A 72,089-nucleotide genomic window follows, 5' to 3' on the forward strand; every position below is an offset into this window, starting at 1 on the left:
GGAGGGGGGATGGTGACCCCGGGGGAGGGGGGATGGTGATTCCAGGGGGGTAGATGGGGGATGGTGACCCCGGGGGAGGGCGATGGTGGATGTGACCCCAGGGGAGGGGGGATTGTGACCCAGGGGGGTGGAGGGGGGATGGTGACCCCGAGGGAGGACGATGGGGGATGTGACCCCAGGGGAGGGGGGATGGTGACCACAGGGGGGTGGATGGGGGATTGTGACCCTGGTCGAGGGGGATGGTCACCCTGGGGGAGGGGGATGGTGACCATGGGGGGTATATGGTTATGCCGGGGGGTGGATGGGGGATGGTGACCCTGGGGGAGGGGGATGGTGACCCTGGGGGAGGGGGATGGTGACCCTGGGGAGGTGGATGGGGGATGGTGACCCCAGGTGGGTGAATGGGGAATGGTGACTCCAGGGAGGGGGGGTGGAGGGAGGATGGTGTCCCTGGGGGAGGGTGATGGTGGATGTGACCCCAGGTGAGGGGGGATTGTGACCCCGGGAGGTGGATGTTAAGGCCGGGGGGATGATGGGGGATGGTGACCCCGGGGGAGGGGGATGGTGACCCTGGGGAGGGGGATAGTGATGCCGGGGGGATGGTAACTCCGGGGAGGGGGGTGCAGGGGAATGTTGTCCCTGGGGGAGGTGGATGGTGATGCCGGGGGGATGATTGGGAATGGTGACCCCCGGAGGGGGATGGTGACCCCGGAGAGGTGGATGGTGATGCCGGGAGGATGATGGGGGATGGTGACCCCCGGGGGGGATGGTGACCCCGGTGAGGTGGATGGTGATGCCGGGTGGATGATGGGGGATGGTGACCCCCGGGGGGGATGGTGACCCCGCTGAGGTGAAGCTTTCGGTTACCGAGCTCTTAAGGCTGGGAGTTCGCCTTTTAGTTCGGGTTTCCATGGAGATGAAGGACGCTGTGGAGAGGCGGAGCCATGTAAATAAAGAGGAGGGGTCTATGGATGCAATGAAGAGGTTCGTTCCGCCTTTTAGCGATCAAGAAGGGAGTGGGAGGGATTCAAGGGCGGGGCTGTAAGGGAAAAGAGGGCGGGGCATAGGCGGTATTATGTAAATAAAATGGTTATGAATGGGCGGAGCTTGGAAATCCGGAAGTGGGTGGAGAAGAAGGACCGGAAGCTGAGCGGAACATCGATAGAAGGACCGGCGAGACCGGGGGGTGAGTGACGGGTCACGTACTGATGACTTCCGGTTTACCTACCTCCTCACCCCTAAAGGATATCTCGGGGGGAGGGGGTGGCAATGAGGAGCCCGACTGTACCCTGATCCGTATGTGGGGTGATCCGGGACACAGAGGAAGGAGTTCGGTTCTGGAGACTGCATACCCGACCACTGTGTCTACATTCCTCAACGGCTGGACTGACAACTCACGGGGCCCCCGGGCAATAGGGGATCATGGGGCCCCCGGGCAATAGGGGATCATGGGGCCCCCGGGCAATAGGGGATCATGGGGCCCCCGGGCAATAGGGGATCATGGGGCCCCTGTGTCCTTGCCCACACTCAAAAAAGCCTATGATAAAGGTACCAGGGACATCTCATGGGGCCCCCTACTGACCCCGGGCCCTCGGGCACTGCCTGAGTTTCCAAATGGTCAGTCCGCCCCTAATCCTCACTGTTACCCCACCACTGCGTCTACACTCCTCATTACCCCACCACTGCGTCTACACTCCTCATTACCCCACCACTGCGTCTACACTCCTCATTACCCCACCACTGCGTCTACACTCCTCAACATTACCCCACCACTGCGTCTACACTCCTCATTACCCCACCACTGCGTCTACACTCCTCATTACCCCACCACTGCGTCTACACTCCTCATTACCCCACCACTGCGTCTACACTCCTCAACATTACCCCACCACTGCGTCTACACTCCTCATTACCCCACCACTGCGTCTACACTCCTCATTACCCCACCACTGCGTCTACACTCCTCAACATTACCCCACCACTGCGTCTACACTCCTCAACATTACCCCACCACTGCGTCTACACTCCTCATTACCCCACCACTGCGTCTACACTCCTCAACATTCCCCCACCACTGCGTCTACACTCCTCCAACATTACCCCACCACTGCGTCTACACTCCTCAACATTACCCCACCACTGCGTCTACACTCCTCAACATTACCCCACCACTGCGTCTACACTCCTCAACATTACCCCACCACTGCGTCTACACTCCTCAACATTACCCCACCACTGCGTCTACACTCCTCAACATTACCCCACCACTGCGTCTACACTCCTCAACATTACCCCACCACTGCGTCTACACTCCTCATTACCCCACCACTGCGTCTACACTCCTCATTACCCCACCACTGCGTCTACACTCCTCATTACCCCACCACTGCGTCTACACTCCTCATTACCCCACCACTGCGTCTACACTCCTCATTACCCCACCACTGCGTCTACACTCCTCATTACCCCACCACTGCGTCTACACTCCTCATTACCCCACCACTGCGTCTACACTCCTCCAACATTACCCCACCACTGCGTCTACACTCCTCATTACCCCACCACTGCGTCTACACTCCTCATTACCCCACCACTGCGTCTACACTCCTCCAACATTACCCCACCACTGCGTCTACACTCCTCCAACATTACCCCACCACTGCGTCTACACTCCTCAACATTACCCCACCACTGCGTCTACACTCCTCAACATTACCCCACCACTGCGTCTACACTCCTCAACATTACCCCACCACTGCGTCTACACTCCTCAACATTACCCCACCACTGCGTCTACACTCCTCCAACATTACCCCACCACTGCGTCTACACTCCTCAATGTTACCCCACCACTGCGTCTACACTCCTCAACATTCCCCCACCACTGCGTCTACACTCCTCATTACCCCACCACTGCGTCTACACTCCTCATTACCCCACCACTGCGTCTACACTCCTCCAACATTACCCCACCACTGCGTCTACACTCCTCCAACATTACCCCACCACTGCGTCTACACTCCTCCAACATTACCCCACCACTGCGTCTACACTCCTCCAACATTACCCCACCACTGCGTCTACACTCCTCCAACATTCCCCCACCACTGCGTCTACACTCCTCATTACCCCCCCACTGCGTCTACACTCCTCACCATTACCCCACCACTGCGTCTACACTCCTCAACATTACCCCACCACTGCGTCTACACTCCTCCAACATTACCCCACCACTGCGTCTACACTCCTCATTACCCCACCACTGCGTCTACACTCCTCATTACCCCACCACTGCGTCTACACTCCTCATTACCCCACCACTGCGTCTACACTCCTCCAACATTCCCCCACCACTGCATCTACACTCCTCAACGTTACCCCACCACTGCGTCTACACTCCTCAACATTACCCCACCACTGCGTCTACACTCCTCATTACCCCCCCACTGCGTCTACACTCCTCAACATTACCCCACCACTGCGTCTACACTCCTCAACATTACCCCACCACTGCGTCTACACTCCTCAACGTTACCCTACCACTGCGTCTACACTCCTCAACGTTACCCCACCACTGCGTCTACACTCCTCATTACCCCACCACTGCGTCTACACTCCTCATTACCCCACCACTGCGTCTACACTCCTCATTACCCCACCACTGCGTCTACACTCCTCAACATTACCCCACCACTGCGTCTACACTCCTCAACGTTACCCCACCACTGCGTCTACACTCCTCAACGTTACCCCACCACTGCGTCTACACTCCTCAACATTACCCCACCACTGCGTCTACACTCCTCATTACCCCACCACTGCGTCTACACTCCTCAACATTACCCCACCACTGCGTCTACACTCCTCAACATTACCCCACCACTGCGTCTACACTCCTCAACATTACCCCACCACTGCGTCTACACTCCTCAACATTACCCCACCACTGCGTCTACACTCCTCAACATTACCCCACCACTGCGTCTACACTCCTCCAACATTACCCCACCACTGCGTCTACACTCCTCAATGTTACCCCACCACTGCGTCTACACTCCTCACCGTTCCCCCACCACTGCGTCTACACTCCTCAACGTTACCCCACCACTGCGTCTACACTCCTCCAACATTACCCCACCACTGCGTCTACACTCCTCCAACATTACCCCACCACTGCGTCTACACTCCTCAACATTACCCCACCACTGCGTCTACACTCCTCATTACCCCACCACTGCGTCTACACTCCTCAACATTAACCCACCACTGCGTCTACACTCCTCAACGTTACCCTACCACTGCGTCTACACTCCTCAACGTTACCCCACCACTGCGTCTACACTCCTCCAACATTACCCCACCACTGCGTCTACACTCCTCAACATTACCCCACCACTGCGTCTACACTCCTCAACATTACCCCACCACTGCGTCTACACTCCTCAACATTACCCCACCACTGCGTCTACACTCCTCATTACCCCACCACTGCGTCTACACTCCTCATTACCCCACCACTGCGTCTACACTCCTCATTACCCCACCACTGCGTCTACACTCCTCATTACCCCACCACTGCGTCTACACTCCTCATTACCCCACCACTGCGTCTACACTCCTCATTACCCCACCACTGCGTCTACACTCCTCATTACCCCACCACTGCGTCTACACTCCTCATTACCCCACCACTGCGTCTACACTCCTCCAACATTACCCCACCACTGCGTCTACACTCCTCATTACCCCACCACTGCGTCTACACTCCTCATTACCCCACCACTGCGTCTACACTCCTCCAACATTACCCCACCACTGCGTCTACACTCCTCAACATTACCCCACCACTGCGTCTACACTCCTCAACATTACCCCACCACTGCGTCTACACTCCTCAACATTACCCCACCACTGCGTCTACACTCCTCATTACCCCACCACTGCGTCTACACTCCTCAACATTACCCCACCACTGCGTCTACACTCCTCAACATTACCCCACCACTGCGTCTACACTCCTCATTACCCCACCACTGCGTCTACACTCCTCATTACCCCACCACTGTGTCTACACTCCTCATTACCCCACCACTGCGTCTACACTCCTCATTACCCCACCACTGCGTCTACACTCCTCATTACCCCACCACTGCGTCTACACTCCTCATTACCCCACCACTGCGTCTACACTCCTCATTACCCCACCACTGCGTCTACACTCCTCATTACCCCACCACTGCGTCTACACTCCTCCAACATTACCCCACCACTGCGTCTACACTCCTCCAACATTACCCCACCACTGCGTCTACACTCCTCAACATTACCCCACCACTGCGTCTACACTCCTCATTACCCCACCACTGCGTCTACACTCCTCATTACCCCACCACTGCGTCTACACTCCTCAACATTACCCCACCACTGCGTCTACACTCCTCAACGTTACCCCACCACTGCGTCTACACTCCTCCAACATTACCCCACCACTGCGTCTACACTCCTCAACATTACCCCACCACTGCGTCTACACTCCTCCAACATTACCCCACCACTGCGTCTACACTCCTCAACATTACCCCACCACTGCGTCTACACTCCTCCAACATTACCCCACCACTGCGTCTACACTCCTCCAACATTACCCCACCACTGCGTCTACACTCCTCAACATTACCCCACCACTGCGTCTACACTCCTCCAACATTACCCCACCACTGCGTCTACACTCCTCAACATTACCCCACCACTGCGTCTACACTCCTCATTACCCCACCACTGCGTCTACACTCCTCATTACCCCACCACTGCGTCTACACTCCTCATTACCCCACCACTGCGTCTACACTCCTCAACATTACCCCACCACTGCGTCTACACTCCTCATTACCCCACCACTGCGTCTACACTCCTCATTACCCCACCACTGCGTCTACACTCCTCATTACCCCACCACTGCGTCTACACTCCTCAACATTACCCCACCACTGCGTCTACACTCCTCATTACCCCACCACTGCGTCTACACTCCTCATTACCCCACCACTGCGTCTACACTCCTCAACATTACCCCACCACTGCGTCTACACTCCTCAACATTACCCCACCACTGCGTCTACACTCCTCATTACCCCACCACTGCGTCTACACTCCTCATTACCCCACCACTGCGTCTACACTCCTCAACATTACCCCACCACTGCGTCTACACTCCTCAACGTTACCCCACCACTGCGTCTACACTCCTCCAACATTACCCCACCACTGCGTCTACACTCCTCAACATTACCCCACCACTGCGTCTACACTCCTCCAACATTACCCCACCACTGCGTCTACACTCCTCCAACATTACCCCACCACTGCGTCTACACTCCTCCAACATTACCCCACCACTGCGTCTACACTCCTCAACATTACCCCACCACTGCGTCTACACTCCTCAACATTACCCCACCACTGCGTCTACACTCCTCATTACCCCACCACTGCGTCTACACTCCTCATTACCCCACCACTGCGTCTACACTCCTCATTACCCCACCACTGCGTCTACACTCCTCAACATTACCCCACCACTGCGTCTACACTCCTCATTACCCCACCACTGCGTCTACACTCCTCATTACCCCACCACTGCGTCTACACTCCTCAACATTACCCCACCACTGCGTCTACACTCCTCAACATTACCCCACCACTGCGTCTACACTCCTCATTACCCCACCACTGCGTCTACACTCCTCAACATTACCCCACCACTGCGTCTACACTCCTCAACATTACCCCACCACTGCGTCTACACTCCTCAACGTTACCCCACCACTGCGTCTACACTCCTCAACATTACCCCACCACTGCGTCTACACTCCTCATTACCCCACCACTGCGTCTACACTCCTCATTACCCCACCACTGCGTCTACACTCCTCATTACCCCACCACTGCGTCTACACTCCTCATTACCCCACCACTGCGTCTACACTCCTCATTACCCCACCACTGCGTCTACACTCCTCATTACCCCACCACTGCGTCTACACTCCTCATTACCCCACCACTGCGTCTACACTCCTCATTACCCCACCACTGCGTCTACACTCCTCAACATTACCCCACCACTGCGTCTACACTCCTCATTACCCCACCACTGCGTCTACACTCCTCATTACCCCACCACTGCGTCTACACTCCTCATTACCCCACCACTGCGTCTACACTCCTCAACATTACCCCACCACTGCGTCTACACTCCTCATTACCCCACCACTGCGTCTACACTCCTCATTACCCCACCACTGCGTCTACACTCCTCAACATTACCCCACCACTGCGTCTACACTCCTCAACATTACCCCACCACTGCGTCTACACTCCTCATTACCCCACCACTGCGTCTACACTCCTCATTACCCCACCACTGCGTCTACACTCCTCAACATTACCCCACCACTGCGTCTACACTCCTCAACGTTACCCCACCACTGCGTCTACACTCCTCCAACATTACCCCACCACTGCGTCTACACTCCTCAACATTACCCCACCACTGCGTCTACACTCCTCCAACATTACCCCACCACTGCGTCTACACTCCTCAACATTACCCCACCACTGCGTCTACACTCCTCCAACATTACCCCACCACTGCGTCTACACTCCTCCAACATTACCCCACCACTGCGTCTACACTCCTCAACATTACCCCACCACTGCGTCTACACTCCTCCAACATTACCCCACCACTGCGTCTACACTCCTCAACATTACCCCACCACTGCGTCTACACTCCTCATTACCCCACCACTGCGTCTACACTCCTCATTACCCCACCACTGCGTCTACACTCCTCATTACCCCACCACTGCGTCTACACTCCTCAACATTACCCCACCACTGCGTCTACACTCCTCATTACCCCACCACTGCGTCTACACTCCTCATTACCCCACCACTGCGTCTACACTCCTCATTACCCCACCACTGCGTCTACACTCCTCAACATTACCCCACCACTGCGTCTACACTCCTCATTACCCCACCACTGCGTCTACACTCCTCATTACCCCACCACTGCGTCTACACTCCTCAACATTACCCCACCACTGCGTCTACACTCCTCAACATTACCCCACCACTGCGTCTACACTCCTCATTACCCCACCACTGCGTCTACACTCCTCATTACCCCACCACTGCGTCTACACTCCTCAACATTACCCCACCACTGCGTCTACACTCCTCAACGTTACCCCACCACTGCGTCTACACTCCTCAACATTACCCCACCACTGCGTCTACACTCCTCAACATTACCCCACCACTGCGTCTACACTCCTCCAACATTACCCCACCACTGCGTCTACACTCCTCCAACATTACCCCACCACTGCGTCTACACTCCTCCAACATTACCCCACCACTGCGTCTACACTCCTCAACATTACCCCACCACTGCGTCTACACTCCTCAACATTACCCCACCACTGCGTCTACACTCCTCATTACCCCACCACTGCGTCTACACTCCTCATTACCCCACCACTGCGTCTACACTCCTCATTACCCCACCACTGCGTCTACACTCCTCAACATTACCCCACCACTGCGTCTACACTCCTCATTACCCCACCACTGCGTCTACACTCCTCATTACCCCACCACTGCGTCTACACTCCTCAACATTACCCCACCACTGCGTCTACACTCCTCAACATTACCCCACCACTGCGTCTACACTCCTCATTACCCCACCACTGCGTCTACACTCCTCAACATTACCCCACCACTGCGTCTACACTCCTCAACATTACCCCACCACTGCGTCTACACTCCTCCAACATTACCCCACCACTGCGTCTACACTCCTCAATGTTACCCCACCACTGCGTCTACACTCCTCACCGTTCCCCCACCACTGCGTCTACACTCCTCAACGTTACCCCACCACTGCGTCTACACTCCTCAACATTACCCCACCACTGCGTCTACACTCCTCATTACCCCACCACTGCGTCTACACTCCTCATTACCCCACCACTGCGTCTACACTCCTCAACATTACCCCACCACTGCGTCTACACTCCTCCAACATTACCCCACCACTGCGTCTACACTCCTCAACATTACCCCACCACTGCGTCTACACTCCTCAACATTACCCCACCACTGCGTCTACACTCCTCATTACCCCACCACTGCGTCTACACTCCTCAACATTAACCCACCACTGCGTCTACACTCCTCAACGTTACCCTACCACTGCGTCTACACTCCTCAACGTTACCCCACCACTGCGTCTACACTCCTCCAACATTACCCCACCACTGCGTCTACACTCCTCAACATTACCCCACCACTGCGTCTACACTCCTCAACATTACCCCACCACTGCGTCTACACTCCTCAACATTACCCCACCACTGCGTCTACACTCCTCAACATTACCCCACCACTGCGTCTACACTCCTCAACATTACCCCACCACTGCGTCTACACTCCTCAACATTACCCCACCACTGCGTCTACACTCCTCATTACCCCACCACTGCGTCTACACTCCTCATTACCCCACCACTGCGTCTACACTCCTCATTACCCCACCACTGCGTCTACACTCCTCATTACCCCACCACTGCGTCTACACTCCTCATTACCCCACCACTGCGTCTACACTCCTCATTACCCCACCACTGCGTCTACACTCCTCATTACCCCACCACTGCGTCTACACTCCTCCAACATTACCCCACCACTGCGTCTACACTCCTCATTACCCCACCACTGCGTCTACACTCCTCATTACCCCACCACTGCGTCTACACTCCTCCAACATTACCCCACCACTGCGTCTACACTCCTCCAACATTACCCCACCACTGCGTCTACACTCCTCAACATTACCCCACCACTGCGTCTACACTCCTCAACATTACCCCACCACTGCGTCTACACTCCTCAACATTACCCCACCACTGCGTCTACACTCCTCAACATTACCCCACCACTGCGTCTACACTCCTCCAACATTACCCCACCACTGCGTCTACACTCCTCAATGTTACCCCACCACTGCGTCTACACTCCTCAACATTCCCCCACCACTGCGTCTACACTCCTCATTACCCCACCACTGCGTCTACACTCCTCATTACCCCACCACTGCGTCTACACTCCTCCAACATTACCCCACCACTGCGTCTACACTCCTCCAACATTACCCCACCACTGCGTCTACACTCCTCCAACATTACCCCACCACTGCGTCTACACTCCTCCAACATTACCCCACCACTGCGTCTACACTCCTCCAACATTCCCCCACCACTGCGTCTACACTCCTCATTACCCCCCCACTGCGTCTACACTCCTCACCATTACCCCACCACTGCGTCTACACTCCTCAACATTACCCCACCACTGCGTCTACACTCCTCCAACATTACCCCACCACTGCGTCTACACTCCTCATTACCCCACCACTGCGTCTACACTCCTCATTACCCCACCACTGCGTCTACACTCCTCATTACCCCACCACTGCGTCTACACTCCTCCAACATTCCCCCACCACTGCATCTACACTCCTCAACGTTACCCCACCACTGCGTCTACACTCCTCAACATTACCCCACCACTGCGTCTACACTCCTCATTACCCCCCCACTGCATCTACACTCCTCAACATTACCCCACCACTGCGTCTACACTCCTCATTACCCCCCCACTGCATCTACACTCCTCAACATTACCCCACCACTGCGTCTACACTCCTCAACATTACCCCACCACTGCGTCTACACTCCTCAACATTACCCCACCACTGCGTCTACACTCCTCAACATTACCCCACCACTGCGTCTACACTCCTCAACATTACCCCACCACTGCGTCTACACTCCTCAACATTACCCCACCACTGCGTCTACACTCCTCATTACCCCACCACTGCGTCTACACTCCTCAACATTACCCCACCACTGCGTCTACACTCCTCAACATTACCCCACCACTGCGTCTACACTCCTCAACATTACCCCACCACTGCGTCTACACTCCTCATTACCCCACCACTGCGTCTACACTCCTCAACATTACCCCACCACTGCGTCTACACTCCTCAACATTACCCCACCACTGCGTCTACACTCCTCAACGTTACCCTACCACTGCGTCTACACTCCTCAACGTTACCCCACCACTGCGTCTACACTCCTCATTACCCCACCACTGCGTCTACACTCCTCATTACCCCACCACTGCGTCTACACTCCTCATTACCCCACCACTGCGTCTACACTCCTCAACATTACCCCACCACTGCGTCTACACTCCTCAACGTTACCCCACCACTGCGTCTACACTCCTCAACGTTACCCCACCACTGCGTCTACACTCCTCAACATTACCCCACCACTGCGTCTACACTCCTCATTACCCCACCACTGCGTCTACACTCCTCAACATTACCCCACCACTGCGTCTACACTCCTCAACATTACCCCACCACTGCGTCTACACTCCTCAACATTACCCCACCACTGCGTCTACACTCCTCAACATTACCCCACCACTGCGTCTACACTCCTCAACATTACCCCACCACTGCGTCTACACTCCTCCAACATTACCCCACCACTGCGTCTACACTCCTCAATGTTACCCCACCACTGCGTCTACACTCCTCACCGTTCCCCCACCACTGCGTCTACACTCCTCAACGTTACCCCACCACTGCGTCTACACTCCTCCAACATTACCCCACCACTGCGTCTACACTCCTCCAACATTACCCCACCACTGCGTCTACACTCCTCAACATTACCCCACCACTGCGTCTACACTCCTCATTACCCCACCACTGCGTCTACACTCCTCAACATTAACCCACCACTGCGTCTACACTCCTCAACGTTACCCTACCACTGCGTCTACACTCCTCAACGTTACCCCACCACTGCGTCTACACTCCTCCAACATTACCCCACCACTGCGTCTACACTCCTCAACATTACCCCACCACTGCGTCTACACTCCTCAACATTACCCCACCACTGCGTCTACACTCCTCAACATTACCCCACCACTGCGTCTACACTCCTCATTACCCCACCACTGCGTCTACACTCCTCATTACCCCACCACTGCGTCTACACTCCTCATTACCCCACCACTGCGTCTACACTCCTCATTACCCCACCACTGCGTCTACACTCCTCATTACCCCACCACTGCGTCTACACTCCTCATTACCCCACCACTGCGTCTACACTCCTCATTACCCCACCACTGCGTCTACACTCCTCATTACCCCACCACTGCGTCTACACTCCTCCAACATTACCCCACCACTGCGTCTACACTCCTCATTACCCCACCACTGCGTCTACACTCCTCATTACCCCACCACTGCGTCTACACTCCTCCAACATTACCCCACCACTGCGTCTACACTCCTCAACATTACCCCACCACTGCGTCTACACTCCTCAACATTACCCCACCACTGCGTCTACACTCCTCAACATTACCCCACCACTGCGTCTACACTCCTCATTACCCCACCACTGCGTCTACACTCCTCAACATTACCCCACCACTGCGTCTACACTCCTCAACATTACCCCACCACTGCGTCTACACTCCTCATTACCCCACCACTGCGTCTACACTCCTCATTACCCCACCACTGTGTCTACACTCCTCATTACCCCACCACTGCGTCTACACTCCTCATTACCCCACCACTGCGTCTACACTCCTCATTACCCCACCACTGCGTCTACACTCCTCATTACCCCACCACTGCGTCTACACTCCTCATTACCCCACCACTGCGTCTACACTCCTCATTACCCCACCACTGCGTCTACACTCCTCCAACATTACCCCACCACTGCGTCTACACTCCTCCAACATTACCCCACCACTGCGTCTACACTCCTCCAACATTACCCCACCACTGCGTCTACACTCCTCAACATTACCCCACCACTGCGTCTACACTCCTCAACATTACCCCACCACTGCGTCTACACTCCTCAACATTACCCCACCACTGCGTCTACACTCCTCATTACCCCACCACTGCGTCTACACTCCTCATTACCCCACCACTGCGTCTACACTCCTCATTACCCCACCACTGCGTCTACACTCCTCCACCATTACCCACCACTGCGTCTACACTCCTCACCATTACCCACCACTGCGTCTACACTCCTCAACATTACCCCACCACTGCGTCTACACTCCTCAACATTACCCCACCACTGCGTCTACACTCCTCATTACCCCACCACTGCGTCTACACTCCTCAACGTTACCCCACCACTGCGTCTACACTCCTCAACGTTACCCCACCACTGCGTCTACACTCCTCAACGTTACCCCACCACTGCGTCTACACTCCTCAACGTTACCCCACCACTGCGTCTACACTCCTCACCGTTACCCCACCACTGCGTCTACACTCCTCACCGTTACCCCACCACTGCGTCTACACTCCTCACCGTTACCCCACCACTGCGTCTACACTCCTCACCGTTACCCCACCACTGCGTCTACACTCCTCACCGTTACCCCACCACTGCGTCTACACTCCTCACCGTTACCCCACCACTGCGTCTACACTCCTCAACGTTACCCCACCACTGCGTCTACACTCCTCAACGTTACCCCACCACTGCGTCTACACTCCTCACCGTTACCCCACCACTGCGTCTACACTCCTCAACGTTACCCCACCACTGCGTCTACACTCCTCAACGTTACCCCACCACTGCGTCTACACTCCTCAACGTTACCCCACCACTGCGTCTACACTCCTCAACGTTACCCCACCACTGCGTCTACACTCCTCAACGTTACCCCACCACTGCGTCTACACTCCTCAACGTTACCCCACCACTGCGTCTACACTCCTCAACGTTACCCCACCACTGCGTGTACACTCCTCAACATTACCCCACCACTGCGTCTACACTCCTCATTACCCCACCACTGCGTCTACACTCCTCCAACATTACCCCACCACTGCGTCTACACTCCTCAACGTTACCCCATTATTATTGGTGTGTTGTGGGAATTGTTCCGGTATTGTCCCCATAGTAGGAAGGACCCCACCACTGCGTCTACACTCCTCAACGTTACCCCACCACTGCGTCTACACTCCTCAACGTTACCCCATTATTATTGGTGTGTTGTGGGAATTGTTCCGGTATTGTCCCCATAGTAGGAAGGACCTCTTGTGGGCGTTTTGTATAACTGCCCCTCAGTCTCAGACACCAACATCTCTGACCGTCCTCTTCATGAAAATCTTTTAGTTGAAGATGTTGGGTTTCCTCACGTGGTCTGTCCATCTGAATCCCTGACAACTCTCAGTGAGATTCTGATCAGTGCTTCCATGAGACCTCTTCATGGCCGTCTTTGGTCTTCCATTCCTTGGTGGACTCCTTAGTGTTCCTGATCATCATAGCGTGGAAAGATCTATTTCTGGTTCATCCTTCCGATGTCCTCACCTTCCCATCATACACACTGTGATACGAAGCAGAATTTATAGCTGAACTGCAAGCTGCCCAGAACCTAAAGCAGCAAATGAACCCCGAACCATAACATTGCCACCGCCATGCTTCCCAGTTGGTATGATGTTCTCCTGGAATGGCTGTCTTTGGTCTTCCATTCCTTGGTGGACTCCTTAGTGTTCCTGATCATCATAGCGTGGAAAGATCTATTTCCGGTTCATCCTTTCGATGTCCTCACCTTCCCATCATACACACTGTGATACGAAGCAGAATTTATAGCTGACTGAACTGCAAGCTGCCCAGAACCTAAAGCAGCAAATGAACCCCGAACCATAACATTGCCACCACCATGCTTCCCAGTTGGTATGATGTTCTCCTGGAATGACTGTCTTTGGTCTTCCATTCCTTGGTGGACTCCTTGGTGTTTCTGATCATCATAGCGTGGAAAGATCTATTTCCGGTTCATCCTTTCCATGTCCTCACCTTCCCATCATACACGCTGTGATACGAAGCAGAATTTATAGCTGAACTACAAGCTGCCCAGAACCTAAAGCAGCAAATGAACCCCGAACCATAACATTGCCACCACCATGCTTCCCAGTTGGTATGATGTTCTCCTGGAATGGCTGTCTTTGGTTCTGCCAACATCTTCACCATTATTAGGACCACAGAAGCTCTATTCTGTTGATAAGTTCTCAAGAGGCGAATCTGGTCCATATACTTTTCCCAAACCGTCTTCTAAGATACAACAGCCACCCGAGAGATGTTTGGCTCCATCTTCAACAGGAATCCTTCTCCCCAGTTTGTGTATTCGAATGTCCAGGACATTATACAATCTTTATTATATATATATTTTTATGTATATGGGGGTCATTGGTTACCACCAGCCACCCCTGAAACTCGGGTGAAATTGGGTACCTAGCAGGGGTGGAATGACCATTAGAGCACTTAGGCACTGCCCAAGGGCCCAGGGTCAGTAGGGGGCCACATGAAATGCCCCTGGTACTTTTTAAAGGCTTTTTTGGGTGTGCTTTGAGTGTGGTCAAGGACAGGGGCCCCATGCTCCCCTATTGCCCGGGGGCCCCATGAGTTGTCAGTCCTCCTCTGGTACCTAGTATCTTGGTGGGTTTCTCCTTCCTGGCTGAGGGCTTCCTTCCTATTTTAGTGCCGGATCTTGCCTTCCTACGTCCTCTGCGGGGGTCCTAATCCTTTGTAGATCTACCCCTGTGGGGGCCACTATTTGGTGATTGTCCCCAGTTGTTGCAGTTGGGCTTCTCAGTCCTGACAGCTGAGGTTCAGACATTTGCTGACCCAACTGGATATAAAGAATGTTGGCACAGAGTCTAATGAAAGCCAAGACACAACCACGGCTTTGCTGATATGAGATGGTTCAGCTTAAAAACGGGTGACTTCTCAGACCTCCCAAGAGGACCAGTCATTGTTGTCTGATAAGCTGGAGCATCTGTAACTATAATAATCTATTGTTCGGAGTTCCAGGAGAAGCTGTAACCACAAGAATCCAATTGTTAGGAGATTCAGGAGCATTCCGAAAGTATTCAGACCCCCTTCACTAGTTTCAATGTTGTAATGTTGCAGCTTGATACTACAGTTGTTTAAATCCATTTATTTTTCTCATGAATCTACACTCCGTACCCCACAATGACAATATCTGTGAATTTATTAAAAAGAAAAACCATTGGCACAAGTATTCAGACCCTTTACTCCATATTCAAAATTTTGCTGAAGCTCCTTTGGCACAATTCCAGCCTCGAGTCTATTTGGGGATGACGCCACAGACTTTGCACCCCTGGATTGGGGGGGCTGAAGTCAGGGCTCTGGCTGGGCCACTCTAGGACATTCACCAAGTTGTCCCTCAGCCATTCTTGTGTTGTCTTGGCTGTGTGCTTGGTCATGTTGGAAGGTGAGCCTTCGGCCCATTCTGAGGTCCTGAGCACCAAGGAACAGGTTTTCATTGAGGATATCTTTTGTATTTTGCTTCATTCAGCTTTCTCTCAACCCTCACCAGTCTCCCAGTCCCACCCCCACAGCTTGATGCTGCCACCACCATGCTTCACTGTTGGGATTGTATCAGGCAGATGATGGGCAGTGCCTGGTTTCCTCCAGACATAATGTTTAAAATCGAGGCCAACCTTGTTGTCATCAGACCAGAGAATCTTCTCCCTTCTCCCTCACAGTCTTGAGAGTCTTTCAGGTGCTTTTTTTTGCAAACTCCAAGTGGGCTTTCATGTGTTTTGCACTGAGGAGAGGCTTCTGTCTATTTATTTAGTTAGACTCCATCAACGGTTGGTTGTGGCCAGCTCAGTGGATTGCTGTAGGAAAGTCCTGGATCCTTTCTTGGATACACAGAATATAACTGGATATAACATTTATAGGTGAAGTTGATCCAGGGAATATCCGATTGCCTCTCGGGGGGTCAGGAAGGAATTGTTTCCCCTGCAGGAGGAGATTGGATCGTACTGTGCTGGGTTTTGCCTTCTGGTGGATCAGCTGTGGGTGTCGGATTATAACTTTTTTTTTTTTTTTTTTCTTCATGGTTGAACTGGATGGACTTTTGTCTTTTTTTTTCAGCCAGACTATGTAACAATGTGGTCTTCCCCAGCTTTGTGCTTTGCCTGCAGAGCTCAGAGACAGCATTATTGCAGTTTCTTTGACCTCATTGCTTTTGCTCTGATACAGTATGCATTGTCAGCTGTGGGGCTTTTTATAGAGAAGTGGGTGCCTTTCCAAATCATGTCCAATAAAGGGAATTGACCACAGGTGGCTTCCAATCAAGGTGTAGAAACATCTCGGCAAGAATCAAGAGAAACGGGAGGCACCTGAGCTAAACTTCAATTGTTGTTGCAAAAGGCTTGTATAGTTATTAATGAGAAAAAAACTGTATTATTAAGCTACATAGTTAGTCTGGCTGAAAAGAGACAAAAGTCCATCCAGTTCAACCATTAAAAAAAAAAAGTTATAATCCTACACCCACAGTTGATCCAGAGGAAGGCAAAAAACCCAGCAAAGTATGATGCAATTTGCTCCTGCAGGGGAAAAAAATCCTTCCTGATCCCCCGAGAGGCAATTGGATATTCCCTGGATCCACTTTCCCTATAAATGTTATATTCTGTGTATCCAAGAAAGAATCCAGGACTTTCCTACAGCAATCCACTGAGCTGGCCACACCCAACTCTTGAGGGAGTCTAAATAAATAAATAAAAACCTGCTGCACTGAAGGTTCCCAAGAACACAGTGGCCTCCATAATACTCAAGTGGAAGAAGTGTGGCACAATCAGGACTCTTTCAAGAGCTGGTCGCCCGGCCAAACTGAGCAATCGGGGGAAGAAGGGCCTCAGTAAGAGAGGTGTCCAAGAACCCGATGGTCACTCTGACTGAGCTCCAGAGATCCTGTGTGGAGATGGGACAAAGTTCCAGAAGGACAACCATCACTGCAGCCCTCCACCCATCTGGGCTTTATGGTAGAGTGGCTAGACAGAAGCCTCTCCTCAGTGCAAAACACATGAAAGCCCACTTGGAGTTTGCAAAAACAAAAAGCACCTGAAAGACTCTCAAGACTGTGAGGGAGAAGATTCTTTGGTCTGCTGAAACCAAGGTTGGCCTCAATTTTAAACATTATGTCTGGAGGAAACCAGGCACTGCCCATCATCTGCCTAATACAATCCCAACAGTGAAGCATGGTGGTGGCAGCATCACGCTGTGGGGGTGGGACTGGGAGACTGGTCAGGGTTGAGAGAAAGCTGAATGAAGCAAAATACAAAGATATCCTCAATGAAAACCCGTTCCTTGGTGCTTAGGACCTCAGAGTGGGCCAAAGGCTCATGTGAGTGCCACCTACGAGTGCCTTCACAAAAAATGGCGAGACTTATTGGCGACGTGAATTAGTAGCTCCGCTCTTAGTACATGAGCACCATGTGGACTCGGGGCTGTATTTTAATTTTGTTTAGAAGAAATGGAACCACTTCGAGGATTGGGTTAGCCGTGTTGAGTAGGGAGCTGTTTGTGGTGTGTCCTAAAAACCCTTCTGTGATGGTGATTGAAGAGCTGAGATAATTGTTCCCGTCTCATTACAAGGCTCCTACTGGCTTTATTCTGTGGTGTGTTTTAGGGAAAGTAACATTCTGACTGTTCGCTTTTGCTTTATTTCAGGTACGCCAGGATGCCGAACTGCATCATCATGGGATGTCCACACAAGACTGGGAGCAACCAGAAATTCCCAGGAATTGTCCTTCACTCTTTTCCCAGCTCCATAGAGCGCATCAAGAAGTGGATTCTGCAGACGGGGCAGGTTTTCCAGGATCCCGATACTTTAGCCAATAAAATCTATGAAGGGAAGAAGACGGACACCTTCCGCATGTGCTCGGCCCACTTTACGAAGGACAGTTACATTTTTACCGCTCAGAAAAGATTTTTGAAGCATAATGCTTTGCCGGCGATTTTTCCGCAAGCCACAGAAGGGAAACCTTTGATCGATGAACAGAAAATAGTTGGGAAACGGAAAAAGAAATCGGAGCGGGTGGAAGCGAAGAACATCAGTTTCTTCATTTGTAATCGATGTCTGATGTCAGAGAACATCTATGAAGGGAAAGTATTGGTGGACGCCGGAACTCAGACAGACCCCAACCTTCTGAATCAGTCCCAGAAATCCCAGCAGGCACCCGTCCTTCCTATGACGCAGGCTGTACTAATGTTATCCGTTCCTTTACAGTCCTACTGCACGCCGCAGATAACGCCCATCATCAAGCAGCCGACGCATGCATTGGGAAGCCTTTCAGCTGTTGGCTACAACACTCAGGACCTTCTGAAGAACATCAACTTTCACAATAGTCTTCCTGCCACAAGCAGTCAAAGTTTTCCACATCCTCTGATGGAAACAGGCGGCCTGCCGTTATCTGTGTCCTCCACCTATAATAAAGACTACAACCCCGTAGAAGAACTCCATCCTGAATCTGAAGTTAGCATGACCCAAGAAAGCAACACACTAGAAAGGATTGTTAGAGGCAGGAAGCTGTTAGTGTTTGAAGACTGTTTAGACTCTCTCGTGTACATGGTGAGGTGTCGCCATGCTTCTGGCTGCTCCAGATTGGTGAAAAGGTTTAACAAGGAGTATAGAGACTCAGCCGTCATCATCCGAGGGCAATGTGAGGATGGACATTTCTTTAAAATTTGGGAAAGTCAACCGAGGGTGAGAAGGTTCTTTGCTGGAAACGTCCTCATGGCAGCCTCCTTGTTTTGCAGCGGCCTCAAGTATCAAGAAGCCCATGACTTCTTTAACAATTTGGGTTTGAGACACATTTCAGAAAAAAAATACCTTTACTACCAAAAATCCTACTGCTATCCTGCAATCCATGTAGCTTGGGAGGAAGAACATAAAAAAGTCAACCAAGAATTTCAAGGCAGTCCGGTATCCTTGGCTGGTGACAGGCATTATAGCCGCTCAGGACGTAACGCTGAGCATTGCATCTACACTCTTTCTGACACCATCACAGATACAATTGTAGACTTTGAAATTATTGGAAGTACTCCATGTCAATCCTTGGTGGATTCGGAGAAACGCAGCTTTGAAATATGCTTGTCCCGAGCTTTCGCAGAAGGACTGGACGTGGCTTGTTTTTCCTCTGACCGGTGTAAGAGTGTTGTGGAATCCATGAAGGAAAATTATCCCCACGTTGTTCATCAGTTCAATGTGTGGCAGTACGCCAAGAGCATATCGAAGAAGCTAAAGGCTGCAAGCCGGTCCCGCTTCTGTGCAGACATCAGGCCCTGGATCAGAACAATCTTTGACCATTTTTTGTGGTCAGTCCAGACATCAGTAAACAACAAGGATCTACTGAGAGAAAAATGGCTCTCGGTGATCCATCATATCGGTAACCAGCACTCCTGGGAAGAGGGACGTCTCTATAAACAATGTGAACATGAAGATCTCTCCCACAAAACTTTGAGAGAAACCCTATGGCTGAAACCTGGAAGCCCATCATTTCAGAAGGTACAAGAAATAGTGACTGACCCCCAGCTCATGGAAGATCTGAGACATCTGACCTGGAACTGCCAGTCTAGGATATCCACCATGTTTCACAGTAATGTTCTTAAATTCAGGACCAAAGGGCCTCATTCTGGACTTGATGAGTTAGAAGCCAGATTGAGACTCGCAGCCCTCAACCACAACCAGAATGTTGGACGCAGGAACACAGATAGGAGAGTTCTCAGCAGAAAGATCACATGGGATGATACAGCCAGGAGAAAATGCATGGCGACCAAAAGGAAAAATAGACAACTTGTCTATACAGTATATGAACCCATGAGCTCTGACTATCTGTGGACAGTTATGGAGGGTGTTCTGGGAATTTGTGAGGGCACAACAACTACCTCCTATATATCTAAAGACCCTTCTATACCACCTAGTGTTTCGGTGACTGAAAGACCAACCAAGGCCATTGACAAAACCATTTCTAGATTAGGTTTCAAAAAAAGAAAGTATGAGAATTAATGTGAACCTATCATGTCCTCATAAATCTTGTAACTTATTCTATAGTATGAGAAAAAAACATTAATGGGTAAATGCAGGTACCTTTTTCGTTCTACCTGTGGAGCTCACAAAGTTCAGGAGCACAATGAGACTTGGACTCAATTTCATAGCTCTGCCTTGGTTATCCCAACCAAATCTAGTGAGATGGATATAGAGGCTACTGGGGCATTTGTTTTTGAAGTCTTAGAACAACAGACTGATAGACATCAGTGGGATGTCCACTTGGGATGGGGAAGATTTCATGGTGCACAGTAAACAAGAAGGTGGATATGAAGGACACTTGGAGGAGGCCTGTGATGCCTGATCCTTATAGTGAAGTTATATGACAGGTTCCCTTTAAGGTTGTAAACAAGCTAGTGCTCTGTACATAGTATTGAGTAGTGTATGTAAACCAGAGACACCAGAATATGTATCTACACATTTCTTACAAGAAGGGTTAGAACCTTTTTTGGGGTTTTTATTATGTGTATCCCATGTTGAGAATTCCCTATTTCTGTCATGACACAGATGTCCCAAACAGGAACTGAGAGGAAATCTCCTCATTAGAGATATAAACAGTTCAAATCCTTGTCTTCTGCTTGCAGACTTCAAAACCGAACAACTGTGAAGCTCCACTTTAATTTAGGTTCTCTTTTGTTTGCATTTCTGTTGATTTCTAGTAAGTTCATAATTCTGGTGAAATATGGTTTTATTATAATAAATTGTGGTTTTATTTTAGAAACCAAGCCTTTTTATGTCCTCTTAGGGTCAGGTGAGCAGCTCAGGGGCCAGCGTTAGATGGAAAGTAGTGTAAATGTTGGAAGAAGCAATTTCCGAGGAGTTGCCTGTTTGCATCAAATCCTGAGGTTCCCATTCCCGAGATACAAAATCCTGAGGTCTCCATTCCCAGGATACAAAATTCCTGAGGTCTCCATTCCTGATATAAAATCCTGAGGTCTCCATTCCCAGGATACAAAAGCCCAGGGTCTCCATTCCCAGGATACAAAAGCCCGGGGTCTCCATTCGCAGGATACGAAATCCCGGGGTCTCCATTCGCAGGATATGAAATCCCAGGGTCTCCATTCGCAGGATATGAAATCCCAGGGTCTCCATTCGCAGGATATGAAATCCCGAGGTCTCCATTCCCAGGATACGAAATCCCGAGGTCTCCATTCCCAGGATACGAAATCCCGAGGTCTCCATTCCCAGGATACGAAATCCCGGGGTCTCCATTCCCAGGATACGAAATCCCGGGGTCTCCATTCCCAGGATACGAAATCCCGGGGTCTCCATTCCCAGGATACGAAATCCCGGGGTCTCCATTCCCAGGATACGAAATCCCGGGGTCTCCATTCCCAGGATACGAAATCCCGGGGTCTCCATTCCCAGGATACGAAAGCCCGGGGTCTCCATTCCCAGGATACGAAATCCCGGGGTCTCCATTCCCAGGATACGAAATCCCGGGGTCTCCATTCCCGAGATACGAAATCCCGAGGTCTCCACTCCCCGGGATACGAAATCCCGAGGTCTCCATTCCCGAGATGCGAAAGCCCGGGGTCTCCACTCCCCGGGATACGAAATCCCGAGGTCTCCATTCCCGAGATACGAAAGCCCGGGGTCTCCACTCCCCGGGATACGTAATCCCGAGGTCTCCATTCCCGAGATACGAAAGCCCGGGGTCTCCATTCCCCGGGATACGAAATCCCGAGGTCTCCATTCCCGAGATACGAAAGCCCGGGGTCTCCACTCCCCGGGATACGAAAGCCCGGGGTCTCCACTCCCCGGGATACGAAAGCCCGGGGTCTCCACTCCCCGGGATACGAAAGCCCGGGGTCCCCACTCCCGGGACAGAAAATCCCGGGGTCTCCACTCCCAGGATACAACTATTAGAACAGTGTGGGGAATTGTTAGAACCTGTTGTGTACAGGCAGAAGGTGAATGGTGATCCTCGCAGCATGGTGTAACCCTTCTCCATTCTTCACAAAAGGACATGAAAAGGTGTTGAAAGCTTTTTGTTGAAAACATGGGCTTGGTTCTATAGATGTGTTCTATCGGCTGCCTTTTTTTATGACTCCAATCTCATAGAATATTGGTCTGCTGTAAGTCATAGGAGAAGGTCGATGGCCTGGTACATGTTTCGGTTGGGTTCTGCACTACTTTTTATTTTTACATAAAGTATCTTTTGTCTAGGTATGTCCTGACCTTCCATTCCCATGGGATGCACCAATCAGCTTCTATCTTAAGCTTCTGTTAAGCTTTAAAAATGAAAGTTAGAAGCTGATTGGTTCCTGAGCATAGCTGCTCCAATAAATTCCCCTCCTTGTGTTTGTTTAGAGTTTATGGTGTCCAATACAGAGTACCATCTTGAGGTGCTTGTTACCACACAGAGATGGGTAAGACAGGCCGGGTACACTGATTTCCCCATTGGGAGGTGGTGGGATTGGGTCTGGCACTCATAAAGGAGGACATAATCTTTCTCCCCATGGGTCTTGTGGAGATATCGATCCAATATAAAGTGCCCTCTTGAGGTGTATGTTACCATATGGAGATGGGTGCGAAGAGCCAGGTATGTACTGCTGTCCCCATTGGGAGGAGGTGAGATTGGGTCTGGCACTCATGAAGGAGGACATGATCTTTGTCAGTCTTGGGAGGATATTGATCCAATACAAAGTGCCATCTTGAGGTGTATGTTACCATATGGAGATGGGTGCGAAGGGCCAGGTATTTACTGCTGTCCCCATTGGGAGGAGGTGAGGTTGGATCTGGCACTCATGAAGGAGGACATGATCTTTGTAAGTCTTGGGAGGATATTGATCCAATACAAAGTGCCATCTTGAGGTGTATGTTACCATATGGAGATGGGTGCGAAGAGCCAGGTATGTACTGCTGTCCCCATTGGGAGGAGGTGAGATTGGGTCTGGCACTTATGAAGGAGGACATGATCTTTGTCAGTCTTGGGAGGATATTGATCCAATACAAAGTGCCATCTTGAGGTGTATGTTGCCATATGGAGATGGGTGTGAAGGGCCAGGTATGTACTTCTGTCCCCATTGGGAGGAGGTGAGATTGGGTCTGGCACTCATGAAGGAGGACATGATCTTTGTCAGTCTTGGGAGGATATTGATCCAATACAAAGTGCCATCTTGAGGTGTATGTTACCATATGGAGATGGGTGTGAAGGGCCAGGTATGTACTGCTGTCCCCATTGGGAGGAGGTGAGATTTGGTCTGGCACTCATGAAGGAGGACATGATCTTTGTCAGTCTTAGAAAGATATTGATCCAATACAAAGTGCCATCTTGAGATGCTTGTTTCCACATGGAGAAAGGTCAGAAGGGCTGAGCACATACTGCTGTCCCCATCAGGAGGAGGTAGGATTGGGTCTGACATTCATAAAGGAGGACATGATCTTCATCAGTCTTGGGGAGATATTGATCCAATACAAAGTGCCATCTTCAGATGCTTGTTTCCACAAGGAGATGGGTCAGAAGGGCCGCTTATGTACTGCTGTCCCCACCAGGAGGAGGTGGGATTGGGTCTGACACTCATGATGGAGGACATGATCTTTGTCCATCGGTCTTGGGGAAGTGTTGATCAAATACACAGTGTCGTCTCGAGGTGTTTGTTTCCACGTGGAGAAAGGTCAGAAGAGCTGAGAACATACTGCTGTCCCCATCAGGAGGAGGTGGGATTGGGTCTGACATTCATAATGGAGGACATGATCTTCATCAATCATTTAGGGGGGATATTGATCCAATACAAAGTGCCACCTTGAGATGCTTGTTTCCATATGGAAATGGGTCAGAAGAGCTGAGTACATATTGCTGTCCCCATCAGGAGGAGGTGGGATTGGGTCTGACATTCATGATGGAGGACATGATCTTTGTCCCCATCGGTCTTGTGGAGATATTGATCCAATACAAAGTGCCATCTTGAGGTGTATGTTACCATATGGAGATGGGTGCGAAGGGTCAGGTATGTACTGCTGTCCCCATTGGGAGGAGGTGAGATTGGGTCTGGCACTCATGAAGGAGGACATGATCTTTGTCAGTCTTGGGAAGATATTGATCCAATACAAAGTGCCATCTCGAAATGCTTGTTGCCACATGGAAATGTGACAGAAGGGCCGGTTATGTACTGCTGTCCCCACCAGGAGGAGGTGGGATTGGGTCTGACACTCATGATGGAGGACATGATCTTTGTCCATTGGTCTTGGGGAGGTGTTGATCAAATACACAGTGACATCTTGAGGTGCTTGTTAACACATGGAGATGGGTCAGAAGGGCCGGGTACATATTGCTGTCCCCACCAGGAGGAGGTGGGATTGGGTCTGACGTTCATGATGGAGGACATGATCTTTGTCCATTGGTCTTGGGGAGGTGTTGATCAAATACACAGTGCCATCTTGAGGTGCTTGTTAACACATGGAGATGGGTCAGAAGGGCCGGTTATACACTGCTGTCCCCACCAGGAGGAGGTGGGATTGGGTCTGACACTGATGAAGGACATGATCTTTGTCTGTCAGTCTTGGGGAGATGTTGTGCTGTTGTCAGCCAGTTTTGTCTCCTCTAGTCTGTAAATTTTGGTGACACAATCTTCATACCGAGTTTAGTTGTACTTGTAGCACAGAACTCTGATTTCATAAGGGAGATGAAAATCCTTCATTATTGTATTACGATGCAGTCTGATGAAAGAGGATTCCCCCGCACTTCAAATTTAATATACAGTTGTGTTGAAAATACTAGCAGTCAGACATCACTAACCGGATCAATCCCTGTGTTTGGTGGAAATGATATTTCTACATGGCAGATAATTTCCTAGCAGGTGTAGTAGAGTCATAGAAATCCAACAGACCCGACAGTCATGACATGCATGCTGCTGATTCTGTGTCATTGAATCACTCATTGAAAGGGGCGTGTTCATAATAATAGCCGTGTGGAGTTCTATTAGTGACGTCATTCATTCTTTGATAAACAGGTGGCAATTATTGCCCTTATTTAAGGAAGGAAGGCAGCAAATGTTGGACATGCTGGTTACAGTGCATTTCTCTCTGAAATTCTGAGGAAAATGGGTTGTTCCAGACATTGTTCAGAAGAACAGCGTACCGCGATTAAAAAGTTGATTGGAGGGGAAAACATATAAAGTGCAGAAAATGATCGGCTGCTCAGCTAAATGGATCGCAAATGCTTTAAAATGGCAACCAAAACCTGAAAGACGTGGAAGAAAGCGAAAAACTACCATTGGAATGGATAGAAGAATAGCCAACATGGGGCGGACTCAGCCAACAATCGGCTCCAGGAAGATGAAAGAAGGTGTGACGTTCCCTGTGAGGACTGTTACAATTAGAAGACGCCGATGTGAAGCCAAGCTATCTGCAAGAAGTCCCCGCAAAGTCCCACTGTTGGGAAAAAGACGTGTGCTGAAGAGGTTACAATCTGCCAAAGAGCACATTGACTGGCCTAAAGAGAAATGGGGCAACATTTTGTGGACTGATGGAAGGAAGATTGTTCTTTTTGGGTCTAGTGGGCGGAGACAGTTTGTCAGATGACCCCTAAACACTGAATTCAAGCCACAGTACACTGTGAAGACCGTGAAGCATGGTGGTGCAAGCATCATGATAAGGGGATGTTTCTCATACTACGGTGTTGGGCCTATTTATCGCATACCAGGGATCATGGATCAGTTTGAATCCATCAGAATACTTGAAGAGGTCATGCTGCCTTATGCTGAAGAGGAAATGCCCTTGAAATGGGTGTTCCAACAAGACAACGACCCCAAACACACCAGTAAACGTGCAACATCTTGGTTCCAGACCAACAAGATGGACGTTATGGAGTGGCCAGCCCAATCCCCGGATCTTCATCCAATAGAAAACTTGTGGGGTGACATCAAAAATGCCGTTTCTGAGGCCAAACCAAGAAATCGAGAAGAACTGTGGAATGTGGTCCAATCATCCTGGGCTGGAATACCTGATCACAGGGGCCAGAAGTTGGGGGACTCCATGCAACACAGATGTACAGCAGTTCTCAGAAACAGTGCGACTACAACCAAATATTCATGAAGTCATTCAAAGGAAAGCAAAATCTTCAAACATTTCTCAGTTTATATAGTGAATGTTGGAGTTTGTAAAGAAGAATACAAACACGGCCATTTTTTGAACCGTCTAATATTCACTTTTCTTCCATTTTTTTAGAGGAACAACACAAATTTGATGTATTTTTCTTCATGTTGTGATTTGGAATAGAATGTGTCGTGTTCCCAATGCATTTGTGTGGATGGAAAGAAAAGGATTAGAAGGATTTGCAGCTTTACTCACTTTTATCATCACACGGCTATTATTGTGAACACAACTGTATATATATAAAGTGCTGAGTACATTGACGGTAATAAATAAATGTAATAAATAAATGTGACACATACTAAAGGGGTGGTAGCAGCGTGCTTTCCTGGATTTACCTGTGTATTGGGCCCCGGGACATGGGGCCCCGGTGTGGTGACTTTTACAACTCCAGAAAAGCACAGCTGCATAACTACTAGCTGCAAATGCAGAAAAACCACAAGAGCTCACCACCTCCTGTAATTCGCCCGACCTACATTTCTTTTCATCGACTTCCTGCAAAACAGCAGCCACAAAAACTGAAAGACGAGTACGGGGGTGAGGAAGAAGGGACCGAGGCTTGCCGGAGGTTATGGCCACCAAACCACTGGACACATATTACTTTCATGTACTTTGGATGTGCGTGGCGGCGGGTGCTGGACTGACGGGTAAGTAGGCGACTGACCGCATTGGGTAGTTGTGAGGTGAAGGACTTACATGAACTGCTGTACCGAATGATTTCAGATATGCCGTTCCTTGTCAGAGGAAGAATCCAGAGGTAGATGTGGTAGAATTTGTTCTCCAAGCCGACTGTCACTTCTTTGTATCTCTTCCTCCTTTTCTCATTGGAACAACTAATACAAGAAAGCCGTAGCTCTGACTATAGGAAGGAGAGCGCGGCGGAGGATGGACAATAGGAAGATGGCGCTGACTTCTTTTCAGTAGCTTCATGTTTTATTGGGCCAGAGACAGACAAAACGAAGGTTAACCCAACACCCCGGTCAGGGGTTCAAACCTCGAAGAGTCCTCCGAGAGAAGATTGCCATTTCTAACCCATTGGTTTTCATTGATGTTTAGTGACTGGCATGGCACCAAAGCCAATGTGCTGCCAACGTTCACCCAGTAATTAGACCTGTAAGTCTCACTTCTCTAGTAGGAAAGATATTTGAGGGTTCTATAAAGGACCACATAGACAAGTGACTGCCAGAAAACGGCATCCATTCACGAGGCACCCACATTGTCAGACAAACCGACTTGTTCTGAGGAAGTATAAAACTTCAAAGAACCAAAATCGAGACACCATTACCAGACGGCAACGAACATTTCTCTGTGGTAGAGCGTCAAAGCAGCGAGCAGCCATTATCGACAAAGCAATACTTCAATGGCGGGAATTTAATGAGGGTTCAATATACCGTGGAATTATAGAGAAATATATTCATATATATTAAAGAAATAAAATCTCCAAACACGGAAAGGTTTGTTCACAGCGAGAGAATCCAGGACTTTCCATCAGCAATCCACTGAGCTGGTCACAACCAACTCCTGAGGGAGTCTATTCCACATTCTCACAGCTCTTACTGTGAAGAAACCTTCCCGTGTTTGGAGATTACATTTCTTTTCCTCCAGATGTAAAGAGCGCCCCCTTGTCCTCTGTGATGACCTCAGGGTGAATAACCCCTCATGTATTATAGATGGAGATCATATCCCCCCTTATGTATTATAGATGGAGATCATATCCCCCTTATGTATTATACATGGAGATCATATACCCCCTTATGTATTATACATGGAGATCATATCCCCCCTTATGTATTATACATGGAGATCATATCCCCCCTTATGTATTATACATGGAGATCATATCCCCCCTTATGTATTATACATGGAGATCATATCCCCCCTTATGTATTATACATGGAGATCATATCCCCCCCTTATGTATTATACATGGAGATCATATCCCCCCCTTATGTATTATAGATGGAGATCATATCCCCCTTATGTATTATACATGGAGATCATATACCCCTTATGTATTATAGATGGAGATCATATCCCCCCTTATGTATTATAGATGGAGATCATATCCCCCTTATGTATTATACATGGAGATCATATCCCCCCTTATGTATTATACATGGAGATCATATCCCCCCCTTATGTATTATACATGGAGATCATATCCCCCCCCTTATGTATTATACATGGAGATCATATCCCCCCTTATGTATTATACATGGAGATCATATCCCCCCCTTATGTATTATACATGGAGATCATATCCCCCCCCCTTATGTATTATACATGGAGATCATATCCCCCCTTATGTATTATACATGGAGATCATATCCCCCCCTTATGTATTATACATGGAGATCATATCCCCCCCCCTTATGTATTATACATGGAGATCATATCCCCCCTTATGTATTATACATGGAGATCATATCCCCCTTATGTATTATACATGGAGATCATATCCCCCTTATGTATTATACATGGAGATCATATCTCCCCTTATGTATTATACATGGAGATCATATCCCCCCTTATGTATTATGCATGGAGATCTTATCCCCCCTTATGTATTATGCATGGAGATCATATCCCCCCCTTATGTATTATGCATGGAGATCATATCCCCCCTTATGTATTATACATGGAGATCATATCCCCCCTTATGTATTATACATGGAGATCATACCCCCCCTTATGTATTATACATGGAGATCATACCCCCCCTTATGTATTATACATGGAGATCATATCCCCCCTTATGTATTATACATGGAGATCATATCCCCCCTTATGTATTATACATGGAGATCATATCCCCCCCCCCTTATGTATTATACATGGAGATCATATCCCCCTTATGTATTATACATGGAGATCATATCCCCCCTTATGTATTATACATGGTGATCATATCCCCCCTTATGTATTATACATGGAGATCATATCCCCCCCTTATGTATTATACATGGAGATCATATCCCCCCTTATGTATTATACATGGAGATCATATCCCCCCTTATGTATTATACATGGAGATCATATCCCCCCTTATGTATTATACATGGTGATCATATCCCCCCTTATGTATTATACATGGAGATCATATCCCCCCCTTATGTATTATACATGGAGATCATATCCCCCCTTATGTATTATACATGGAGATCATATCCCCCCTTATGTATTATACATGGTGATCATATCCCCCCTTATGTATTATACATGGAGATCATATCCCCCCTTATGTATTATACATGGAGATCATATCCCCCCTTATGTATTATACATGGAGATCATATCCCCCCTTATGTATTATACATGGAGATCATATCCCCCCTTATGTATTATACATGGAGATCATATCCCCCCTTATGTATTATACATGGAGATCATATCCCCCCTTATGTATTATACATGGAGATCATATCCCCCCCTTATGTATTATACATGGAGATCATATCCCCCCCTTATGTATTATAGATGGAGATCATATCCCCCTTATGTATTATACATGGAGATCATATACCCCTTATGTATTATAGATGGAGATCATATCCCCCCTTATGTATTATAGATGGAGATCATATCCCCCTTATGTATTATACATGGAGATCATATCCCCCCTTATGTATTATACATGGAGATCATATCCCCCCCTTATGTATTATACATGGAGATCATATCCCCCCCCTTATGTATTATACATGGAGATCATATCCCCCCTTATGTATTATACATGGAGATCATATCCCCCCTTATGTATTATACATGGAGATCATATCCCCCCCTTATGTATTATACATGGAGATCATATCCCCCCCTTATGTATTATAGATGGAGATCATATCCCCCTTATGTATTATACATGGAGATCATATACCCCTTATGTATTATAGATGGAGATCATATCCCCCCTTATGTATTATAGATGGAGATCATATACCCCCCCTTATGTATTATACATGGAGATCATATCCCCCCTTATGTATTATACATGGAGATCATACCCCCCTTATGTATTATACATGGAGATCATATCCCCCCTTATGTATTATACATGGTGATCATATCCCCCCCTTATGTATTATACATGGAGATCATATCCCCCCTTATGTATTATACATGGAGATCACATCCCCCCTTATGTATTATACATGGAGATCACATCCCCCCCTTATGTATTATACATGGAGATCACATCCCCCCCTTATGTATTATACATGGAGATCACATCCCCCCTTATGTATTATACATGGAGATCATATCCCCCCTTATGTATTATACATGGAGATCATATCCCCCCTTATGTATTATACATGGAGATCATATCCCCCCTTATGTATTATACATGGAGATCATATCCCCCCTTATGTATTATACATGGTGATCATATCCCCCCTTATGTATTATACATGGAGATCATATCCCCCCCTTATGTATTATACATGGAGATCATATCCCCCCCTTATGTATTATACATGGAGATCATATCCCCCTTATGTATTATACATGGAGATCATATCCCCCCTTATGTATTATACATGGAGATCATATCCCCCCTTATGTATTATACATGGTGATCATATCCCCCCTTATGTATTATACATGGAGATCATACCCCCCCTTATGTATTATACATGGAGATCATATCCCCCCCTTATGTATTATACATGGAGATCATATCCCCCCTTATGTATTATACATGGAGATCATACCCCCCTTATGTATTATACATGGAGATCATATCCCCCTTATGTATTATACATGGAGATCATACCCCCCTTATTTATTATACATGGAGATCATATCCCCCCTTATGTATTATACATGGAGATCATATCCCCCCTTATGTATTATACATGGAGATCATATCCCCCCTTATGTATTATACATGGAGATCATATCCCCCCTTATGTATTATACATGGAGATCATATCCCCCCCTTATGTATTATACATGGAGATCATATCCCCCCCTTATGTATTATACATGGAGATCATATCCCCCCTTATGTATTATACATGGAGATCATACCCCCCTTATGTATTATACATGGAGATCATATCCCCCCTTATGTATTATACATGGTGATCATATCCCCCCCTTATGTATTATACATGGAGATCATATCCCCCCTTATGTATTATACATGGAGATCACATCCCCCCTTATGTATTATACATGGAGATCACATCCCCCCCTTATGTATTATACATGGAGATCACATCCCCCCCTTATGTATTATACATGGAGATCACATCCCCCCTTATGTATTATACATGGAGATCATATCCCCCCTTATGTATTATACATGGAGATCATATCCCCCCTTATGTATTATACATGGAGATCATATCCCCCCTTATGTATTATACATGGAGATCATATCCCCCCTTATGTATTATACATGGAGATCATATCCCCCCTTATGTATTATACATGGAGATCATATCCCCCCTTATGTATTATACATGGTGATCACATCCCCCCTTATGTATTATACATGGTGATCACATCCCCCCTTATGTATTATACATGGAGATCACATCCCCCCCTTATGTATTATACATGGAGATCACATCCCCCCCTTATGTATTATACATGGAGATCATATCCCCCCTTATGTATTATACATGGAGATCATATCCCCCCCTTATGTATTATACATGGAGATCATATCCCCCCCTTATGTATTATACATGGTGATCATATCCCCCCCTTATGTATTATACATGGTGATCATATCCCCCCTTATGTATTATACATGGAGATCATATCCCCCTTATGTATTATACATGGAGATCATATCCCCCCCCCTTATGTATTATACATGGAGATCATATCCCCCCCCCTTATGTATTATACATGGAGATCATATCCCCCCTTATGTATTATACATGGAGATCATGTCCCCCCTTATGTATTATACATGGAGATCATATCCCCCCTTATGTATTATACATGGTGATCATATCCCCCCTTATGTATTATACATGGAGATCATATCCCCCTTATGTATTATACATGGAGATCATATCCCCCCCTTATGTATTATACATGGAGATCATATGCCCCTTATGTATTATACATGGAGATCATATCCCCCTTATGTATTATACATGGAGATCATATCCCCCCCTTATGTATTATACATGGAGATCATATCCCCCTTATGTATTATACATGGAGATCATATCCCCCCCTTATGTATTATACATGGAGATCATATCCCCCTTATGTATTATACATGGAGATCATATCCCCCCCTTATGTATTATACATGGAGATCATATCCCCCTTATGTATTATACATGGAGATCATATCCCCCCCTTATGTATTATACATGGTGATCATATCCCCCTTATGTATTATACATGGAGATCATATCCCCCCCCCTATGTATTATACATGGAGATCATTATCCCCCCTTATGTATTATACATGGAGATCATATCCCCCCCTTATGTATTATACATGGAGATCATATCCCCCCTTATGCATTATACATGGAGATCATATCCCCCCCCCTTATGTATTATACATGGAGATCATATCCCCCCCCCTTATGTATTATACATGGAGATCATATCCCCCTTATGTATTATACATGGAGATCATATCCCCCCCTTATGTATTATACATGGAGATCATATCCCCCCCCCCTTATGTATTATACATGGAGATCATATCCCCCATTATGTATTATACATGGAGATCATATCCCCCTTATGTATTATACATGGAGATCATATCCCCCCTTATGTATTATACATGGAGATCATATCCCCCCTTATGTATTATACATGGAGATCATATCCCCCCTTATGTATTATACATGGAGATCATATCCCCCTTATGTATTATACATGGAGATCATATCCCCCCTTATGTATTATACATGGAGATCATATCCCCCCCTTATGTATTGTACATGGAGATCACATCCCCCCTTATGTATTATACATGGAGATCACATCCCCCCTTATGTATTATACATGGAGATCATATCCCCCCTTATGTATTATACATGGAGATCATATCCCCCCCCCCTTATGTATTATACATGGAGATCATATCCCCCCCCCTTATGTATTATACATGGAGATCATATCCCCCTTATGTATTATACATGGAGATCATATCCCCCCCTTATGTATTATACATGGAGATCATATCCCCCCCCCCTTATGTATTATACATGGAGATCATATCCCCCATTATGTATTATACATGGAGATCATATCCCCCTTATGTATTATACATGGTGATCATATCCCCCCTTATGTATTATACATGGAGATCATATCCCCCTTATGTATTATACATGGAGATCATATCCCCCTTATGTATTATACATGGAGATCATATCCCCCCTTATGTATTATACATGGAGATCATATCCCCCCCTTATGTATTGTACATGGAGATCACATCCCCCCTTATGTATTATACATGGAGATCACATCCCCCCTTATGTATTATACATGGAGATCACATCCCCCTTATGTATTATACATGGAGATCATATCCCCCTTATGTATTATACATGGAGATCATATCCCCCCTTATGTATTATACATGGAGATCATATCCCCCCTTATGTATTATACATGGAGATCATGTCCCCCCTTATGTATTATACATGGAGATCATATCCCCCCTTATGTATTATACATGGTGATCATATCCCCTCCTTATGTATTATACATGGGGATCATATCCCCCTTATGTATTATACATGGAGATCATATCCCCCCTTATGTATTATACATGGGGATCATATCCCCCTTATGTATTATACATGGAGATCATATCCCCCTTAATCTCCTCTTCTCAGTAGAGAATACATTCAGTTCCTCTAATCTCTCCTCATAGCTGATCTCCTCCATGCCTCGTATCAGTTTGGTTGCCCTTCTCTGTACTTCCTCCAGTTCCCAATGTTCTTTTTGTGAATTGGAGCCCAAAACTGAACTGCATATTCCAGATGAGGTCTTACTAATGATTTGTACCCGGGGGGGGGGGGGGGTGATATCTCTCTCTCTGGAGTCTATACCTCTCCTAATACAAGAGAGGATTTTGCTCGCTTTAGAACCCGCAGCTTGGCATTGCATGTGATCTACCAGAACCCCCAGATCTTCACCATTGATCCCCCCAGATCCTTCTCCACCATTGACCCCCCCCCCCAGATCCTTCACCACTGACTTTTACCCCTCCAGATCCTTCTCCATCATTGACCCTTCCACATCTTTCTCCACTATTGACCCCCCAGATCCTTCTACACCATTGACCCCCCCAGATCCTTCTCCACCATTGACCCCCCAGATCTTTCTCCACCATTGACCCCCCAATTGTACTCCACAGTATGTATGATACATGGACAGAGGGGTGGCGGTGGACATGGTATACTTGGACAGAGGAGTGGCAATATACGTGGTATACTTGGACAGAGATGTGGTGGTGGACGTGGTATACTTGGACAGAGGGGTGGATGTGGTATACTTGGACAGGGGTGGCTGTGGACGTGATATACTTGGACAGAGGGGTGGCGGGGGGCGTGGTATACTTGGATAGAGGGGTGGTGGTGGACATGGTATACTTGGACAGAGGGGTGATGGTGAATGTGGTATTCTTGGAAAGAGGGGTGGCGGTGGACGTGGTATACTTGGGCAGAGGGGTGGCGGTGGACGTGGTATACTCGGACAGAGGGGTGACTGTGGACGTGGTATACTGGGACACAGGGGTGGCTGTGGACGTAGTATACTCAGACAGAGGGGTGGCGGTGGATGTGGTATACTCGGGCAGAGGGTGGCTGTGGATGTGGTATACTGGGACAGAGGGGTGACTGTGGACGTGGTATACTGGGACAGAGGGGTGACTGTGGACATGGTATACTGGGACAGAGGGGTGGACGTGGTATACTCAGACAGAGGGGTGGCGGTGGACGTGGTATACTCGGACAGAGGGGTGGCGGTGGACGTGGTATACTTGAACAGAGGGGTGGACGTGGTATACTTGGACAGAGGGGTGGACGTGGTATACTTGGACAGAGGGGTGGCGGTGGACGTGGTTTACTTGGACAGAGGGGTGGCGGTGGACGTGGTATACTTGGACAGAGGGGTGGCGGTGGACGTGGTATACTTGGACAGGGGGGGGGGCGGTGGACGTGGTATACTTGGACAGAGGGGTGGCGGTGGAGGTGGTATACTTGGACAGAGGGGTGGCGGTGGACGTGGTATACTTGGACATAGGAGTGGCGGTGGTTGTGGTATACTTGGACAGAGGTTTGGCGGTGGACGTGGTATACTTGGACAGAGGGGTGGCGGTGGACGTGGTATACTTGGACAGAGGGGTTGGCGGTGGACGTGGTATACTTGGACAGAGGGGTGGTGGTGGACGTGGTGGACGTGGTATACTTGGACAGAGGGGTGGCGGTGGACGTGGTATACTTGGACAGAGGGGTGGCGGTGGACGTGGTATACTTGGACGGAGGGGTTGGCGGTGGACGTGGTATACTTGGACGGAGGGGTTGGCGGTGGACGTGGTATACTTGGACAGAGGGGTGGCGGTGGACGTGGTATACTTGGACAGAGGGGTTGGCGGTGGACGTGGTATACTTGGACAGAGGGGTGGTGGTGGACGTGGTATACTTTGACAGAGGGGGGGAGGTGGACGTGGTATATTTGGACAGAGGGGTGGCGGTGGACGTGGTATACTTGGACAGAGGGGTGGCGGTGGACGTGGTATACTTGGACAGAGGGGTGGCGGTGGACGTGGTATACTTGGACAGAGGGGGGGAGGTGGACGTGGTATACTTGGACAGAGGGTTGGCGGTGGACGTGGTATACTTGGACAGAGGGGTGGCGGTGGACGTGGTATACTTGGACAGAGGGGTGGCGGTGGACGTGGTATACTTGGACAGAGGGGTGGCGGTGGATGTGGTGTACTTGGACAGAGGGGTGGCGGTGGACGTGGTATACTTGGACAGAGGGGTGGCGGGGGGCGTGGTATACTTGGATAGAGGGGTGGTGGTGGACATGGTATACTTGGACAGAGGGGTGATGGTGAATGTGGTATTCTTGGAAAGAGGGGTGGCGGTGGACGTGGTATACTTGGGCAGAGGGGTGGCGGTGGACGTGGTATACTCGGACAGAGGGGTGACTGTGGACGTGGTATACTGGGACACAGGGGTGGCTGTGGACGTAGTATACTCAGACAGAGGGGTGGCGGTGGATGTGGTATACTCGGGCAGAGGGGTGGCTGTGGATGTGGTATACTGGGACAGAGGGGTGACTGTGGACGTGGTATACTGGGACAGAGGGGTGACTGTGGACATGGTATACTGGGACAGAGGGGTGGACGTGGTATACTCAGACAGAGGGGTGGCGGTGGACGTGGTATACTCGGACAGAGGGGTGGCGGTGGACGTGGTATACTTGAACAGAGGGGTGGACGTGGTATACTTGGACAGAGGGGTGGACGTGGTATACTTGGACAGAGGGGTGGCGGTGGACGTGGTTTACTTGGACAGAGGGGTGGCGGTGGACGTGGTATACTTGGACAGAGGGGTGGCGGTGGACGTGGTATACTTGGACAGGGGGGGGGGCGGTGGACGTGGTATACTTGGACAGAGGGGTGGCGGTGGAGGTGGTATACTTGGACAGAGGGGTGGCGGTGGACGTGGTATACTTGGACATAGGAGTGGCGGTGGTTGTGGTATACTTGGACAGAGGTTTGGCGGTGGACGTGGTATACTTGGACAGAGGGGTGGCGGTGGACGTGGTATACTTGGACAGAGGGGTTGGCGGTGGACGTGGTATACTTGGACAGAGGGGTGGTGGTGGACGTGGTGGACGTGGTATACTTGGACAGAGGGGTGGCGGTGGACGTGGTATACTTGGACAGAGGGGTGGCGGTGGACGTGGTATACTTGGACGGAGGGGTTGGCGGTGGACGTGGTATACTTGGACGGAGGGGTTGGCGGTGGACGTGGTATACTTGGACAGAGGGGTGGCGGTGGACGTGGTATACTTGGACAGAGGGGTTGGCGGTGGACGTGGTATACTTGGACAGAGGGGTGGTGGTGGACGTGGTATACTTTGACAGAGGGGGGGAGGTGGACGTGGTATATTTGGACAGAGGGGTGGCGGTGGACGTGGTATACTTGGACAGAGGGGTGGCGGTGGACGTGGTATACTTGGACAGAGGGGTGGCGGTGGACGTGGTATACTTGGACAGAGGGGGGGAGGTGGACGTGGTATACTTGGACAGAGGGTTGGCGGTGGACGTGGTATACTTGGACAGAGGGGTGGCGGTGGACGTGGTATACTTGGACAGAGGGGTGGCGGTGGACGTGGTATACTTGGACAGAGGGGTGGCGGTGGATGTGGTGTACTTGGACAGAGGGGTGGCGGTGGACGTGGTATACTTGGACAGAGGGTTGGCGGTGGACGTGGTATACTTGGACAGAGGGTTGGCGGTGGACGTGGTATACTTGGACAGAGGGGTGGCGGTGGACGTGGTATACTTGGACAGAGTGGTGGCGGTGGACGTGGTATACTTGGACAGAGGGGTGGCGGTGGACGTGGTATACTTGGACAGAGGGGTGGCGGTGGACGTGGTACACTTGGACAGAGGGGTGGCAGTGGACGTGGTATACTTGGACACAGTTCCCCACACACGGCTAATGTGTAAGGTAAAGTCTATGGGCTGGAAAAATCTGAATGTAAATGGATAGAAAACTGGCTGAAAGATGGTATTCAGAGAGTAGTGGTTAATGATTCATACTCTGAATGGTCTGGGGGTGTCAGTGGGGGACCCCAAGGTTCAGTGTTATTAGTGGGGTACCCCAAGGTTCAGTGTTATTAGTGGGGTACCACAAAGTTCAGCGTTATTAGTGGTGTACCCCAAGGTTCAGTGTTGTTAGTGGGGTACCCCAAGGTTCAGTGTTATTAGTGGGGTAACCCAAGGTTCAGTGTTATTAGTGGGGTACCCTATGGTTCAGTGTTATTAGTGGGGTACCCCAAGGTTCATTGTTATCAGTGGGGTACCCCAAGGTTAAGTATTAGTGGTGTACCCCAACGTTCATTGTTAGTGGTGTACCCCAAGGTTCAGTGTTTTAGTGGGGTACCCCAAGGTTCAGTGTTATTAGTGGGGTACTCCAAGGTTCAGTGTTAGTGGGGTACCCCAAGGTTCAGTGTTATTAGTGGGGTTCCCCAAGGTTCAGTCCTTTTAGTGGGGTACTGCAAGGTTCAGTGTTATTAGTGGGGTACCCCAAGGTTCAGTGGTATTAGTGGGGTACCCCAAGGCTCAGTGTTATTAGTGGGGTACCCCAAGGTTTAGTGCTATTAGTGGTGTACCCCAAGGTTCAGTGTTATTAGTGGTGTACTTCAAGGTTCAGTGTTATTAGTGGGGTACCCCAAGGCTCAGTGTTATTAGTGGGGTACCCCAAGGCTCAGTGTTATTAGTGGGGTACCCCTGGGGTTCAGTGTTATTAGTGGTGTACCCCAAGGTTTAGTGCTATTAGTGGGGTACCCCAAGGATCAGTGTTATTAGTGGTGTACCCCAAGGTTCAGTGTTATTAGTGGGGTACCCCAAGGTTCAGTGTTGGTAGTGGGGCCCCCAAGGTTTAGTGCTATTAGTGGGGTACCCCAAGGTTCAGTGTTATTAGTGGGGTACCCCAAGGTTCAGTGTTATTAGTGGTGTACCCCGAGGTTCAGTGTTATTAGTGGTGTACCCCAGGGTTCAGTGTTATTAGTGGGGTACCCCAAGGTTCAGTGTTATTAGTGGGGTACCCCAAGGTTCAGTCCTTTTAGTGGGGTACTACAAGGTTCAGTGTTATTAGTGGGGTACCCCAAGGTTCAGTGGTATTAGTGGGGTACCCCAAGGCTCAGTGTTATTAGTGGGGTACCCCAAGATTCAGTGTTATTAGTGGTGTACCCCAAGGTTCAGTGTTATTAGTGGGGTACCCCAAGGCTCAGTGTTATTAGTGGGGTACCCCAAGGCTCAGTGTTATTAGTGGGGTACCCCTGGGGTTCAGTGTTATTAGTGGGATACCCCAAGGTTCAGTGGTATTAGTGGCATACCCCAAGGTTCAGTGTTATTAGTGGGGTACCCCAAGGTTTAGTGCTATTAGTGGGGTACCCCAAGGTTCAGTGTTATTAGTGGGGTACCCCAAGGTTTAGTGCTATTAGTGGGGTACCCCAAGGATCAGTGTTATTAGTGGTGTACCCCAAGGTTCAGTGTTATTAGTGGGGTACCCCAAGGTTCAGTGTTGGTAGTGGGGCCCCCAAGGTTTAGTGCTATTAGTGGGGTACCCCAAGGTTCAGTGTTATTAGTGGGGTACCCCAAGGTTCAGTGTTATTAGTGGTGTACCCCGAGGTTCAGTGTTATTAGTGGTGTACCCCAGGGTTCAGTGTTATTAGTGGGGTACCCCAAGGTTCAGTGTTATTAGTGGGGTACCCCAGGGTTCAGTGTTATTAGTTGGGTACTCCTTAGGTTCAGTGTTATTAGTGGGGTACCCCAAGGTTCAGTGTTATTAGTTGGGTACCCCAAGGTTCATGGTTAGTGGTGTGCCACAAGGTTCAGTGATGTACCCCAAGGTTCATTGTTAGTGGTGTTCCCCAAGGTTCAGTGGTATTAGTGGGTACCCCAAGGTTCATTGTTAGTGGTGTACCCCAAGGTTCAGTGGTATTAGTGGGTACCCCAAGGTTCAGTGGTATTAGTGGTGTACCCCAAGGTTCAGTGATGTACCCCAAGTTAAGTATTGGAACCTTACTTTTGACCTCTCTATCAGTGGCATTGAGTTGGTGATAAAAGCCCCATTTCTGCGTTTGCAGATGAAGCAATACGTGGAAAGCCCCCCCCCCCCCCCCAGGATGTCTCTGACTTGCCGCTGATCGGGGCGCTCAGTCTGGGGAGTTGGGGTGTAACATCGATCAGTATGAAGATATGTCATTATGAAGATTCATACCAACTAGTGGAATCAAAATTGGTGAATGGATGGATGTCATTGTAACTTGACTAAAAATCAAACCTCAGACAAACTTTATAAAACAGTCTTTGCTTATGGAACTGAGAAGGGTTAGAGCCCCTGCCAGGGTTTATCTGCGGTCTCTGCCCCCGTAGGGGAGATCTCTCTAGCAGGGGCGGACTGACAATTCATGGGGCCCCCGGGCAATGGGGGATCATGGGGCCCCTGTGCCCTTGCCCAAACTAAAAAAAAGCCTATGAAAGAGGTACCGGGGCATCTCGTGGGGCCCCCTACTGACCCCAGGCCCTCGGGCCTTGCCTGAGTTTCCTTCCAAATGGTTAGTCCGCCCCTGCTCTCTAGTCTCCCTATTCCGTAGGCACACGGGTAACTCATCTGCCGTCATCCAATCCCCCTGGAATGTGTCAAGGCAGATGCTGATTGACCAGGAACGCGATGGGAGCTGGGAACGTTCCTGATATCACCCTGTTATATGTCTGGGACGGGCTGGTGAGATAGCTAAGGTGTGAATTGTCAGATCAGCACCTTACAGGTCCCAAGAGTCCTTCTATGTGGGAGGTGGGAGGTGTTTCCTGGGTGCCACAAGGTCCTGTCTATATGTAGGGATAGGTGTTCCAGCTCCATTTAGATGGTCTCCTCCACACCTTTGGTGGACCAGTTGTCCCAAAATGTGACCTTCGCTGTCCTCGGAGGAACGTCCCTTTTCTTCAAAGCAGTATTCAACCCAAAAGCAAACCTATTGCAGCAATTCATAGAATTGCTGACTGCATTAGTTTTCTCTTTTTAGTCTCTCTTTTCTTTTTCACCTGGTGATCTGGCCAATAAGTATGTTGTTTTTCAAAAGAATGAGCTGTCCTGCAGATGTAGCTGTTAGAGGGGTTAGGACAAAACCATTTACCACTGACAGGGGTGCTTACAATCAGGGGCGGACTGACCATTTGGAAACTAGGGCACTGCCCGAGGGCCGGGGGTCAGTAAGGGGCCCCATGAGATGCCCCCGGTATCTTTTTCATAGTCTTTTTTGAGTTTGGGCAAGGACACAGGGGCCCCATGATCCCCTATTGCCCGGGGGCCCCATGAGTTGTCAGTCCGCCCCTGCTTACAATGTTCAGCTTTTGTTTAACCCCAAACACCAAGCGCACACAAATATGCGGTCTCTCGGCATCTGGGCCTTGACACCGTGCGGCCGCATATTTACGTGTCATTAGAAAATACATATGTGCTGAGAGCGTCCGCCCTGCGTGCTCCCAGTGTGCTCCAAGCACATATCTCCGTGACTCACGGAAAGGTCCCGATCTCCCCTTGCAATCGGGACCTTTTCCGATCATGTGACCACCGTGAAAGTGAATCACAATGGTCACATGACCCTAAAACCCAGCCCGCCTTCCAGCTTCTGAAACTCTTAAAGGGCCGGGAGGCGCCGGTGCAAAGGGGTTAAGTAAACCCTTTATCCCAAAAAGAACAAAGCTGTCATCGTAACGGATTATACAGTGCGAGCTGGAGTCTCCAGTTTGTTAGTATATCTAAATCTGCTAGTCCTTCTAACACTCCCTTCCCCTCAGACTGACCATGCTGCTGTCCAGTGGTGCCCCCTGTGCCCCTTCCTCTAGAGTGGGGGCACTCTAATACAGGAGGCATGTTACTGGCCAGATCACCAGGGAAAAAACCTAAAAAAAGAAAACGAATGCAGCCACCACATCTAATGATTGATAAGCTGCCATATATGACATTTCTGGTTTTGGGTTTCATACCATTTCAAGGTTCAGACCAGGGGCAGACTGACCATTTGGAAACTTGGGACTGCCTGAGGACCCGGGGTCAGTAGGGGGCCCCATGAGATGCCCCTGGTACCTTTTTCATAGGCTTTTTTGAGTTGGGGCAAGGACACAGGGGCCCCATGATCCCCTATTGCCCGGGGGCCCCTTGAGTTGTCAGTCCGCCCCTGGTTCAGACACATTTCCAACCATCCAGGAATGAGAGAAAACGGCAAGGAAAGTGCAGATGCAGAAACCAGCCAGACTGAGCATCATGGACCCACCTCTAGCAGCTTGCACTTGGGTTCCACGGTCATAAGGGCAATAAGATTTCATCAAGGACTCAAATACAAACGTGTGAGGCAGATCCACCTCACCACCGATTCCCCGAGATGGTTCAGTCTGGTACCAAAACTATCTGCTGGGATCCAGGAACGAGTGGTCACATCTTCAGAGCATGCCTAGCTAGCCCGACACACCAAGGAAGGGAAGACAGATCAATGGGATCAGCAGAAACAAGTGACCAGAGGAATAAAGCTGGAGGAGCAAGGATGTAGGACACCTCGGAGCAGTAGACGAGAACTCACAAAGTCTGAGAAGGAAGTCTTAGCCAAGAGATTGACCTTTGCTGGGCCTTATTGATATGTCCATGTGGTGGGTTTTATCACAGTTACAGAATCTTCCATCCACAATTATCACATATCTGGATATGAGGCAGAACAACATCTTATCCAGAACCAAATCACATCCTTCCAACCTGACCCCACCAGAAGGGGAGCCTCTGGAATGGCTTAGTATGGATCTGAGCCTAACCCGCCAATCATCCTACTCAATGATGCCAGAACGTAGGAGAGGAAAAAGGGAGCCCCAAAAGCAAAGTTAATCGACGGCAACTAATTTACTAAAGGAGCTGAGAGTCTGTTCTCAATGACACCAGAACATAGGAGAGTAAGGAGGAAGCCCCAAGATGATTTCCTAAAGGAGCTGAGAGTCTGTTCTCAATGACACCAGAACGTAGGAGAGTAAGGAGGCAGCCCCAAGATGAAGGTGACCTCCACCAACTAATTTCTTAAAGGAGCTGAGAGTCTGTTCTCAATGACACCAGAACATAGGAGAGTAAGGAGGAAGCCCCAAGATGATTTCCTAAAGGAGCTGAGAGTCTGTTCTCAATGACACCAGAACGTAGGAGAGTAAGGAGGCAGCCCCAAGATGAAGGTGACCTCCACCAACTAATTTCTTAAAGGAGCTGAGAGTCTGTTCTCAATGACACCAGAACATAGGAGAGTAAGGAGGAAGCCCCAAGATGAAGGTGATCCACGCGGACTCATTTCCTAAAGGAGCTAAGAATCTATAGTCAATGACACAAGAATGTAGGAGAGCATAGAAGGGGCCCCATGATGAAGGTGATCAACGATGACTAATTTCCTAAAGGATCTGAGAGTCTCTACTCAATGACACCAGAACAGAGGATAGTAAAGAGGAAGCCCCAAGATGAAAGTGATCTACACCAACTAATTTCCTAAAGGAGCTGAGAATCTATAGTCAATGACACCAGAATGTAGGAGAGCATAGAAGGGGCGCCAAGATGAAGGTGATTGATGGCGACTAATTTCCTAAAGGAGCTGACAGTCTGTACTCAATGACACCAGAACATAGGAAATTAAAGAGGAAGCCCCAAGATGAAAGTGATCTACACCAACTCATTTCCTAAAGGAGCCAAGAGTCTCTACTCAATGACACCAGAACGTAGGAGAGTAAGGAGGAAGCCCCAAGACAAAAGTGATCCACACCAACTAATTTCCTAAAGGAGCCAAGAGTCTCTACTCAGTGACACCAGAATGTAGGAGAGCATAGAGGAAGCCTCATGAAGAAGGGGATCGACGGTGACTAATTTCCTAAAGGAGCTAAGAGTCTCTACTCAATGACACCAGAACGTAGGAGAGTAAAGAGGAAGCCCCAAGCCGAAGGTGATCTACACCGACTAATTTCCTAATGGAGCTGAGATTGTTCTCAATGAGCACCAGAACGTAGGAAAGTAAGGAGGAAGTCCCAAGATGAAGGTGATCCACGCGGACTCATTTCCTAAAGGAGCTAAGAATCTATAGTCAATGACACAAGAATGTAGGAGAGCATAGAAGGGGCCCCATGATGAAGGTGATCAACGATGACTAATTTCCTAAAGGATCTGAGAGTCTCTACTCAATGACACCAGAACAGAGGATAGTAAAGAGGAAGCCCCAAGATGAAAGTGATCTACACCAACTAATTTCCTAAAGGAGCTGAGAATCTATAGTCAATGACACCAGAATGTAGGAGAGCATAGAAGGGGCGCCAAGATGAAGGTGATTGATGGCGACTAATTTCCTAAAGGAGCTGACAGTCTGTACTCAATGACACCAGAACATAGGAAATTAAAGAGGAAGCCCCAAGATGAAAGTGATCTACACCAACTCATTTCCTAAAGGAGCCAAGAGTCTCTACTCAATGACACCAGAACGTAGGAGAGTAAGGAGGAAGCCCCAAGACAAAAGTGATCCACACCAACTAATTTCCTAAAGGAGCCAAGAGTCTCTACTCAGTGACACCAGAATGTAGGAGAGCATAGAGGAAGCCTCATGAAGAAGGGGATCGACGGTGACTAATTTCCTAAAGGAGCTAAGAGTCTCTACTCAATGACACCAGAACGTAGGAGGGTAAAGAAGAAGCACCAAGCCGAAGGTGATCTACACCGACTAATTTCCTAATGGAGCTGAGATTGTTCTCAATGAGCACCAGAACGTAGGAAAGTAAGGAGGAAGTCCCAAGATGAAGGTGATCCACGCTGACTAATTTCCTAAAGGAGTCGAGAGTCTCTACACAATGACACCAGAATGTAGGAGAGTATAGAGGGATCTCCATGATGAAGGTGATCGATGGCTGCTAATTTCCTACAGGAGTTGAGAGTCTCTACACAATGACACCAGAACATAGGAGAGTATAGAGGGATCCCCAAGAAGAAGATGATCAGTGGTGACTAATTTACTGAAAGGGCTGAGAGTCCTAATTCAATAAATTGTGTGAACATTCAAATCATCTCAAAAGTCCATTCCTCTTCACCTTCCATATTCCATCATCTACAGGTGGAATCTGTCACTGGGAATTTGCCGATAACTGAATATTCACACAATTTATAACCAAGATTTTCCTTTATTGACCCAACTCTCTCCAACTGCTGAAGGTTCACCAGTCATCTTTGTAGGCTGTACCTAGACTCTGGACGACGGCTCTAGATAGACTATGGATGGCAGCTCTGGATGGACTATGGACGGTGGCTCTAGATGGACAATGGACAGCAGCTCTGGATGGACAATGGACGGCGGCTCTGGATGGACAATGGTCAGCAGCTCTGGATGGACAATGGATGGCGGCTCTGGATGGATAATGGACAGCAGCTCTGGATGGACAATGAATGGTGGCTCTGGATGGACAATGGACGGTGGTCCTGGATGAACTATGGACAGCGGCTCTGGATGGACAATGGACGGCGGCTCTGGATGGACTATGGACGGTGGCTCTGGATGGACTAGGAACGGCGGCTCTGGATGGACTAGGGATGGCAGCTCTGGATGGACAATGGATGGTGGCTCTGGATGGACAATGGACGGTGGCTCTGGATGGACAATGGACGGTGGCTCTGGATGGACTATGGACGGTGGCTCTGGATCCACTAGGAATGGCGGCTCTGGATGGACTAGGGACGGCAGCTCTGGGTGGACTATGGACGGCAGCTCTGGGTGGACTATGGACGGTGGCTCTGGAAGGACTAGGGACGGCAGCTCTGGATGGATAATGGACGGCGGCTCTGGATGGACAGTGGATGGCGGCTCTGGATGGACAATGGACGGCGGCTCTGGATGGACTAGGGATGGCGGCTCTGGAAGGACAATGGACGGCGGCTCTGGATGGACTAGGGTCGGCGGCTCTGGATGGACAATGGACGGCGGCTCTCGATGGACAATGGACGGCGGCTCTGGATGGACAGTGGACGGCGGCTCTGGATGGACTAGGGACGGCGGCTCTGGAAGGACTAGGGACGGCGGCTCTGGATGGACTAGGGACGGCGGCTCTGGATGGACTAGGGACGGCGGCTCTGGATGGACTAGGGACGGCGGCTCTGGATGGACTAGGGACGGCGGCTCTGGATGGACAGTGGACGGCGGCTCTGGATGGACTAGGGACGGCGGCTCTGGATGGACAGTGGACGGCGGCTCTGGATGGACAGTGGACGGCGGCTCTGGATGGACAGTGGACGGTGGCTCTGGATGGACTGTGGATGGCGGCTCTGGATGGTCAATGGACGGCGGCTCTGGATGGACTAGGGACGGCGGCTCTGGATGGACAGTGGACGGCGGCTCTGGATGGACAGTGGACGGCGGCTCTGGATGGACAGTGGACGGCGGCTCTGGATGGACTAGGGATGGCAGCTCTGGATGGTCAATGGACTGGGAATGATTTTCACCCTCTTATTGTGGAATTTTCCTTTTGTACATAAATGTCTTCATTCTTTCTGCAACCTTCATGGACTTCCATGTCTCACGTAAATGTTCTTTTTATCCTCAGATTTCCCGTCTCTCCGATTTGATGGCAGTAACAAGCGGTGTGAAGGGGTCGTTCAGCACAGACATGGAGACAGTTGGCTGCCTTTGTGTATATCGTATTTCAGGCGTGATTTACCGACTCTGATCTGTAGAGAGATGAGGTGTGGGCCTCCTAAGTCAGATCATCCCATAGATCATCTCCCGCTCTACAACTCATCCATCTTTCTGAATGTCAGCTGCCCCACACTGGGCGATTGGAGGAACTGCAATGTCACGCCTGTTCCAGGTTCTGAGTGTGATGGAGCTGCTTTCATATACTGTGCAGGTAAGTCATACCTGGGGGACTCCAACCCAACCCTCTGTATATACTGTGCAGGTAAGTGATACCTGGGGGACTCCAACCCAACCCTCTGTATATACTGTGCAGGTAAGTCATACCTGGGGGACTCCAACCCAACCCTCTGTATATACTGTGCAGGTAAGTCATACCTGGGGGACTCCAACCCCAAACCTTGGTATATACTGTGCAGGTAAGGGATACCTGGGGGACTCCAACCCCAGCCCTCTGTATATACAGTGCAGGTTAGGGATACCTGGGGGACTCCAACCCCAGCCCTCTGTATATACTGTGCAGGTAAGTGATACCTGGGGGACTCCAACCCCAGCCCTCTGTATATACTGTGCAGGTAAGTGATACCTGGGGGACTCCAACCCCAAACCTTGGTATATACTGTACAGGTAAGTGATACCTGGGGGACTCCAACCCCAGCCCTCTGTATTAACTGTGCAGGTAAGTGATACCTTGGGGACTCCAACCCCAGCCCTCTGTATATACTGTGCAGGTAAGGGATACCTGGGGGACCCCAACCCTGACCGTCTATATGTACTATGCATGTAAGTGTCACTGAGGACCCTAACCCTCCATTATTACCAAACATCCATAAATAGAAAATGGCGGCGCTCCCAAGACTCTAGCATCTTACAAATCTCACAGAACGGTGCTGGCCATTGGAGTTCATCTCCACCGAGTCCTGGACCAAGACAAACATTGTCCACCACTATTACCAAACATCCATGAAGAGAAAATATCCCAAGTCTCCACCGGCTCATAGCTTCTGACAGAATGATGTTGGACATTGGTGCTCATCTCCACCGAGTCATGGGCCAGGGCAAACTCATTGTCCACCACTATTACCATACATCCATAAAGAGAAAATGTCAGTGCTCCCAAGTCTCCAGTGGCTCATACAGTTGTGTTGAAAATACTAGCAGTCAGACATCACTAACCGGATCAATCACTGTTTTTGGTGGAAATGATATTTCTACATGGCAAATAATTTCCTAGCAGGTGTAGTAGAGTCATAGAAATCCAACAGACCCAACAGTCATGACATGCATGCTGCTGATTCTGTGTCATTGAATCACTCATTGAAAGGGGCGTGTTCAAAATAATAGCAGTGTGGAGTTCTATTAGTGAGGTCATTCATTCTTTGATAAACAGGTGGCAATTATTGCCCTTATTTAAGGAAGGAAGGCAGCAAATGTTGTCCATGCTGGTTACAGTGCATTCCTCTCTGAAATTCTGAGGAAAATGGGTGGTTCCAGACATTGTTCAGAAGAACAGCGTACCTTGATTAAAAAGTTGATTGGAGAGGAAAACATATAAAGAAGTGCAGAAAATGATCGGCTGCTCAGCTAAAATGATCACAAATGCTTTAAAATGGCAACCAAAACCTGAAAGACGTGGAAGAAAGCGAAAAACTACCATTGGAATGGATAGAAGAATAGCCAACATGGGGCGGACTCAGCCAACAATCAGCTCCAGGAAGATGAAAGAAGGTGTGACGTTCCCTGTGAGGACTCAGCCAACAATCAGCTCCAGGAAGATGAAAGAAGGTGTGACGTTCCCTGTGAGGACTGTTACAATTAGAAGACGCCGATGTGAAGCCAAGCTATCTGCAAGAAGTCCCCGCAAAGTCCCACTGTTGGAAAAAAGACGTCCTGAAGAGGTTACAATCTGCCAAAGAGCACACTGACCGGCCTAAAGAGAAATGGCGCAATATTTTGTGGACTGATGACAGTAAGATTGTTCTTTTTGGGTCTAGTGGGCGGAGACAGTTTGTCAGACGACCCCCAAACACTGAATTCAAGCCACAGTACACTGTGAAGACCGTGAAGCATGGTGGTGCAAGCATCATGATATGGGGATGTTTCTCATACTACGGTGTTGGGCCTATTTATCGCATACCAGGGATCATGGATCAGTTTGAATCCATCAGAATACTTGAAGAGGTCATGCTGCCTTATGCTGAAGAGGAAATGCCCTTGAAATGGGGGTTCCAACAAGACAACGACCCCAAACACACCAGTAAACGTGCAACATCTTGGTTCCAGACCAACAAGATGGACGTTATGGAGTGGCCAGCCCAATCTCCGGATCTTCATCCAATAGAAAACTTGTGGGGTGACATCAAAAATGCCGTTTCTGAGGCCAAACCAAGAAATAGAGAAGAACTGTGGAATGTGGTCCAATCATCCTGGGCTGGAATACCTGATCACAGGGGCCAGAAGTTGGGTGACTCCATGCAACACAGATGTACAGCAGTTCTCAGAAACAGTGCGACTACAACCAAATATTCATGAAGTCATTCAAAGGAAAGCAAAATCTTCAAACATTTCTCAGTTTATATAGTGAATGTTGGAGTTTGGAAAGAAGAATACAAACACGGCTATTTTTTTGAACCGTCTAATATTCACTTTTCTTCCATTTTTTTAGAGGAACAACACAAATTTGATGTATTTTTCTTCATGTTGTGATTTGGAATAGAATGTGTTGTGTTCCCAATGCATTTGTGTGGATGGAAATAAAAGCTATTAGAAGGATTTTCAGCTTTAGTCACTTTTTTCATCACACGGATATTATTGTGAACACAACTGTAACCTCTGACAGAATGATGCTGGCCTATGATTGGAGCTCATTCCACTCCAAGTGCAAAGTCATCATGACAACATGAATTCAAAGTCCTCAAAAAGTTTATTGATCTAGATGGTCAGAACAAAACCCCGCCTGAACCAATCCCTGGATCTGTCTGGATCAGTTGTGGAGTGCAGCTATGTATTTTTCATGATGACTATTACAAATCAGTATGGGAGATGATGGACCTTCACAGCCTCACCATCTTTAACTCTTGATCTCAATGGTGGGCCAATCATAGATAATCCTTGATGAAACAGCTACATGGTCACCCTATTACAGACAATTCTTCAAGTGGGTAGGGGGTTGGCCAATCATAACTAATTCCTGATTACATGGTTACACAGCGGACCAATCACAACTAATGATTAGACAGTGGGTCAATATTTTATGAAACAGCTGGTTGGTGGGCCAATCCAAGGTTAGGGGAGACACGGTGGAATATTCTTCACACCTGGAACATTAGAGTCGCTGCGGGTCATTGTAACGGACCGCCTGACAGTACCTCTATCAGTCCCCTGATAGAGCCTCCCCAGAGTGCGGAGTCTAAGTACCGGAGCACTTGTTCACCAGGGCCCCTGATGGTGGGGATGGACTTGGAGCGCTCCGGGACCAGGTCGCAGCTGCTAGGTATCTCTACCAGAGGTAGAGGAGTCTGCCAAGGGCTCCAGTGGGTTAAGAGTCTGATGTGAGGGAGCCCAGGGATCCCTGAGGGATGGATGGACGGATGAGCAAAGTCAGAGTCAAACAAGCTGGGTCGGTAACTAGCGGGTCGGTGAGGTACAAGACGATAGGCAAAGGATAGTCGGGTCACACGCAGGGTCAATACCAAAAGATCAGATCTATAAGGGAACATCCAGGAGCAGAGTCAGGCAAGCCAAGGGGTCAGGACAGGAGAAGGCAACAAGGTCAGACAATCCAGATCAGAGTACTCACTACACAGGCAACAGGATACAAAAGACCATTCGGCAACAAGCATCTGTGCAGGGCTGGCTTAAGTAGCCCGCCCTGCACCTGACCGTCGCCGCCTAGGTCCTAGTGCCTGTCTAGTACTGTCAAGACGACATGTGCGCCTGGGTCCTAGTGCCCTGCTACCTGTATGTCTTGACAGACGCCTACGCATGTGTAGACCCATGCGTCGCGATGGTCCCTGACATTCATAGAGGTAATATCTTATTAAACATCTGACGGTGGGCCAATCCAAGGTTAGGTTAGACACGGTGGAATATTCTTCAGGCCTGGAACATTAGAGTCGCTGCGGGTCATAGAGGTAATATCTTATTAAACATCTGATGGTGGGCCAATCCAAGGTTAGGGGAGACACGGTGGAATATTCTTCAGGCCTGGAACATTAGAGTCACTGCGGGTCATAGAGGTAATATCTAATCAAACATCTGACGGTGGGCCAATCCAAGGTTAGGGGAGACACGGTGGAATATTCTTCACACCTGGAACATTAGAGTCACTGCGGTTTGTAGAACTAATATGCGAAGAAGCAGAATTTCTCTTGTTGCCAGATTATATAAAGGAGTTTCTATCTCTCTGTGCATTATTCCAGTCCACGAAGCATTGACTACAAATGAATGTGTGATACCCCCTGAGATCCGTATAGTAGATCCTGGTGATGGTCATCATTTATCTGGGTCATGATGTATCTAGTAGTAACAGGCTGTATGTGACTCTCTACTAGCCCTACAGTATATAGTATATACTGTATTCAAAGCTGTGTTTTGTCTATTTTCCTCAGAGTTTCACTCGGTGCGGCTCTCTGGAGGTGGCAGTCTCTGTGCCGGTCGGGTGGAGGTTCTCAAGGATGATGTCTGGGGAGCCGTATGTGATGATCATTGGGATGCCCGCGATGCAGAAGTCACATGTCAGCAGTTGAGTTGTGGTTCAGCGCTGGCAGCCTACGGAGCGTCTTATTTTGGAATTGGCCCACCAGAGATCCATTTGGATGAAGTGAATTGTTTGGGTTCTGAGTCCTTTCTATGGGAATGTCCATCAAATAGGAGCCATGACTGCACAGAGAGGGAGCATGCTGGTGTCCTGTGTACAGGTGAGCGTTACAATCTGGAGGTGGTAGGTGGTAAAAGGGAGGAAACCAACTGAATTAATGGGATGAAGGCCTCACAGGGATGACAGAAAACGGATATCTAACTAATGTGTATAAATATATCCAAGGTCTATATAGATGTATTGGGCTTAGAAGTACTATGTTGTATTTTACCCCCATAATGGGTCCTTCACACCAGACCTTGCTGTATTTTCCAGTCTGGGTTGGAATACATCCACTGTGATTTGTAGAACCAGTTCACCGTAATGGTGTTCGGATTCAAGTATCTCATTATGCAAAATTCATACTTTGTAAGACGCAGAAACTGCTGACTAAGCAGGATCCTCAGGCAGTATCAACTCATCAAGAAAACTCTGATATAGAATCCAATGTCATTGATTCCATCCTGGTACATTACGGAGGATGCTGTTCCTTGTTTTCTTCTTGGAGGTGGAAAGACAATAAATAGGCTGCATTGGCCGCCCAATTGTCTTCTGAGATGCTGAGAAAATATCCCGTGTGCACTTACCGGCTGCTTCACATTCAAGGCAGGTCAAGTGAAGCCTTCTAAACACAAAGTGGTGGCTGCAGTGGTGGATTATTCAGGGCAGAATGGATGGCTATCTGGGGCCCCAGACTCTAGGAGGGACCATAAGAGATGTTAAAAAAATTCTGCACTTCAGTTTATAGCTTATAGGAAGTTGGTTTTAGATTTACAAGTGGAGCCCTATTTGGGGGGGGGGGGGGGGGGAGGGGGTATGAGAAATGGCCGTTCCCACACAGGATATTGCACTAAACCTGGAGGTAAATAGGAGAACCAGATACTTGTGATTGATAATTAAGTTGACAATGCCTCCTCCCAGGACAGGGCCTCCACCCAGGACAGGGCCCACCACCCAAGACTGTGCCTCCTCCCAGGACAGGGCCTCCACCCAGGACAGGGCCTCCTCCCAGGACAGGGCCCCCACCCAGAAGAGGACCCCCACCCAGGACTGTGCCTCCTCCCAAGACATGGCTCCCACCCAGGACAGTGCCCCCACCCGGGACAGGGCCCCCATCCAGGACTGTGCCTCCTCCCAGAACAAGGCCTCCACCCAGGACAGTGCCTCTTCCCAGAACAGGCCCTCCTCCCAAAACAGGGCTCCCACCCAGGACAGTGCCTCCACCCAGAACAGGGCCTCCACCCAGGACAGGGCCTCCACCCAGGACAGGGCCTCCTCCCAGGACAGGGCCTCCTCCCAGGACAGGGCCCCCACCCAAGACAGGGCCCCCACCCAGGACAGGGCCCCCACCCAGGACAGTGCACCCACCCAGGACAGGGCCCCCATCCAGGACTGTGCCTCCTCCCAGAACAAGGCCTCCACCCAGGACAGTGCCTCTTCCCAGAACAGGGCCTCCTCCCAGGACAGGGCTCCCACCCAGGACAGTGCCTCCACCCAGAACAGGGCCTCCACCCAGGACAGGGCCTCCTCCCAGAACAGGGCCTCCTCCCAAGACATGGCTCCCACCTGGACAGTGCCTCCAACCAGGACAGGGCCCCCACCCAGGACAGTGCCTCCAACCAGGACAGGGCCCCCACCAGTTACAGAGGGAATTCCCTTCCTGGGAAGTGAAATAGTAATCAAGTCATTGGGAGCATCAGAACAACTGCATCCAGCATATAACAATAACTACAAGTACACAGATGTACACCGGTATAGCAGTAATAGAAGCCTTACATATGAGGAGAATAATACCAGTCCATACATCCAATGTACAAGCAGGGATTATCAGCAAAGGGCCCGGTAGGGGTCCTGCGGGAATTGTCCATATATACCCAGGTTTATATAGCTTTTATTACAAATCCCTCGAGATGCATGTTGATGCAAAGTCTGGGGCCCCTGAGGATGATGCAACATTTGTCTTTGTGTTGGAGATCTGAAGACAAGATCTGCAATGATTGGGAGATCCTCCAACTGTTGTCCAACCAGCCTGGAATGTAGCTTCTCGAATGCAGAGACTGTAGTGTGACAATGGCCCCCAGAGTCAGCCTATCTACTCTGCTCCACGTAAATATACGTAACACTGGGATAGTAGCAGCTAATAGTAGAGGGCAGCAGATCCCTACACAAGTATTTTGACTTTTTTAACAGGAGGTCAAAATGAAATCCTTTATACCTTTGCCTACCAATGATAGGTACTACGTGTCATGGTGATCGAGTTATTGAAACAAGCTATTGCAGCCATGAGTTTGGTAGGTGGATTCTCCAGGCCGGTAAGTAAAAGGGACTATGACAAATAAAAGCAGTGCAAATATATATATAAAACACACTAGCAAAGTGAAAATATGACACAACATGTAACACTGTAAACATACACAAATATTGAAATCATTTGACAGAAGTCCACCAACTGAAAAATGAAAATTATGATGAAGTGCAGAGAAATTATTGATCCGCCGAGATCACCACATGAACAACGTAACGATAATTGATTGAGCAAAGTGCGCTCAGATATCACCACGCGCTCCAGAGGAAAACCTCCCCCAGTACAGTGGCGCTCACCAGATATCGGGGCCCACCTAAACCTGGTAGGCAATGGTGCTTGTGGTGAGTGTCGGCATAGTACAGATCATCAATCAACAAGCCCTTCATCAATTAGAGACTGGTGTGATGGCGGGACATCGGGGCGCTCTGTGTCTGGAGAAAAAGAAACTTAATCTCCAAACATGGAAAGGTTTCTTCACAGTAAGAGCGGTGAGAATGTGGAATAGACTCCTTCAAGAGTTGGCTTTGGCCAGCTCAGTGGATTGCTGTAGGAAAGTCCTGTATTCTTTCTTGGATAGTTGATCTAGAGCAGTGGTTCTCAACCTTCTTAATGCCGTGACCCTTTAATACAGTCCCTCATGTTGTGGTGACCCCCAACCATAAAATTATTTACCCAATAATTATAATTCATGAGTGTCGTTTTACCTCCAATACTGCTGCTTTCAGCACAGTAGCTGCTTTTAACAGAGTAGCTGCTTTCAACACAGCAGCTGCTTTCTACACAGTAGCTGCTCTTTACACATCGGAAATATGTGTTTTCTGATGGTCTTAGGGGACCCCTGTGAAAGGGTCTTTTGACCCCCAAAGGGGTCGCGACCCACAGGTTGAGAACCACTGATCTAGAGGAAGGCAAAAAACCCTGCAGGGGAAAAAATTCCTTCCTGATCCCCCGAGAGGCAATCGGATATTCCCTGGATCAACTTTCCCTATAAATGTTATATCCAGTTATATTCTGTGTATCCAAGAAAGAATCCAGGACTTTCCTCCAGCAATCCACTGAGCTGGCTACAACCAACGGTAAAAGGGACTACCTACAGTGCTCAGCATAAATGAGCACACCCCAACAGATCTGTCAGAAAACTTGATTGCAGAAAAGATTTGTTCATTTGCACACACAAAATATTTTTTCCTAACAAATTAATCCCAGACCATGTTGCAAAAATCAACACACCCCAATGAAAGTCCTAGGAGCAAAGCTAAACTTTAGACCACCTCCAGATGAACCCTGGTTGAGGAAGGCTGACCTATGGTGATTACCACCCCTGCTGGACAAGGTGGTTCCCTCCCAGTCCTGGAACAGATACTTTCAGGATGGTGAGTTGAAGAACACTGATGATTGTCTCTTCCCTGAAGTCCTCTGCAATGAATGAACCACTTAGGTGAGCAGAGTACTAGAAAACATTAATGTGCGGTGATGCGGTTGACTCCTGGCCCTGGCTTGGGCTTTATGCTGTGTTTTTTCTCATGCAGGACATCGTGAAGTTCGCCTGTCTGGAGGTCCCCATAACTGTTCGGGTCGTCTGGAAGTTTATATGGATGGAGTTTGGGCGACGGTGTGTGAGGGTCACTGGTATAATGACGAGTCCGCCAAAGTATGCGAAGATCTTGGCTGCGGATCGTTTGTGAAACACACCAAATATGACCATACACTGAGTACGAGTGTGACCTTTCTGTGTACCAATTCTGATTCATTATGGAAATGCAAGGTCTTAACCAAGAACCCCCACACCTGCCGCCAAGCCAAGGCTGTGGGCATCGTCTGCAATGGTAAACGTCATCCGAAAAAAATCAGAATGTTCCTTTATTCAGGATTTGATTCTCACTGATTATATTTCTTTTATTACCCAATGAATTCATGCTGTTGTTGTATATGTTGGAGGTTATTTACTAAAACTGGAGAGTGCAAAATCTGGTTTCTATGCAGAGCTGCACCGGATTTTCTCCCCCATTGTGTTTTGGGAATTCTAGAGGTCTCAGGAAAATCACCTGTCCCACATGACCCACCTCGCTGGATTGCCTAAATCTACCGAGGAATTGTGGGTTGGGAGGCTTCATCGGGTCAGTAGGCTTCATCGGGTCAGGAGGCTTCATAGGGTCAGGAGACTTCATCGGTTCCGGAGACTTCATCGGTTTAGGAGACTTCTTTGGTTCAGGAGACTTCATCGGGTCAGGAGACTTCATCGGGTCAGGAGACTTTATCAGTTCAGGAGACTTTATCGGATCAGTAGTCTTCATAGGTTCAGGAGACTTTATCAGCTCAGGAGACTTTATCAGTTCAGGAGACTTTATCGGATCAGTAGTCTTCATAGGTTCAGGAGACTTTATCGGCTCAGGAGACTTTATCGGTTCAGGAGACTTTATCGGTTCAGGAGACTTTATCGACTCAGGAGACTTTATTGGATCAGTAGTCTTCATAGGTTCAGGAGACTTTATCGGCTCAGGAGACTTTATCGGTTCAGGAGACTTTATCGGTTCAGGAGACTTTATTGGATCAGTAGTCTTCATAGGTTCAGGAGACTTTAATGGATCAGGAGACTTTATCGGATCAGTAGTCTTCATAGGTTAAGGAGACTTTATCGGTTCAGAAGACTTTATTGGAACAGTAGTCTTCATAGGTTCAGGAGACTTTATCGACTCAGGAGACTTTATTGGTTCAGGAGACTTTATTGGATCAGTAGTCTTCATACGTTAAGGAGACTTTATCGGATCAGGAGACTTTATCGGATCAGTAGTCTTCATAGGTTCAGGAGACTTTATCGGTTCAGAAGACTTTATTGGAACAGTAGTCTTCATAGGTTCAGGAGACTTTATCAGTTCAGGAGAATTAATTGGGTCAGGAGATTTCATTGGTTCAGGAGACTTCATCGGTTCAGTTGACTTCATTGGTTCAGGAGACTTTATCAGTTCAGGAGATTTCATCGGGTCAGTAGTCTTCATTGTAGTCTTCATCAGGTCAGTAGTCTTCATTGTAGTCTTCATCAGGTCAGTAGTCTTCATCGGTTCAGGAGACTTTATTGGGTCAGGTGACTTTATCGGCTCAGGAGAATTAATTGGGTCAGGAGACTTTATCAGTTCAGTAGACTTTATTGGTTCAGTAGACTCATTGGGTCAGGAGACTTTATTGGTTCAGTTAACTCAGTGTTTCTCAACTCTAGTCCTCATGGACCCCCAACAGGTCATGTTTTCAGGATTTCCCTCAGATGAAACAGCTGTGGTAATTACTAAGGCAGTGAAACTGATCAAATCACCTGTGCAAAATAATGGAAATCCTGAAAACATGACCTGTTGGGGGTCCATGAGGACTGGAGTTGAGAAACACTGAGTTAACTTCATCAGGTCAGTAGTCTTCATCAGTTCAGGAGACTTTATTGGGTCAGGTGACTTTATCAGTTCAGTAGACTTTATTGGTTCAGGAGACTTTATTAGGTCAGGTGACTTTATCGGCTCAGGAAACTTCATCAGGTGAGTAGTCTTCATCAGTTCAGGAGACTTTATTAGGTCAGGTGACTTTATTAGGTCAGGAGACTTTATTGGCTCAGGAAACTTCATCAGGTGAGTAGTCTTCATCAGTTCAGGAGACTTTATTAGGTCAGGAGACTTTATTAGGTCAGGTGACTTTATTAGGTCAGGAGACTTTATCAGTTCAGGAGACTTTATTAGGTCAGGAGACTTTATTAGGTCAGGAGACTTTATTAGGTCAGGAGACTTTATTGGCTCAGGAAACTTCATCAGGTGAGTAGTCTTCATCAGTTCAGGAGACTTTATTAGGTCAGGTGACTTTATCGGCTCAGGAAACTTCATCTGGTCAGTAGACTTCATTGGTTCAGGAAACGTCATCCGGTTAGTAGACTTCATCCAGTCAGGAGACTTTATCAAGGATGGACAGATAATGTGGTGGGACAAATCTTCCTGTCTGTGACCGAACCATGGGCATATATCGTGGCCTTCCTGACCTCTCTAGCTGCCATGGGAAAGATAAACTATTTAGGTTTTTAGAATGAAATCTCTACCCCACCCCCCATTCTGCTGTGGAAGGGAAGTTATTGATTCTGTCTTCTGATCCGTCTTCCTCTGTGTACATTTCTCTCTTTGTGTTTCCATTGAATGAATGTCTTTTCTAGTGTCAGGTGACTTCTATGATGAGAGGACCACAGTGACCTCATCCAGCTCATATTTTGACCTGACCGTGCCCCTCACAGGTAATATCTCCATATGTATTATTTATTGATTATATTAGTCATATTTGTCATATTATATTTCTATATTGGTATCTGTGACAGACTGTCCGGCACCCCCGAATGGGTATCTCCACCAAACTACAACTTCCTCCACTTGGGAACCAGAATCTAGCAAATGTACCCCAAGCATCAGACAAAAACAATGTTGAAGTAAAACAAGGACCGGTTTTATTAACAAACAGCACAGCATTTATACACAAACCCCTCCCCCTAGACAGGCCACATTACAAGTCCCAGGAGAAAATGACATTACATAAACAATCAAACACAAGAAAACAATGTATTCCTTCCCGGCACCGAGGAGTCTGGGCTCTGGAGGTGGTCTTATCACCTAAACCTAATTACAGCAAACAATAGTAGATGCCAGGAAACCTGGAACAGAAAATAAAGTTTCTTAACCCCACATTAGCTGGAACTAACCCCCCCCCCCCCCCCCCGGCACCTAACACTTTTTTTTTTTTTTAAGTCCGCGGAAGTGCGAAAAACGAAAACCCGTAAGTGAACAAAAAACGTGCTAGTGCAAAACCAACAAAAAAAAGTGCACTTAGGGGTGTGCTTTGTCCACCCCCCGAAGGGGTAGGATCTCTACCCTGATCCCCCCAGGGCACGAAGCTCCTGACAGGGACTAAGGTTCCCATGTGGTCCACCTAGCCAAAAGGCCTTGCGGTCCCCTTTCCTTGTGGCTAGCCTAAGCCAGCCACCAAGTACTTGGTCAGGGGGCTCTCCCGAAGAGAGACCCCCTAGGGTCAGGGGAGGAAGGAACCAAAAAGCCACGCATCATCCCCCTAGACTTCAGGGTAGGCCCGAGGACCCACACCCTACCATCGGTGAGAAAAAAACACACACATAAGTGAAAATGAAACAATCGTGGGAGAAAAATTAATTAAATAAATAAGTAAAAATAAAAAAATGGCCGTGCAATTGTGCCCTGGCGGGGCCCTGAGGCCCGTAGCATAAATATTGCCCTGGACTTAGCCAAAAGGCCTAGCCCTAAAAGGCGCAGTGCAGGATCAGTGACCATGTGCACGTTTCACACGTGGGATCCCACCCCCATGTGTTACTAAGAGCACCCCTGAGGCGACCACTCAGGGGGCAATGTTCCGCGGACTCTCTGCCTCCCCGGCCCCTTGGCCAGACAAGGTAGATCTGTTCAAACCAGTAGGAACTGGGCCCCTCTGGCGTTCCTGGGGGAATTACTCCCGGGCCCCAACTGCCTGTGGGCACCTCGGTTTCTCTTCCAGCCTGTATTAACCATCAGGACCCCCATCCTTCCAGCAGGAGTACTATACAACCAAACATCCCCGCAAACAGGAATGATGGTGGAGCCCCCTACTGGACACTGATAAAAACAGATTTTTATTTTTTTTTATTTAAGTCTGCAAACGTGCAACTATAGACGTAAAAACCCGTAAGTGTTCACAAAAAATGTGCAAGTGCAAAACACCACACGAAAAAGTGCACTTAGGGGTGTGCTGTGTCCTACCCCTAAAGGGGCTTGGACCGTTACCCTGATCCCCCGGGGCACGAAGCTCCTGACGGGGACAAGGTTCCCAATTGGTCCTCCTGGCCAAAAGGCCTGGCGGACCACCGTTCCTTGTGTCCAGCCGAAGCCAGACACACAGTACTTGGTCAGGGGGCTCTCCCGAAGAAAAGCCCCCTAGGGATCAGGGGAGGAAGGAACCAAAAGGCCACACATCCTCCCCCTAGACTTCAGGGTAGGCCCGAGGACCCACACCCTCCATCCGTGAAAACACACGCATAAGTAACAGAAAAAGTGACAAACGTGGGAGGTGAAATAAATTAAATAAATAGAGAATAAAAAAGTGGTACCGTGCCAAATTGTGCCCTGGCTAGGCCCTGAGGCCTGTAGCAAAAATTGCCCTGGTCCTAGCCAAAAGGCCTGGTCCTTAGGGCGCTGTGCAAAAAGAATGTAAAAACAGTGACCATGTGCCATCTTCACACAGTGGGGTCCCACACCCAGGTGTTACTAGTGGCACCCCTGAGAGCGTCTACTCAGGGGGCACCGAGTTTGCGGACTTTCTGCCTCCTCAGCCCCTGGCCAGACCAAGGTAGATCCGTCCAAATCAGGAGGTACTGGGTCCTTCCAGCTTTCTCAGAGGAATTACTCCCAAGGCCCCAGAACGAATCATGGCGCTCCCCGGTTTCTGTCCCTCCGGTCCAGCCTTCCGGACCCCCATCATACCAGTGAGGGTACTATACAACAGCCATCCCCGCAAAGCTAGAATGGCCGGGAGCACCCCCACTGGACACTGATAAGAACAGATTTTTTTTTTTTTTTTTTTTTCCCCGCAAACGTGCAACTATAACGAAAAAACCCGTAAGTGTTCACAAAAAAAGTGCAAGTGCAAAACACCACACGAAAAAGTGCACTTAGGGGTGTGCTGTGTCCTACCCCTAAAGGGGCTTGGACCGCTTACCCTGATCCCCCGGGGCACGAAGCTCCTGACGGGGACAAGGCTCCCAATTGGTCCTCCTGGCCAAAAGGCCTGGTGGACCACCGTTCCCTATGCCCAGCCGAAGCCGGACATCCAGTACTAGGCAAGGGGACTCTCCCGAAGAAGAGTCCCCTAGGGATCAGGGGAGGAAGGAACCGTATGGCCACACATCCTCCCCCTAGACTTCAGGGTAGGCCCGAGGACCCACACCCTCCATCCGTGAAAAACACACACATAAGAGCAAAAAAGTGACAAACGTGGGAAGTGCATAATAAATAAAGAGAAAGAAAAAATAAAAAAGTGGTACCGTGCCGAATTGTGCACAGACCAGGCCCTGAGGCCTGTAGCAAAAATTGCCCTGGACTTAGCCAAAAGACCTGGTCCTTAGGGCGCTGTGCAAAAAGATGTGTAAAAACAGTGGCCAAGTGTCATCTTCACACCGTGGGGTCCCACACCCAAGTGTTACTAGTGACACCCCTGAGAGCGTCTCCCCAGGGGGCACCGAGTTTGCGGACTTTCTGCCTCCTCAGCCCCTGGCCAGACCAAGGTAGATCCGTCCAAATCAGGAGGTACTGGGTCTTTCCAGCCTTCCCAGAGGAATTACTCCCGAGGCCCCAGAACGAATCATGGCGCTCCCCGGTTTCTGTCCCTCCGGTCCAGCCTTCCGGACCCCCATCATACCAGTGAGGGTACTATCCAACCAACCCCACAAAGACAGAGTGGTCGGGAGCACCCCCACTGGACACTGATAAGAACAGATTCTACACTTGATCTCAGCCAAAAGGCCGAGAAGCGATAGATCCACTACACACATTATGCCAAGATGTCCCTCCGGCCCTAACTACATGGAAAGGGTAGCTGGTATAATTCACGGCCAGACTGGTACCCAGGGAAGTGATATAACCCTCCTGGTTCCTTCTAAACCCAAGAGGGGCGCCTCCTTAGTCCTGGGTCCATAGTCGGTGGGAAGGAGGGTTGCCCCCAGGCTCCTTTAGGAGCCCAAGTCATGGTGGTTTCCATGACAGTATAATTTGCATATTCGGCATCTCAAAGCAGCGTCCGCTCATTCCACACACTGAGAGAAATATTCCAGCCATGATAGTGACTCCTTATTATCTTCAATGGGGGGCAATGCTCCTCCATCCATTCACCACACACATCACCTTCCGGACTGCAGAATGCTTCCCCCATGTCAGGGTGGGTGTGGATTCTGGGTAGTTTAGGTAAAAGAGACAGTGAAACTGAATATAAGGAGACTTCTCTACAGAAAAGTCCAATTTACTGCCACATATTCTGCCCCAGTTTGTCTTGTGATGGCGGCTTCTGGAATGGAAAGGGATCTATGAGGCTTTTATGTCCTGCAAGCTATGATACGGCTCACAGGCATAGTGCTAGGTGCGGAGATCCTTTTAGATTTCTGGCTTTATGACACTCATCCCAACTCTTTGTGTCTTAGGTTCCCCCCCTGTCCGCAGTGACTCCACCCATCCGTATTTCATTATCGTATGCGCTCTCCTACTCAGCCTACTCCTCATGTCTGTCCTCGTCTTCACAATCATCATCTGGAGACTCCGAATAAAGCACAGTAAGGAATACTATATGGTGGAATTGTATACTGTTTAGAATAATGGCTGTGATTACAAAGAGGATAGCTGAAGACCAAGATTAGAATATCTGAGGATCTGGCTAGGACCAGGGTTAGGTTTTATTAAGGATTAGGTTTATGTGAGGGTTAGGCAGAGAACTTGGGTTATAGTCTGGTTTAGGTTAAAATCTAGGATTACCGTTTGTGGTCAGCATAAGGTTAGCATTTATATTAAGGAGCAGGGTCAGGGTTAGGCTAAGGACCAGGTTTGGGGTTATGCTTAGGACCAGGTTTAGGATTAGCCTGAGGAGCAGGTTTGGGGTTATGCTTAGGACCAGGTTTAGGGTTAGCCTGAAGACCAGTTTTAGGGTTTGCCTGAGGACAAGGTTTAGGGTTAGCCTGAAGACGAGGTTTAGGATTGGTCTGTGGACCATGTTTAGGGTTAGGCTGAGGGTCAGGTTTAAGGTTAGCCTAAGGACCCTGTTTAGGGTTAGCTTGAGGTTTAGGTTTAGGCTAAAAACCAAGTTTAGGGTTAGGCTAAGGACCAGGTTTAGGGTTTGCCCGAGGACCAGGTTTAGGGTTTACATGAGGACCAAGTTTAGGTTTAGGATTAGGGTGAGGACCAGGTGTAGGGTTAGGCTGAGGACAGATGTAGGGTTAGGCTAAGGACCAGTGTTAGAGTTAGCCCGAAGACCAGATGTAGGGTTAGGTTGAGGACCATTATTCGTGTTGGGCTGAGGATCAGGGTCAGGGCTAGGCTGCACATGAGGTTTAGGGTTTGAGTGAGGACCAGATTTAGGGTTAGGCTGAGGACTAGATGTAGGGTTATGCTGGAGACCAGGCTTAGGGTTAGGCTAGGGTTAGGGTTATCAAGGTCATGGCTAGGCTGGGGGCTTGTGTTAGATTGAAGGGCAAGGTTAGTGGTTATTGCATGACTTGATTCTAGTTTGTGTTTTTTTCTCCCAGAATCCTCAGAGCGGAATCCATCACTGATCAGACACAATGATTACAGGGACTTCAGAGCCTCTACGCTGAGACTGACCGAGCCCCCAGGTCAAGAGACATGGCCTCTATGGGGGAGGGCAAGGCGGTAAACAGGATGGCCTCTATGGGGGAGGGCAAGGCGGTAAACAGGATGGCCTCTACGGGGGAGGGCAAGGCGGTAAACAGGATGGCCTCTACGGGGGAGGGCAAGGCGGTAAACAGGATGGCCTCTATGGGGGAGGTTAAGGCGGTAAACAGGATGGCCTCTGCGGGGGAGGGCAAGGCGGTAGACAGGATGGCCTCTATGGAAGGGGAAGGCGGAAGACAGGATTGCCTTTATGGAGGGGGGGCAAGGCGGGAGACAGGATGAATTTAATGGGGGTTAAGGCAGGAGACAGGATTGCCTCTATGAGGGGATAAGGCAGGAGAAAGGCAGTTCTCTATGAGGGGCTCAGGCAGGAGACAGGATTCCCCCTATGGGCAGGATAAGGCAGGGGAAACATGGTTCTCAATGAGGGGCTCAGGCAGGAGAGAGAATAGCCTCTATGAGGGGGTCAGGCAGAAATCAGGATGGCCTCTATGGGGGGCTCCGGCAGGAGACAGGATTCCCTCTATGGGCGGAATAAGGCAGGAAAAACATGGTTCTCTATGAGGGGGTCAGGCAGAAATCACGATGGCCTCTATGGGGGGCTCAGGCAGGAGATGGGATGGCTTTAATGGAGGGTTGAGGCAGGATTGCCTCTATGGGGGATAAGGTGGGAGACAGGATGGCCTCTATAGAGGGCCCAGGCAGAAATTAGGATGGCCTCTATGTGAGGATAATGCAGAAGTCAGAAAGGTCTTTATGCTGGGCTTTAGGAGAGATTGGATGGCCTCTATTGGGGGGTTCAGGGAGGAAATAGGATGGCCTCTATGGGGTTGTTCAGGGAGTAGATAGGATGATCTCTATTGGGGGGTTCAAGGAGGAGATAGGATGGCCTCTATTGGGGGGTACAGGAAGGAGATAGGATGGCCTCTATTGGGGGCTTCATGGAGGAGATAGGATGGCCTCTATTGGGGGGTTCAGGGAGGAGATATGGCCTCTATTGGGGGGTTCAGGGAGGAGACAGGATGGCCTCTATTGGGGGCTTCAGAGAGGAGATAGGATGGCCTCTATTGGGGGCTTCAAGGAGAAGATAGGATGGTCTCTATTGGGGGGTACAGGAAGGAGATAGGATGGCCTCTATTGGGGGGTTCAGGGAGGAGATAGGATGGCCTCTATTGGGGGGTTCAGGAAGGAGATAGGATGGCCTCTATTGGGGGGTTCAGGGAGGAGATAGGATGGCCACTATGGGGGGCTCAAGAAGGAGACAGAATGGCCTCCATGGAGGGGTGCATAAAGAGAGACAAAATGATTTTTTTATGTTAATTTTACAAAATTAAATATTTCTGATCTACATTCCACTGTCACAGCTTTCTTCTAAATAATTAGTACCTCTATTTTTTAGATGATCCTCTACAGATCCCAATACTTTATATTGGTCATGTCCCGCCAAGCCCACGTACACGCAACATGGAGCCAGGTAGGTAGCAGAGTGCGATCTAGAGGTAGGTAGCAGTGTGCAGTCTTGTATTATATCCAGTGAGTAGAGGACAGGTGTAGAATACGCTGGGCCACATGTCTGTTAAAGATGGCGAAACAAACACACATAACTAAAGACAATTTTCCATCTCTAGCTTTATGACCTGCCCACCATTTCTGTTGTCATTTGTTTCCTGATAGTGTGCCAGCTCTGGGTCTGTACATCAGAAGTCCTGGCAGAGGACAGGGAAGGTGTGTCAGCTCCGGGTCTGTACACCGAGAATGGAAGTCCTGGCAGAGGACAGGGAAGGTGTGCCAACTCTGGGTCTGTACACCTAGAATGGATGTCCTGGCAGAGGACAGGGAAGGTGTGCCAGCTCCGGGTCTGTACACCGAGAATGGAAGTCCTGGCAGAGGACAGGGAAGGTGTGCCAACTCTGGGTCTGTACACCTAGAATGGACGTCCTGGCAGAGGACAGGGAAGGTGTGCCAGCTCCGGGTCTGTACACCGAGAATGGAAGTCCTGGCAGAGGACAGGGAAGGTGTGCCAACTCTGGGTCTGTACATCTAGAATGGATGTCCTGGCAGAGGACAGGGATGGTGTATTAGCTCTGGGTCTTTACACCTAGAATGGATGATCTCTCAGAGGACAGGGAAGGTGTGCCAGCTCCGGGTCTGTACACCTAGAATGGATGTCCTGGCAGAGGACAGGGATGGTGTGCCAGCTCCGGGTCTGTACACTGAGAATGGACGTCCTGGCAGGGGACGGGCAAGGTGTGCCAGCTCTGGGTCTGTACACTGAGAATGGACGTCCTGGCAGAGGACAGGGATGGTGTGCCAGCTCTGGGTCTGTACACTGAGAATGGACGTCCTGGCAGAGGACAGGGAAGGTGTGCCAGCTCTGGGTCTGTACACCGAGAATGGAGGTCCCGGCAGAGGACAGGGAAGGTGTGCCAGCTTTGGGTCTTTACACCGAGAATGGAAGTCCTGGCAGAGGACAGGGAAGGTGTGCCAGCTCTGGGTCTGTACATCTAGAATGGATGTCCTGGCAGAGGACAGGGATGGTGTATTAGCTCTGGGTCTTTACACCTAGAATGGATGATCTCTCAGAGGACAGGGAAGGTGTGCCAGCTCCGGGTCTGTACACCGAGAATGGAGGTCCTGGCAGAGGACAGGGAAGGTGTGCCAGCTCCGGGTCTGTACACCTAGAATGGACGTCCTGGCAGAGGACAGGGATGGTGTGCCAGCTCCGGGACAATTTGATGGATATTCAAGCATTTTGTAGGACAGTAGTGACATAAACAAGCCGAATGGTCTCATCTGAAGGTGAATTCAGGTATCAGACACCTGGCGCCATCGTTGTCTCAGACCCCTCCACCTAATCACTCTGATTGGGAGGATATACAGACAGTGTATGTCAGATCAGAGCTCAACCATCCAATGGCCGTCCACTTGTGTTACTCCAAGTTGTAGAGGGGAAGATACCAATCTGCACCAAGCATTACCATTGTCCTTCATTGGGGATTCCTGATCTCTTGTATTCCAGTTCCAGCCACCATCCCATGTGTGCCCCCAACAGCAGCCATGGACGATGAAGAAGATTACGGGTTCAGCAGCACCCCACCCAAGCTGCTCGCCACGTTTCAGGGTGAGTTTATATTCCTTTTACACTTTTCTATCGGGTTTGATAATGAAAAGACAGATTGTGCCCGAGCCACCAACCAGGAAATTATTAGACTCATACTCTTTAGATGTCCCCTCCCCCACAGTCACACACTATTATTATACATTTATATAGCTCTGACATATACCACAGCGCTGTACAGAGAACACTGAGCCAGTCACATCAGTCTCTGTACCAGAGGAGCTCACACTTTAATATCCCCTCCCCCACAGTCACATCAGTCTCTGCACCAGAGGAGCTCACACTTTAATGTCCCCTCCCCCACAGTCACATCAGTCTCTGCACCAGAGAGGTTGGTTGTGCTGTAGCTCTCCCTCTCCAGACACTAGGGGGCCAGGCCTGCACACCTGACCCTGGGAGGGTGGAGGTGTCAAACACATTTGATGTGTTATCTGAGGTGGAGGATGAGGGATCTTCAGGTGATGAGTCTCTGGTTTCCATGGAGGAGGAATCACAGAGGACTATGAAGCGTGTAGGGTCTCCAAGTAGGGAGGGGGGTAAGCAGGCTAAGAAACGGGTACCTCGATCATTCTGATGGCGGTTCCCACTCCTTAGAAGGTGGCGACCATTAATGTCACCAGCATAAAATCAGTAAGCGCTCGTAACATGGCCTTATCTTTGCTCAGCAGGTTGGATGCTGACATTTTCTTTTTGCAGGAGACCAGGTTGTCCAGTTTGGGGGATGTTCATATGGCGAAGAAGGAGTGGAGGCGCGGCCCCTCCTTCTGGTCTCTTGCGGCCGAGCCTTACACTGGAGTTGCGGCACTTTTTTCCGGCATGGTAACCTGTCGGTGGATTATTGAGGTAGAAATGGGGAGATGCATGGTCTTAGACGTCTCCATGGGGGGGCAGGACCTGCGCCTGATTAACATCTATGGGCCCCAGACAAAATGGGACAGGAAATGCCTCTTCATGAAGATCAAGCCTTTCCTTTGTACAGCCCAGCAAGTTGTCTTCGGTGGTGACTTTAACACCGTCACTAGGACTAAGGACAGGAGAGGGACCGGAGTCAGGCTGGACTGTGACGGCTAGAGAGGCAGGTCTGGTTGATGTGCACATTCATTGCTGCCCAGACGACACGGGATTCACTTTTCAGAGAGGTTCCAGTCAGAGTAGAATAGATAGGTTTTTTTTTTAAAGGGGAACTCCGCCTTCTCGGCACCAGTGTGTCAGGCGGTGGAGTTTTCCGATCACTGTATTCTGTCTGTGACTCTGAGTGGCCCCAATACACCACCTAGGGGGAGGGGTACCTGGAAGCTGAATTCGGCACTCCTGGACGATGAGAAGGTGAGATGAGGAATTTTTTCAGGCACAGGTATCAATCATGGACTTTTGCAGCAGTAAGTCCGAGTGGTGGGTGTCGCGGATCCACGGTCGCCGCCACCAACAGGCGACCATCGCACGATCGCGACTAACAGTAATACGTCACGCCCACGGCGTCAGACCCCAGACCTTCTCACCAAACTCGTGACCGAAGGACCGGCCGATCTAAAACCGCGGTGTGACGCGCGTAACAGGGCCCCACCCAGCTGCACCCTGCACAGCAATTGTCCAGCTAATGGACTACAATCGGTGCCTGCAGCCTGAATGCGCTTGTTACTGGGTCGGGTTAATTACACCACTAACCCTTCACACTGCCACCAACGTCTTGAAATGTACAGAGAAGACGGACTCTGTCAGAAATACACTATAATGATTGAGAAGTCACCGGTCCAATATGGTCAACTGGGCAGGGAGTAAACAAACACAGTAGCATCTCTTCAAAAGGCAGGAATTCGTGAATTGCAGGTAAGCGCTTAAAAACAGTTTAACACTTTCAGAAAGAAAGATTTATTACTAAAAGAGTCAAACAGGTGCAATAAAATATTTACAAAGAGATGTCACCTTGGGGTGGGGGGTGAAATTGAGTCTGCCCAATACAATATGTTGGGGGGTGACCTTGAGTCTGCCCAATACAATATGTTGGGCAGAATGTCAGTAGACTCTCAGTTAAAACAGCTTCATCCCCCATGATATGAAACATACAGTTGACCTGAGGAGTGTTCAATTAATTGCTGGTCAGTTTTATGATGTGTGGACTTACACAGTTCTGGGTCAATGCTTCCCAATTCTCTGAGAAATGCTGCCTTATCAGAACGTAGGTGAGAAAGGTTACATTTTCCCCAGACTGCTGGCACCAAACCAGGGATGCCTAACCTGGTTGACCCCCCACCATCTGTCAGGAGATACCGTTTGCCTCTCAGGATGGGAGGGGGGTAGGGAATGAGGGCTGAGGAATAGAAAAAAGGGGAACTCCGACCCAACTCTGATGAGCAAGTTTGCTACAGTGGGAGCTTACAAAACGAAGGATCGTTGGGTTTTTCAAGGCCATAGGAAGAAATAAACAGCTTGATAAGTATGTCACCTACCAGCGTCTGCGGAGGAAGCTCGATCGGCTTGTCTCCAATAATGGAGATCCGGGGGGAGATCTCTGAGGTTACACTCCTCCTCAGGCAGTGTCAATATGACAGGCATGCCTCTTTGGTTCTGGAAAGGGATTATGGGAAATATCACTCGCCCGACCCTTACCAGAACTGCAAACAAGGTAGAGCAGTTAAGTCAGTTGTAGGCCTGGTTGACAGTACGGGTTCCCTGACAAAGTCCAAGTCGGGGATCCTGGAAACCTCCAGGTCATATTATGCTGACTTCCTGGGTAGGAGGGACCTTGATCAGGTGAGCATGTTGGGTTTTCTGGACTCTACTCCAGGACTGGGAAATGGCAGTTCTCCTGTGAGTCCAGGGTAGGAGGGACCTCGATCAGGCCAGCATGTTGGGTTTCCTGGACTCTACTCCAGGACTGGGAAATGGCAGTTCTCCTGTGAGTCCTGGGTAGGAGGGACCTCGATCGGGCGGCATGTTGGGTTTTCTGGACTCTACTCCAGGACTGGGAAATGGCAGTTCTCCTGTGAGTCCTGGGTAGGAGAGACCTCGATCGGGCGAGCATGTTGGGTTTTCTGGACTCTACTCCAGGACTGGGAAATGGCAGTTCTCCTGTGAGTTTGACAGAGGACATCACGGCAGATGAGGTGGTGAAAGCTATTGATCAGCTTGCCATGAAGAAGTCGCCTGGGCCAGACGGATTGACAGCCGAGTTTTATAAGCACTTTAAGGTCACTCTGGCCCCATATTTGATGGAGGTGTTTAATGGCTGTCTGAGAGAGGGTCCGCCCTCCCCCTCCATGTCTGAGAGAGGGTTCACCCTCCCCCTCCATGTCTGAGAGAGGGTTCGCTCTCTCCCTCCATGTCTGAGAGAGGGTCCGCCCTCCCCCTCCATGTCTGAGAGAGGGTTCGCTCTCTCCCTCCATGCGACAATCTGCAGTGATTCTTCTGTCAAAGGGTAAGGATTCTTCCAGAATTGAGAATTGGCGGCCCATTAGCCTTCTCAATGTTGATAGGAAGATACTGGCAAAGATCATTTTCTGGCGTTTATCGTCTGTTGCGGGCAATTTACTTTCCCGCCATCAGCACTGTTCGGTTCAGGGAAGAAGCACTTTTTCAGCGGTGTTAGCTGTCCGGGAGGCCCTGGAGCGGTGCAGGGCTGCAGGCTGGGGAAAGTTCCTGCTGGCATTGGATCAGGCCAAAGCTTTTGATCGAGTCAATCATGAGTACCTATGGCTGCTTCTTGGCAAGTATGGCCTGGAGGGGGGCTTCATCGATTGGCTAAAGACTTTATACAGAGGGGCTGAAAGCTTCATGCTTGTAAATGGTTGGATTGGACGACCCTTTGAGGTTGGCTCAGGTGTGCGTCAGGGGTGTCCTTTGAGTCCTCTGCTATATGTGTTTGTAATCGATCCCTTCATAGAGAGCGGACCGTTGTGTGGAGTTCCTTTGGGCATTCCTGGGGAACCCCCTCTGAGGGTCGTGGCCTATGCTGATGACGTGTCTGTTTTCATCTCCGGGACGCAGGAGGCAGAGGAGGTGGCCTTGGTGATGGAACAGTATGCTGAGGCAGGAGGCGGAGGAGGTGGTCTCGGTGATGGAACAGTATGCTGAGGCAGGAGGCGGAGGAGGTGGTCTCGGTGATGGAACAGTATGCTGAGGTGGAGGAGGTGGTCTCGATGATGGAACAGTACGCTGAGGCAGGAGGCGGAGAATGTGGTCTCGGTGATGGAACAGTACGCTGAGGCAGGAGGCGGAGGAGGTGGTCTCGGTGATTGAACAGTATGCTGAGGCAGGAGGCGGGGGAGGTGGTCTCGGTGATGGAACAGTATGCTGAGGCAGGAGGCGGAGGAGGTGGTCTCGGTGATGGAACAGTACGCTGAGGCAGGAAGCGGAGGAGGTGGTCTCGGTGATGGAACAGTATGCTGAGGCAGGAGGAGGAGGAGGTGGTCTCGGTGATGGAACAGTATGCTGAGGCAGGAGGCGGAGGAGGTGGTCTTGGTGATGGAACAGTACGCTGAGGCAGGAGGTGGTCTCGGTGATGGAACAGTATGCTGAGGCAGGAGGAGGAGGAGGTGGTCTCGGTGATGGAACAGTATGCTGAGGCAGGAGGTGGAGGAGGTGGTCTCAGTGATAGAACAGTATGCTGAGGCAGAAGGCAGAGGAGGTGGTCTCGGTGATGGAACAGTACGCTGAGGCAGGAGGCGGAGGAGGTGGTCTCGGTGATGGAACAGTATGCTGAGGCAGGAGGCAGAGGAGGTGGTCTTGGTGATGGAACGGTATGCTGAGGCATCTGGCTCAAAGATCAATCAGGATAAGAGTGAGGTTTTCTGGATGGGAGAGGAAGGCGAA

At 49.3% G+C, this 72,089-nt stretch overlaps 2 protein-coding genes and 1 pseudogene across 2 annotated transcripts in view; 2 read left to right on the plus strand and 1 right to left on the minus strand.

Annotated features, from left to right (window-relative positions):
• The first annotated feature begins 1,113 nt into the window (after positions 1–1,113).
• On the plus strand, positions 1,114–21,787 carry LOC149434662 (uncharacterized). Its single transcript, XM_089663546.1, has 2 exons — positions 1,114–1,186; positions 18,690–21,787. Exon 2 carries the CDS (start codon positions 18,700–18,702, stop codon positions 21,025–21,027), a length of 2,328 nt encoding a protein of 775 aa, XP_089519672.1. The 5' UTR covers positions 1,114–1,186; positions 18,690–18,699; the 3' UTR covers positions 21,028–21,787.
• Positions 21,788–58,504: 36,717 nt separating this feature from the next.
• LOC149434663 (uncharacterized) overlaps positions 58,505–72,089 on the plus strand; it is a 15,802-nt gene continuing 2,217 nt past the window's right edge. Inside the window, exons 1-5 of the mRNA XM_089663548.1 lie at positions 58,505–59,010; positions 62,962–63,090; positions 64,057–64,143; positions 65,562–65,636; positions 67,182–67,283. Of these exons, the coding sequence (XP_089519674.1) occupies positions 58,920–59,010; positions 62,962–63,090; positions 64,057–64,143; positions 65,562–65,636; positions 67,182–67,283 (484 nt within the window). The 5' untranslated portion in view covers positions 58,505–58,919. The remainder of the gene's footprint in view (positions 59,011–62,961; positions 63,091–64,056; positions 64,144–65,561; positions 65,637–67,181; positions 67,284–72,089) is intronic.
• LOC149434664 (U2 spliceosomal RNA) lies at positions 62,146–62,302 on the minus strand (annotated as a pseudogene).

The sequence above is a fragment of the Staurois parvus genome, unplaced genomic scaffold (genome assembly GCF_062004578.1).
Source record: "Staurois parvus isolate SC_StPar_1 unplaced genomic scaffold, SC_StPar_1.0 ptg001717l, whole genome shotgun sequence".
Lineage (NCBI taxonomy): Eukaryota > Metazoa > Chordata > Amphibia > Anura > Ranidae > Staurois > Staurois parvus.

Bases quoted from the DNA above. Each gene is read 5' to 3' on its own strand.
- LOC149434662 (XM_089663546.1), top strand. From the start codon at position 18,700: ATGCCGAACTGCATCATCATGGGATGTCCACACAAGACTGGGAGCAAC.